The sequence below is a fragment of the Mercenaria mercenaria genome, unplaced genomic scaffold (genome assembly GCF_021730395.1).
Source record: "Mercenaria mercenaria strain notata unplaced genomic scaffold, MADL_Memer_1 contig_691, whole genome shotgun sequence".
NCBI lineage: Eukaryota > Metazoa > Mollusca > Bivalvia > Venerida > Veneridae > Mercenaria > Mercenaria mercenaria.
The window spans coordinates 3,518-74,943 of NW_026463583.1; the positions used below are offsets into that span (position 1 = coordinate 3,518).

General features: G+C 37.1%; 1 protein-coding gene across 1 annotated transcript; it reads left to right on the forward strand.

The window, feature by feature from the left end:
* Positions 1-6,249: 6,249 nt before the first annotated feature.
* LOC128554730 (uncharacterized) lies at positions 6,250-60,742 on the forward strand. The gene is made up of 9 exons (XM_053536043.1): positions 6,250-6,540; positions 8,119-8,457; positions 18,512-18,581; positions 22,672-22,775; positions 24,009-24,098; positions 28,658-28,732; positions 58,205-58,316; positions 58,617-58,741; positions 60,548-60,742. Exons 1-7 carry the CDS (start codon positions 6,318-6,320, stop codon positions 58,261-58,263), a joined length of 960 nt encoding a protein of 319 aa, XP_053392018.1. The 5' UTR covers positions 6,250-6,317; the 3' UTR covers positions 58,264-58,316; positions 58,617-58,741; positions 60,548-60,742.
* The last annotated feature ends 10,684 nt before the right edge of the window (positions 60,743-71,426 follow it).

Consider the following 71,426-nt stretch of genomic DNA (forward strand, 5'->3'; position numbering starts at 1 on the left):
GAGCTTAGATATTTCACATGTAGCATGGCCTAGTGGACCTCTACAACATTTGTTCAAATCATGACCCCGGGGTCAAAATTGACACCGCCCCAGGGGTCACTTGATTTTACATAGGAAAATCATAAAAAATCTTCTTTTCAAAAAGCAGAAGCCCTAGAGCTTAGATATTTGACTTGTAGCATTGCCTAGTGGACCTCTACTAAAGTTGTTCAAATCATGACCTCCGGGTCAAAATTGACCCCACCCCAGGGGTCACTTAATTTTACATATGAAAATCTTCAACATTTTTCTAAAAATAAACCAGAAGGCCTAGAGCTTAGATATTTGACATGTAGCATTGCCTAGTGGACCTCTACAAAATTTGTTCAAATCATGACCCCCGGGGTCAAAATTGACCCTGCCCCAGGGGTCACTTGATTTTACATAGGAAAATCTTAAAAAATCTTCTTCTCAAAAACCAGAAGCCCTAGAGCTTAGATATATGGTGTGAAGCATTGCCTAGTGGACCTCTACCAAGTTTGTTCAAATCATGACCCTGGGGTCAAAATTGACCCCGCCCCAGGGGTTACTTGATTGTACATAGGAAAATCTTAAAAAATCTTCTTCTCAAAAAGCAAAAGCCCTGGAGCTTAGATATTTTACATGTAGCATTGCCTAGTGGACCTCTACTAAAGTTGTTCAAATCATGACCCCGGGGTCACTTCATTTTACATATGAAAATCTTCAAATTTTTCTAAAAATAAACCAGAAGGCCTAGAGCTTAGATATTTCACATGTAGCATGGCCTAGTGGACCTCTACAACATTTGTTCAAATCATGACCCCCGGGGTCAAAATTGACCCTGACCAAGGGGTCACTTGATTTTACATATGAAAATCTTCAAAATTTTTCTCAAAATAAACCAGGAGGCCTAGAGCTTAGATATTTGACATGTAGCATTGCCTAGTAGACTTCTTCAAAAATTTTTCAAATCATGACCCCTGGTGTCAAATTGGCTCTGCCCCATGGGGTTACTTGATTGTACATAGAAAAATCTTCAAAATTTTCTTTAAAAAAAACCCCAGAAGGCCTAGAGCTTAGATATTTGACATGTAGCATTGCCTAGTGAACCTCTACAAAATTTGTTCAAATCTTGCCCCCCCCCCCCCCCCCCGGGTCAAATTGACACAGCCCCAGGGTTACTTGATTGTGCATAGGGAAATCTTAATAAATTTTCTAAAAATAAACCAGAAGGCCTAGATCTTAAAGCTTTAGCTAAGAAATTTGTTCAAGCAAGCAACTCTACTCAGGTGAGCGATATAGGGCCATCATGGCCCTCTTGTATGTGGCTATTTTTAGCTCACCTGTCACAAAGTGACAAGGTGAGCTTTTGTGATCGCGCAGCGTCTGTCGTTCGTGCTTGCGTCCGTGCGTAAACTTTTGCTTGTGACCACTCTAGAGGTCACATTTTTCATGGGGTCTTTATGAAAATTGGTCAGAATGTTCATCTTGATGATATCTAGGTCAGATTCGAAACTGGGTCACGTGCGATTAAAAACTATGTCAGTAGGTCTAAAAATAGAAAAACCTTGTGACCTCTCTAGAGGCCATATTTTTCACAATATCTTCATGAAAATTGGTCAGAATGTTCACCTTGATGATATCTAGGTCAAGTTCGAAACTTGGTCACGTGCCTTTAAAAACTAGGTCAGTAGGTCAAATAATAGAAAAACCTTGTGACCTCTCTAAAGGCCATATTTTTCATGGGATCTGTATGAAAGTTGGTCTGAATGTTCATCTTGATGATATCTAGGTCAAGATCGAAACTGGGTCACATGCGGTCAAAAACTAGGTCAGTAGGTCTAAAGATAGAAAAACCTTGTGACCTCTCTAGAGGCCATACTTGTGAATGGATCTTCATGAAAATTGGTCAGATTGTTCATCTTGATGATATCTAGGTCTAGTTCGAAAGTGGGTCACGTGCCATCAAAAAGTAGGTCAGTAGGTCAAATAATGAAATAAACTTGTTTCCTCTCTAGAGGCCATATTTTTCATGGGATCTGTATGAAAGTTGGTCTGAATGTTTATGTTGATGATATATGGGTCAAGTTTGAAACTGGGTCAACTGCGGTCAAAAACTAGGTCAGTAGGTCTTAAAATAGAAAAACCTTTGACCTCTCTAGAGGCCATACCCTTGAATGGATCTTCATGAAAATTGGTCAGAATGTTCACCTTGATGATATCTAGGTCAAGTTTGAAACTGGGTCACTTTCCATCAAAAAGTAGGTCAGTAGGTCAAATAATGAAATAACCTTGTGACCTCTCTAGAGGCCATACTTTTCATGGGATCGGTATGAAAGTTGGTCTGAATGTTCATCTTGATGATATCTAGGTCAAGTTTGAAACTGGGTCAACTGCGGTCAAAACTAGGTCAGTAGGTCTAAAATTAGAAAAATCTTTTGACCTCTGTAGAGGCCATATTTTTCAATGGATCTTCATGAAAATTGGTCTGAATGTTCACCTTGATGATATCTAGGTCAGTTTCGAAACTGGGTCACGTGCGGTCAAAAACTAGGCCAGTAGGTATAAAAATAGAAAAACCTTGTGACCTCTCTAGAGGCCATATTTTTCATGAGATCTTCATGAAAATTAGTGAGAATGTTCACCTTGATGATATCTAGGTAAAGTTCAAAACAGGGTCACGTACCTTCGAAAACTAGGTCAATAGGTCAGATAATAGAAAAACCTTGTGACCTCTCTAGAGGCCATATTTTTCAATGGATCTTCATGAAAATTGGTCAGAATTTTTATCTTGATGATATCTAGGTCAAGTTCAAAACTGGGTCACATGAGCTCAAAAACTAGGTCACTATGTCAAATAATAGAAAAAACGGCGTCATACTCAAAACTGGGTCATGTGGGAACAGGTGAGCGATTCAGGACCATCATGGTCCCCTTGTTCTTAAACGTGACTGAAAGAATATTTTAACACTTTTATGATTTACATTCATATAAACAAAGAAGAATTTTACTGTGTATTGTCATGTTGATTAAAATACGTTTTGCCAGTTGGAAGCACTGGCACCAGATCAGAAAGAAAATGCCTCCGTACGTGTTATACCCTACCCCTAGGTATTCTATAAGAACCATGGTCATGAACGGGAAAATATACTAACCCGTTTCAATCGCGCATTTCATACCTAAAACACGCAGTGCGGTAAATGTGTACTATGGATATCAAACAAGTGGTAATTTATCTTCCATTGAATACCGGTCACATTTCTTTAATACATCTTATCTTAGAAAAACAACGCGTAGTTTATAGTAATTTCAACGTAACACAAAAAACTTGCTTGAACTTCCCTGGTGAAGTTCCGTTCTAGATTAAAAAACCATTCTGATTGGCTGTTGTGAAAATGTATGTCAATCGTCACTTTACTACACGTGTTCGCTAAAATGTGAAAATGCAGCATTAATGTGCAAAATGAATAAAATAAACAGAACAGATGCAGACCAATGTACGATTTCAAATTAAATATCGTATACAAGATGAATTTCATTCATCATTTCGAGTTTTAGTGTAAAATTGTGATTTTTAGCTCATCTGATTTTTTGAAAAAAAATGATGAGTTATTGTCATCACTTGAGCGGTTGTCGGCGTCGGCGTCGGCTTCTGCGTCGGCGTTGCCTGGTTAAGTTTTATGTTTAGGTCAGCTTTTCTCCTAAACTATCAAAGCTATTGCTTTGAAACTTGGAATACTTGTTCACCATCATAAGCTGACCCTGTATAGCAAGAAACATAACTCCATCTTGCTTTTTGCAAGATTTATGGCCCCTTATGTACTTAGAAAATATCAGATTTCTTGGTTAAGTTTTATGTTTAGGTCAACTTTTCTCCTAAACTATCAAAGCTATTGCTTTGAAACTTGGAATACTTGTTCACCATCATAAGCAGACCCTGTACATCAAGAAACATAACTCCATCTTGCTTTTTGCAAGATTTATTGCCCCTTTTGGACTTAGAAAATCAGTTTTCTTGGTTAAGTTTTATGTTTAAGTCAGCTTTTATCCTAAACTATCAAAGCTATTGCTTTAAAACTTGCAACACTTGTTCACCATCATAAGTTGACCCTGTATAGCAAGAAACATAACTCTGTCCTGCTTTTTGCAAGATTTATGGCCCTTTTGGACTTAGAAAATCAGTTTTCTTGGTTAAGTTTTATGTTTAGGTCAGCTTTTATCCTAAACTATCAAAGCTATTGCTTTAAAACTTGCAACACTTGTTCACCATCATAAGTTGACCCTGTATAGCAAGAAACATAACTCTGTCCTGCTTTTTGCAAGATTTATGGCCCCTTTTGGACTTAGAAAATAACAGATTTCTTGGTTAAGTTTTATGTTTAGGTCAAGTTTTTCTCTTAAACTATCAAAGCTATTGCTTTGAAACTTGCAACACTTGTTCACCATCATAAGCTGACCCTGTACAGCAAGCAACATAACTCCATCCTGCTTTTTGCAATAATTATTGCCCCTTTTGGACTTAGAAAATCATTTTCTTGGTTGAGTATTATGTTTAAGTCAACTTTTCTCATAAACTATCAAAGCTATTGCTTTAAAACTTGCAACAGTTTTTCACCATCATAAGTGGACACTGTACATCAAGAAACATAACTCTATCCTGCTTTTTGCAAGAATGATGGCCCTTTTTAGACTGAGAAAATCATGGGTAGGACAATATTTCTATTACACAAAAAAATCAGATGAGCGTCAGCACCCGCAAGGCGGTGCTCTTGTTTTAAATTCTGTTTTTGTTTGTTTACGTTTCGCCAAACATGTGCACACTGTCGTGACCTCTAGACCGGATGTTCATTAGGGAAGGTCAAGCAAGTTTTTTCTGTAACGTTGACGAAAGCATAAAATATGTTGATAATCTCAGCAATATGGAATATTGAGACAATGTGACTGGTGCACGATGGAAGATAAATTATCGCTTGTTCAATATGCTACATACCCATTCACCGAACTGCGCGTTTAAGTTGAGAAATGTACGATTGAAACGGGTTAGTATAATTTCCCGTTCACGACCATGGTTCTTATAGAATACCTAGGGGTAGGGTATAACACGTACGGAGGCATTTTCTTTCTGATCTGGTGCCAGTGGTTGGAAGTGATGCGTCCATTTACGCCTAAATACTGACTCCAGATTAGTATCCCTTCCTGGTGTAATTTAAATGTGTTTGAATGGAAATAGATTTTAGGTTTGCATGCTTTGTTGGCAAATAAAGACTTTTTTCCCCCTTTAGATGCGTTGTAATTAATCACTGGCCTACAGTCATTGTGATTGCATCTTAACTCAAAACTATGTTTTATTTGCCAACAAAGCATGCAAAACTGAAATCTATTTCCCAAATAGAGAGAACAAAAGAGGAAACACATAAATACACATATCTAGGAACATTCATCCTCCGGTCATACTTCATTTACAATCAGTAACTGGAGAACCATTTGACATTGAACCTTCAAACTTCATAGGAGGAGGGAGCAGGGCTTATTGAGTAAACAATCTTTGTCATTTTTGGGGTCACTCCATCAAAAGTTATGGCCACAGGTACCTGAACATGGAAAAAATATTTCCGATCAATAACTATAGAACCAACCGCCCTGGAATGTTGAAACTTCATAAAATGATTGGACATGTAGATGACCCCTATTGATTTTGGGGTCACTCTTTTAAAGGTCAAGGTCTTAGGGGACTGAACATTGAAAACCATTTCCGATCAATACCTTGAGAACTACATGAACCAGAATGTTGAAACTTCATACTTAGGATGTTTTGCCATGAGGAGTAATGACCCTATTGATTTTGGGGTCACTCTATTTATTAAAGGTCAAGGTTACAGGGGCCAGAAAACTGTTTCTAGTTCATAACTTGAGAACCACTAGGCCCAGAATGTTGAAACTTGGTGGGGTGATTGGATATATTGAGTAGATGATCCCTATTTCAGCCAGTTATCCGTGTGTCTTTGACTTTAGCTCCTGTCCCCTACTGACATCTTGCCTATTACTACTGTGCATTGGGAGAGACATGCACTTTTTACAAAAGCTTCTTCTAGTATCAATATTATTGTCTAATATTTATAGGGCAATATGTGAATCAAACTTAGCGTTACATAAAGGAAATATTGCCCAACCATTGTTTGATCCAGTTGTTAATTTCATAGAAATAATTAGTGGTCATGTTGATTTTGCAGTTACTGAATTGGAGTTTGTTTGTACTATTGCTGCTGTGCAAGGTTAATCCCACGTACGAGAATCCTGTCAGGGACAAGCATCGGGATATGGGAACAAAGAGGGAAGTTTTCCATAAGTTTCAACTGCTGAAGTCAGAAGTGTGCCAAAATCCAGAGAAAAATACAGAGTGTCAAGGACATAATTTTCTTTTTGAGCAAAAGTTAAAATTTTGCAATTACACGTGTGGATCTTCAGAGATGGTTAAATGCATGAACAGCCCTTATGGGATGGTGTTTTTCTGCATTCCCAATGGGACAAGTTGCCCAAAAGGTATTCAGATCAGCAGCTATTACTGTTGTTGGTACTCTTGGCAATTCCATTGTAAAATAAAAAGGATGAAATATGAAATTACAAAGAAACATTTATTTAAATTCATCAAAATACAGAAGTTCTCAAGGTTGTAGTTATACTTTAATTGGTTCAGACTTTCATATATAGCCATTCATAATGCCAAGATGTACAAAAAAAAAACATTTTTGAATGGCCATATTTTCTGACAGAGGTGTATGATGAAAGGTGAAAATGTAATTTGAAAGTAACCTATAGATTATGTTAAAAAGCAGTATAATTATACACTCTTAGTGGATGGGTGTTATTATGCTCCCTTTGAAGAAGTGGGGGTATTTTGCTTTGCACTTGTGACTTGCAATGGTCAGTCGGGCCATCTATTGGTAGAGTTAATAGTTACTGCCTAATAACTTAAGAACTGCTTGACCCAGAACAGTACCCTGTTGTTTTTGGGATTTGTAGGTCAAAGGTCAAGTTCACAAAGAAAATAATTTCTGCCTAATCACTTGAGAATTATTTGATTTAGAACCTTCAGACTTGTTTGCATGATTGGGCATACATGTATGAAGAAGATGACCATTAATGTTACTATGGTCAGTGGATTGAAGTTTAAGGTCACAGGGGCCTGAAACATGGAAACAGTTTCCGCCAAACAAATTGAGAACCATTCAACCCAGAACCTTTAAACTTTATAGCATGATTGGGCTGTGGAGAAGACAAGGTCACAGGGGCCTAAGCCTTGAAAACAGTTTCCACTCAATAACTTGAGAACCGCTTGACCTAGGACCTTTAAATTTGTAGCATGAATGGTCTTAAGAAGAATATGACCCTATTATTTTAAGGTCAAAGGTCACACCCGGGCAACCACCCCTATCACACACTACATGCCCATATTCATTTTATTACCATGGTAACTTGAAAAAGTCTTGTCAGAATTTAAAATAATTTCAAAAGTATTTGTTTGTGTGAACCAAACTATTAAAGCAAGCTGTGAAATTTAGGTGAGTGATCTAGGGCCACCATTGCCTTCTTTGTTTGGAGTTCAGTTCTACAGTTTTATCCATTCTTTTACAGTTTTATTAATTGTATGACTATTTTTGCAATTTCTGGTTGCTTCACTCTATCCTTTTATCAGCTTATCTGATTTTGGAGAAAAAAATCTACAAGGTGTTGTCATCACCTGTTTGTTGGTGTTGGTTAAACTTTTTGTTTAGGTCCATCTTTTCTCAACAACTACTAGTTAATCATCATTAGGTGACTGTGTAGGCCAAAAACCATATCTCTGATGTGCATTTATTTAATTTTTGTCAAAATTATGGCCGTTTTTGGTCTTTCAAAATTTGAGTTTCTTGTTTAAATTTTTTTGTTCAGGTTCATCTTTTCTCAAAAACAATAAGAGCTGGGGTGAAACTTGCAGTTTTTTTGTACTTATAAATTCTGAACTGTAATTTGTTTCTTGCATACTGTCCAGCACTTGCAAACAAGCAATGGCACCTGTAGGTAGTGCTATGTTTCTTCATATACTAACAGAAGTTCATTAAAAATGTTATTTCTTTCCAGGTATTGGGTGGCAATTTGAAAGTATTGATGGCAATGGTATGGTCATGATAAAAGAAAGTATTTGTCCAGAAGGCTACTACCAAGTTGAACCATCTAAATGTCACAATGCCTGTAGGACCAAGCATGAATTACTGGAAATGATTCCAGAAGGGTTTAAAGTCGTGTTAAAAGGAAACCATATCCGTCAAACTCTGCTGATGTGTGACTACAAAGCAGGATACTTTAATGCTGACAACAAATCATTTGTCAATTATGATGACAATTTTTTAGGTCATCTTGATTTCTGCACACATATCAACCACTCTAACCCTTGCTCCAGTGGACAAATGCCCTTATACAGTAAGTATGCTTTTAAGTCAGAAAAAACTTTAGACTGCCAAATTTCTTCTTTTCATTTTGCTGACCGTTCAAATGTGGTGTCATTGCTCTAGATGAGTAACTGGGATACTGTGTCTTCCATTTGTTGTGCGATATGCGTTGTCAACAACTTTACTGTTAATATCTTAAGAGGTCACAATTCACAATTTCACCCCTGTCATAATGAATTGTCAGAATGGGTGCCTACTAAAAGAAATCTTGGTGAGTTTAATACTATAGGGATAAGATACATATTTTGTGTATTAACATCTGCAGAAGCCCTCAGGAATGTTAAGTTTCGGTGAACATATCCCAAGGGCTTCTGCAGGCATTATTACACAAAATAAATGTGTATTATCGCGTGTAATTTTGCACATTACTTAAAAATTTGGTAAATAGGAACACAGTTTCAAGAATAATAATTTGTATTATTTTGGGTACAAACACTTATTTAGCGTAAGAATGAGTACAAGATTTATATGAATTCAATGAAAAATTAAACAAAAACATTCCGACTGATACTTCCCAAATTCATGACTATGATCCTAAAAACAAACAATTGCACAAGTTACATGCAATTCAATACAATTACAGTCATCTACAAAAATTGAACAAATGCTGAATTTAAATGTTAGTAAGCAGAGGGAGAAGCTAGTGAGCAAATTGTTGTCCCCCTCCTTTTTGTCATGCCCCCGAAGGTGGGCATATTAAAATCGCATGTCCGTCTGTCCGTGCGCGAGTTTGTGCATCCGGTTAATTCTTGTCCGGGCTGTAACTCTTCCATCCATAAAGGGATTTTGAAATCACTTGGCATAAATGTTCACCATAAGGAGACGATGTATCATGCGCAAGACCCAGACCCCTAGCTTCAAGGTTAAGGTCACACTTAGAGGTCAAAGGTTATCAGGGTCTGTTTCGTGTCCAGTCCATAACTTTGCCATTCATCAAAGGATTTTAAAATAAATTGGCATAAATGTTCACCATAATAAGACGACATGTCTTGCGCAAGACCCAGAACCCTAGCTCCAAGGTCAAGGTCACACTTAGAGGTCAAATGTTATCATGGTCTGTTTTGTGTCCGGTCCATAACTCTGCCATTCATAAAGGGATTTTGAAATAAGTTGGCATAAATGTTCACTATAACTTAGACGATGTGTCATGCGCAAGACTCAGACCCCTAGCTCCAAGGTCAAGGTCACTCTTAGAGGTCAAATGTTATCATGGTCTGTTTCATACCTGGTCCGTAACTGCCATTCATCAAAGGATTTTGAAATCACTTGGCATAAGTGTTCCTCATAATGAGACAACATGTCATGCACAAGACCCAGACCCCTAGCTCCAAGGTCAAAGTCACACTTAGAAGTAAAAGGTGTTTCTTGTCTGGTGCATAACTCTGCCTTTTATCAAGGGATTTGAAAATAATTTGACACAAGTGTTAACCATATTGAGAAGATGTGTCACTGAGGCCTTGAAGGTCAAGGTCACAAAATGATATGTGATTTTTTGGGCACACAGCTGTGGCATTCTTGAGCCTACTTTGGGGGCATTTGTCACCAATATTGACAGCTCTTGTTCAAAGAAAAAATGGGGGACATAGAAATAGGCTATGTCCTTCCGTCCTTCCTTCCATCCGTCTGTCTGTCACACTTAGTGTCCGGTCCATAACTCTGCCATCCATTAAGGGATTATGAAATAATTGAGTTAATGTTCCCCATAATAAGACGACGTGTCATGCCCAAGACTCAGACCACTAGCTTCAAGGTAAAGATCACAGATGTCAAAGGTTAGCAGGGTATATTTCATGTCCAGTCCATAACTCTCCCATTCATGAAGGGATTTTCAAATTACTTGCACAAAATAATGTTCCCAATAATGAGACGATGTGTCATGCGCAATACCCAGACCACTATCTCCAAGGTAAAGGTCACAATTAGAGGACAAAAGTTAACATGGTCTCTTTCATGTCCAGTCCATAACTCTGCCATTCATCAAGAGATTTTGAAATTTCTTGGCACAAATGTTCCTCATAATGAGACAACGTATCATGCACAAGAGCAAGACCCTTAGCTCTAAGGTCAAGGTCACACTTACAGGTTAAAGGTTAACATGGTCTGATTCTTTTTCGGTCAAGAACTCTATCATTCATAAAAGGATTTTAAATAACAAATGTTCCCTATAATGAGCTTATTTGTCATTCCCAAGAACCAGGTCCCTAGGTCTAAGGTCAAGGTCACACCTGGAGGCCAAATGTCAAATTTAACCCTTTCCCACATTGATACGTTTATCACCGTATCTATCGATTACCAAACAGAAACGTATTGACCCGTGTCTATCAGTTTCCCGATAGAAACGTATTATACCGATTAACGGCCATTTGAACAGAATCGTTTTATCCCGTGTCTCATAATCAATCGCTTTATTTTCGTTCTTTTCCTAAAGAAACAAATTCCGGATGTTTACTAACTCAAAATATGGGATTTCGTCATCATTATTTACGTACAAGATCATGTGGTTACTATTTAAATTTATCGAGTACTTTGCAAAGAAAGACACCGGGGTTTTTTCCTACATGTGCACGAAGCTACGTCATGGAAAATTACTGAGAAAACTGCTTGCAACTGGCCGGTTCGCGGGCTTTCCTCGTTCTAAAAATAACAACCATTTAAGATCAAAGTATTTTTAAATGTGTTAGGTCATGAAGGTCACGCGTGATACATGCAGATTTCCCCTAAACAACAATTTGTGTATACGATGGCTTGGAATTTATGGCCTTACATAACGGGAAGTGTTAATCAAAACAGAAGGACCGCGGCTTTCAAATATTTTATGACACCCCAAGAGTTAATTGCAGCGGAAGTCACCCGTGATGTACCGACGTTTGATCATCAAAATATTACGTAATATTATCCTAAAAAATATTTTAATTTTAGCACAAGAATACTGTAGTCGGTTACGAGTCTCGATCTCAGCGATCTTTTTGCACTTTCAGAAATTTTACGATTCGTTATTTTTGTAGTGTTATTCAGTTTGATGGTTGTTTTTTTGTATAAATACTTACTGATTCCGATTCGGAAGATAAGTCTATTAACTATAAATCAAACTTTCAAACATCAAAATGAAATTGTATATGAATTTCAATGTGAAAGTAATCCAAAACGGAATTTTATGCCTAAAAATATATATTCCCGTACTTTAACACTTTATATCTTCGAAACTCAAAGAGAAACTACAATAAATTTTGTATCATCGGAAAGAGAATTTAAATTGCTATTAAACTTTATATTGACAAAAATAATGTCAAACTTATAGAAAATATTAAAATAATGACATTTTTTACATAAGTGTGTGTTATCACAAAATAATGCCAACACCTCTGTTCAGATAATACAGGCACCTTTATCAGCCATATACCGATTATTGATTATTGATTATCACTTATCAGTGTTATGTAAAAGAGGTTACTTTGGCTTCTGTTCTGTGTGGTAAAGGGTTAAGGATGACTTGTCTGTAGCTTTTCATTTTCATGCATGGAGGGATTTTTATGTAACTTTGCACAAATCTTCACCACTAGGATGCAGTCTTGTTTTTAGGATTACTTTCCTTTGTTTTCACTATAAATAGCTTTTATTGTAACTTCTTAATTCTGGCTGTAGGGAAAATTAAGACCTCTTTCCTGAGGAACAACGTGCATGTTACAGGCAATTATTATTAACCTATCTATTCCTGGTAAGGCGTTAAGTGTGCACTTATATACACATAGAGATTTTTTCATTATTTTTAGGATTAACTTCCCTTTGTTGTTATTATAAATATCTTATATTTCAACTTTTTTATAATTGGCCAAAAAAAATCCATATGCAAATGCATGTTCTTGTGTAAAGACATTTGCTATGACTGGCGAATATTGTGACATTCCGACACTCCTATCTATTTTTCCTTACCAATCTAGAAATAGAATCACATTAAATATCTGAAATACAGATACAGTGTAACTTCCGAAAACCGAACGACCTCCGGACCAGCCTAAAACTTCGGTATTTGGAAGTTTCCGGAATTCAGAAGTTTGGAAGTTTGTAGGCAAAGTGGACATTATGCACTAGAGTTATGTTTTCTTACACGTTGGATGAAAGATGAAGGAGATTATTATCCTTTTTAATTGTACAGATTTGTATAAAGTGATTTATTAATTGATTTAATAATTATTGAATTAATATGTTACAAACATTAAGGATAATTACGTATAATAAATTTCCTTTTTTGTATATAAAACAATAATAGCATTTACTCAAACATTTTCCACTTACATTTTACCACCTTTGAAGTCCCGAGTTCATCAATATTTAATTGATGTTGATATAACGATGAACTGTAAATGTTCAAGTTAGATGTAATAAAATGTCTGTTCTGTTCTGTTCTGATAAAGTGTAGTTTAATCGATGTACCTAAATCAGTTAAAACATCTATCTTGCTTTCATTCAGACATTACAAAAGTTTTCCACTCATAAGATATTTAATAAATCAGTTTTTATATATTGAAAACAAATAAAGAGATTTCTGATTAGTTCTTTACTTTTGCATCAAATGATCATTGTGATTATAATGTGTATCAAAACAAACGCGCACCGCTAAAAGATAAACAAATAAGATGATGACAATTTGCCACGTGCATTTTTGGATTAAAAACATGTTAAAGACAGACCGGTAAATATTTTGCTGTTTGGTTTTCGGAGGTCAATTTTAGTGTTAAAATATAAACGGTCCTTCAAAATGCGTCCGGTTTTCAGAATTCGGAAGTTCCGGTTTTCAGAAGTTAAAAATATATAGAAATGAGAAGGAAAAAAACGGGACTTTGAGTTTCGTGCGGTTTTTAAAGCCAAAGGTTTCCGGTTTTTAGAAGGTCCGGTTTTCAGAAGTTACACTGTATTAGCATTTAACCCTGCATTCCCTTCAATTATAGATGACGAGAAATTTTTGAACTTCATTATATCTTCATGAGTTATATTTTATTATGTACATTGTTAGTATGTTGCCCGATTACCTAGAATTTGTGGCATTGGCATGCAATATGTTTTGTGAAAAATATCCCTAGGTGGGGAACGTTGATAACTCTGTTAAAAATTTTTGTTGACTGAAGGGGAGAGTGCAGTGCATTATAAAAATTATTGAGGTTGGTAACTGATACTGTAACAGCAAACCTTATTATGTCTCCCCCAGGAGACATATTGTTTTTGCCCTGTCCGTCCGTCCGTACGTCACACTTCATTTCCGAGCAATAACTGGAGAACCATTTGACCTAGAACCTTCAAACTTAATAGGGTTGTAGGGCTGCTGGAGTAGACGACCCCTATTGTTTTTGGGGTCACTCCGTCAAAGGTCAAGGTCACAGGGGCCTGAACATTGAAAACCATTTCCGATCAATAACTAGAGAACCACTTGACCCAGAATGTTGAAACTTCATAGGATGATTGATCATGAAGAGTAGATGACCCCTATTGATTTTGGGGTCACTGCGTCAAAGGTCAAGGTCACAGGGGCCTGAACATTGAAAACCATTTTCAATCAATAACTAGAGAACCACTTGACCCAGAATGTTGAAACTTCATAGGATGATTGGTCATAAAGAGTAATTGACCCCTATTGATTTTGGGGTCACTCCATCAAAGGTCAAGGTCACAGGGTCCTGAACATGGAAAACCAATTCCGATCAATAACTAGAGAACCACTTGACCCAGAATGTTGAAACTTCATAGGATGATTGTACATGCAAAGTAGATGACCCCTATCGATTTTGGGGTCACTCCATTAAAGGTCAAGGTCACAGGGGTCTGAACATTGAAAACCATTTCCGGTCAATTACTTGAGAACCACTTGACCCAGAATGTTGAAACTTAATAGGATGATTGGTCATGCAGAGTAGATGACCCCTAACGATTTTGGGGTCACTCTGTGAAAGGTCAAGGTCACAGGGGCCCGAACATTGAAAACCATTTCCGGTCAGTAACTTGAGAACCACTTGACCCAGAATGATGAAACTTCATAGGATGATTGGTCATGCAGAGTAGATGATCCCTATCGATTTTGGGGTCACTCTGTGAAAGGTCAAGGTCACAGGGGCCCGAACATGGAAAACCATTTCCAATCAATAACTTGAGAACCTCTCGACCCAGAATGTTGAAACTTCATAGGATGATTGTTCATGCAGAGTAAATGACCCCTATTGTTTTTGGGGTCACTCCGTTAAAGGTCAAGGTCACAGGGGCCTGAACATTAATAACCAGTTCCGATCAATAACTTGAGAACCACTTGACCCAGAATGTTGAAACTTCAAAGGATGATTGAACATGCAGAGTAGATGACCCCTATTGATTTTGGGGTCAGTCTGTTAAGGTCAAGGTCACAGTGGCCTGTTCATGTAAAATCATTTTTTGGAAATAACTTGAGAACCACTTGACCTACAATGTTGAAACTTAATAGGATGATTGGACATGCAGAGTAGATGACCCCTAATTATTTTGAGGTCACTTGATCAAAGGTCAAGGTCACAGGAGCCTGAACAATGACTTGAGAACCACTAGGCCAAGAGTGTTGAAATTTAGCGGGATGACTGGACATGCCAAGTAGATGATCCCTATTGCAGCCAACCATCAGTGTCTCTTTGACTTTCGCTCCTGATCCCTATTGACTTCTTGCCTATAGGACTTTGCATTGGGGGAGACATGCGCTTTTTTACAAAAGCATTTTCTAGTTATGGATAAGATTGCATCTTTTATGCTACAAATTGAGTTTATTATGGGAGAAACAAGATGCAGATATTAGACACCCATCTGCAGAGAAATACATATATGTTCCTGGCCATGAATTTCAAACATAAAAATCATGTATTATCTGCCATGCTTTGTTTATGCACGTATTTATGCAAGGGTAATCATGTTATTAAGTCATCTAGGTCAAGTTTTTAACTTATTCATTGTAGGGTAAAAGCAAGGTAACCAGGACAAATCATTGAAGAAAATCTTGTTAACTCTCAAGATGCAACATTCTTTATCTAATGCTCATGACCAGAATGTTCATTTCAGCCAGATGTGGTCAAAATTGTAATCTTGATCATCGTAGATATAGCACTAGGCTAAGTTTTAGAAATATACTCTAGAAGCCACATTTTCTGTCTGATCTTGTTAAAATTTTATCAGAAACTGAGGTCAAAACTGGGTTGGAGGGTAGAATCATTGAAAACCTGTAAACCTGTAAACAGACTAGAGATCTTTATGAAATGTGACCAGAAAATTTGTCTGTATTAATTGTAGGTCAATTTTGGAATTGGGTATAAAGTCAGGTAAACTATAGAAAAAATACATTTACACTTACTATATTTTCTGTTTGAACATCATGCAACATGGTCAGAATGTGTATCATAATGAGATCTATATCAAGTTCAAAAATAGGTCATTCAAGTCATTAGGTCAAATCATAGACATAATTTTTATCAAGTTAACACTGTAGAGGCCACATCTGTTGTATGATCTTCTTAAAATAGGATCCCTAGTCTTAACAAAACCTACAAATCTGCTTGATTTTGAAACACAGTAAAGATCTTCATTGGCATTGTGTTTTCAATGCCACTGCCAATGCCAATAATAGTTTTAGGCTTGCTTTTAATAGATTAGACAAAATGTACAACAAAATATGCAATGTTCTATACAAACTTCTGCCAAATCAGGCTGCAGTAAAAAAACAAAACAACATTAGATCATTTTTTCAAGACCGGTAGTAGCCTAATGTTTGGAGAGAGTTTTTATGCCCCCGAAGGGAGGAATATAGTTTTTGAACCGTCTGTCGGTCTGTCAATCTGTCGGTCTGTCAGTCTGTCGGTCTGTCAGTCTGTCCGCAATTTTCGTGTCCGGTCCATATCTTTGTCATCGATGGATGGATTTTCAAATAACTTGGCATAAATGTGTACCACAGTAAGACGACGTGTCGCGCACAAGACCCAGGTCCGTAGCTCAAAGGTCAAGGTCACACTTAGACGTTAAAGGATAGTGCATTGATGGGCGTGTCCGGTCCATATCTTTGTCATCGATGGATGGATTTTCAAATAACTTGGCATGAATATGTACCACAGTAAGACGACGTGTTGCGCGCAAGACCAAGGTCCGTAGCTCAAAGGTCAAGGTCACACTTAGACGTTAAAGGATAGTGCATTGATGGGCGTGTCCGGTCCATATCTTTGTCATCCATGGATGGATTTTCAAATAACATGGCATGAATGTGTACCACAGTAAGACGACGTGTTGCGCGCAAGACCCAGGTCCGTAGCTCAAAGGTCAAGGTCACACTTAGACGTTAAAGGATAATGCATTGATGGGCGTGTCCGGTCCATATCTTTGTCATCCATGGATGGATTTTCAAATATCTTGGCATGAATGTGTACCACAGTAAGACGACGTGTTGCGCGCAAGACCCAGGTCCGTAGCTCAAAGGTCAAGGTCACACTTAGACGTTAAAGGATAATGCATTGATGGGCGTGTCCGGTCCATATCTTTGTCATCCATGGATGGATTTTCAAATAACTTGGCATGAATGTGTACCACAGTAAGACGACTTGTCGCGCGCAAGACCCAGGTCCATAGGTCAAAGGTCCTAAACTCTAACATCGGCCATAACTAATCATTCAAAGTGCCATCGGGGGCATGTGTCATCCTATGGAGACAGCTCTTGTTTTCACTTGACTGCCGTTCACATTATACAATCTACTGATCTAACTGCATTCATCTGTACCATTACTTCAATATCAACTGCTGTTCACTTTACCCAAATCACCAAGGCATACCAACTTCAAAAGTAAATATCTTTGCAAATAAAGCAAACTGGAAGCTGTGGTTACGAGTAATTACAGAGAAATAATTGAACTTCGTGATGGTATATTTCAAATATTTCAGGCTTGTGAATAAAAAAGAATATTTGTGGCTGATTCATCAAATGACTCATTTTGTCGAAAATTTGAACACTTTTTCTGCAATTTCTCGCTGAATAATATCCTGTTTAAGTCATGATTTCATCAGTATAGTCCTTTTCAAACAAGGAATAAATCTGTATAATTCTTTCTGCTAAGATAGTGCGGGAAAATGTAAAAAATCAGGCCAGTACTCACTTCTACCGAAATATGTACATGTATATACTGAACTGTCGTCGGCAGACCAACGGCATTCACTAGATTGGGTTGAACTAGGTTATATTTTTGAGAAGAAACCTTGTTCACATTCCAGAGACAACATTTTATACATAATCTTCAGAAAACATAGAAGGGTTTACTATTATGAAATGTTAGTAAGGTAATACTGGGTCATCTAGAGTAAAAAAAATTCCTACTAGGTAAGAATTAAAATTTCACGAAAAAACTTAAGTAATTACTTAGCTAAGTCTGTTATTTTTAAACTGTGCTATTGCTTAAGTAATTGTTATTTAATGTAGATTTTTTCTATAACAATGTATTTACAGCTAAATTATACTGTGGTTAGTAGAATTTGTCTGCAGTACTTATTTTAGTCACGCAAATATAATATTTCTATTTAAACACAATATAACGAACTTAAGTATTTGCTTAAGTATATTTCTTATTTCGATTCTTCATTTACTTTTAAATTCAAAATTGATGTGTTTTGATCTATAAAATAGACATATACGGTTCTGATATAGATGAAAAAGTTAACATTGAAGATGCATAAAAGGCAAAAATAAGCACTTGAAATAACAGACTTAGCTAAGCAATTATTTAAGTTTTTTTGTGAAATTGGGACCAGAGGCCATAAAAATGCCATCTAAACCTGGTAAATAAAGAACCAATAGAGAAACCGATGAAGCACAATTCATTAAGTTACCAGTAACCATTTAAACAGATAATATATGGTTTAACATTTATTGAATATAAAGAACGAAATATTTACATTATTGTAATGAAAAAAGATTATAATGTTAAATTTTTGAAATGTTTTTCTTGTATTTGTTTTAACAAACAGAGGCTGAAATATTTGTTCTTCAGATGGGACCTGTGTGGAACCATGTAGACCAGGGTATGAAAGAGACGAAACTGACTTCTTATGTAAACAAGTGTAAGTGATATTTGTTTGCTGTTTGCCAAGGTATACCCCCCCACCATCTTCCACTGAAATTGATAAATTGCTTCAATCTTTTCAAAAATGTAAGATTTATTAATTGTAACCCTGTTGAAGTGCTGGCTTGTTTGGTTCTCCTGATTCATTTACACATGCTATCATTATTTGTAGATGTGCATCTGCTTTTTTTACAGCACAATATAGTGCTTTAAAATCGTATGTTGCCAAAGGATTGGTCAGTTGACTTCAATGAATTTTTTTATTACTTTCATGGCAAATGTTGATTTGATTTGATTGGAAGTGAAAAGGTTATTTAATTAGCATAAGTGTTTAAAGGCTCATAATGCCTTTGTTTTAAATGTGGCTTCCATTTTCCCTCATGAACATCAAATACAATGATTTCTTGTTAAAACTCCTATTTCTGATAATTGCTTTCTTTAACATTTGTCAAAAATTTGAATATTGCTGAATATACTAGAATGTTTTAATGAATCAATTGTTTTTATTACATCTCTTAAATGCTCTTAACTCTAACAGTTCTTGGGCAATATAAAAAGTAGTGTTTTCTAACCATGTTAATGCGCATAACATACGTTCTATTTAGAAAGCAGTTTCATAAGTTTTTAAGATAAAAATTTAAAGCCTGACGGACATTTAAGTAATAACAGCCTTTATTATGCCCCCCTTCGAAGAAGGAGGGGTATATTGTTTTGCAGATGTCGGTCGGTCGGAATGTAGACCAATCCGTTTCCGGATGATAACTCAAGAACGCTTGGACCTAGGATTATGAAAATTGATAGGGAGGTTGATCATCACCAGCAGATGACCCCTATTGATTTTGAGGTCTGTATGTCAAAGGTCAAGGTCACAGTGACCCTGAATAGTAAAACGGTTTCCGGATGATAACTCAAGAACACTTGGGCCTAGGATCATGAAAGTTGATAGGGAGGTTGGTAATGACCAGCAGATGACCCCTATTGATTTTGAGGTCAGTATGTTAAAGGTCAAGGTCACAGTGACCCTGAACAGGAAAACGGTTTCCGGATGATAACTCAAGAACGCTTAGGCCTAGGGTCACGAAAGTTGATAGGGAGGTTGGTCATGACCAGCAGATGACGCCTATTGATTTTGAGATCAGTATGTCAAAGGTCATGGTCACAGTGACCAGGAACAGTAAAATGGTTTCCAGGCAATAACTCTAGAACGCTTGGGCCTAGTGTCATGAAAATTGATAGTTAGGTTGGCCATGACCAGCAGATGACCCCTATTGATTTTGAGGTCATTAGGTCAGAGGTCAAGGTCACATTGGCCAGGAACAGTTAAAACGGTTTCTGATCTTCTTGTCCAAAACCATAGGGCCTAGGGCTTTGATATTTGGTGTGTAGCAAAATCTAGTGGTCCTCTACCAAGATTGGTCAGATTATTTCCCTGGGGTCAAATATGGCCCCACCCCGGGGGTCACATGGTTTATATAGACTTATATAGGAAAAAACTTTGAAAAACCTCTTGTCCAAAACCACAGGGCCTAGGGCTTTGATATTTTGTATATGACATCATCTAGTGGTCCTCTACTAAGATTGTTCAAATTATTCCCCTAGGGTCAAATATGGCTCCGCCCTGGGGATCACATGGTTTACATAGACTTATATAGGGAAAAACTTTGAAAATCTTCTTGTCCAAACCACAAAGACTATGGCTTTGATATTTTGTAATGTAGCATCATTTAGTGGTTCTCTACCAACTTTGTTCAAATTATCCCTCTAGGGTCAAATATGGCCCCGCCCCAGGGGTCATATGGTTCATATAGACTTATATAGGGAAAAACTTAGAACCTTCTTGTCCATAACTTACATCATTCAAATTTGGACCACATGTATAGTTTTGAGTGCAAGATGAACCTTGACATGAGTTGACCTTGATCTTGACCTAGTGACCTACTTTCACATTTCTGTAGCTACAGCCTTCAAATTTGGACCACATGCATAGGTTTGTGTACCGAAAAAAACTTTGACCTTGTTATTGACCTAGTGACCTACTTTCACATTTTTGAAGGTACAGGCTTCAAATTTGGACCACATGCATAGTTTTTTGTTCCAAAATAAAATTTGACCTTGATTTTGACCTAGTGACCTACTTTCACATTTCTCAAGCTACAGCCTTCAAATTTGAACCACAAGCATAGTTTGTGTACTGAAATGAACTTTGATCTTGAGATTGACCTAGTGACCTACTTTCACATTTCTGAAGGTACAGGCTTCAAATTTGGACCACTTGCTTAGTTTTGTGTTCCGAAATAAAATTTGACCTTGATTTTGACCTAGTGACCTACTTTCACATTTCTCAAGCTACAGCCTTCAAATTGAACCACATGCATAGTTTTGTGTACCGAAATGAACTTTGATCTTGAGATTGACATAGTGACCTACTTTCACATTTCTGAAGCTACAGGCTTCAAATTTGGACCGCATGCATATTTTTGTGTTCTGAATTGAAATTTGACATTGATTTTTACCTATTACCTACTTTCACATTTCTCAAGCTACAGCCTTCAAATTTGAAGCACATTGATAGTTCTGTCTACCGGAATGAACTTTGACCTTGAAATTGATCTAGTGACCTGCTTTCACATTTCTCAAGTCACAGCTTTCAAATTTGGACCACATACACATTGTTTTGTACCGAAATGAAATTTGACATTGATTTTGACCTTGAGCTAGTCTTGAAATTTGGAACATTCAAAAATGGCTCAGTGGATGGCGCCAAGATCACTCTGTAATCTCTTGTTAGGTTAAAGGTCAAGGTCAGATTGAACCAGAACAGTAGAACTTCTGTTTACAGTGAGCATATAATTTCTGTTCCTTGTGCAATTACTGATGCATCAAGGGGGGCATTTCGTGTTCGACGAGCTCTTGTTACAATAGTCTCAGAATCTGTAACAACACAGATAGAGTATTTAAACCTGTGCACTGCTACATCTCAGGGTTCCTTACTGTGTGAAAAAAAACTAGTTCAGTCTATTTTGGCAGCAAAGAAAGTGTAGAACACTCATTGCTAGTTACTTTCCCAACTGCCCATACCAGTTCATACTGAAGAGAAAATTTCAAGAAAAAGACAGAACATAGAAGTATGTGTTAGGCAAGGTGAAATACTTCACAGCAGTTACTTCTAACAAGTCTGCTTTAAGATGACTTTGTGCTACTGAAATCATTTTTATACTACAAAGGCTACTTTTGAAATAGGATGGTTCCATTGGTCATAGCTTCATATTCAAGGTCTTAAAAAATGTTTTATCTTTACAAAGGATCATAACCTTTGGCTTTGGTTAAAACTATTTCTGCTAGTATTCATAAATGAATCATATGATGTATAGAGCATGTCGTAACCTGTATCTTCAAGGTTAACGGAACTGGTTTGTATTGCTTTTTCTGGTCCTTATTTTCTGTAAGTTAGAATAAATTTTTGACACTCATATGATGGAAGGGCTGGTTAATTTTTGGAAGTCATAGTCATATTATATTTTTGTAGTTTTCTTGTCTGACTTAATATGGTAATGTGCGGGAGGTCGTGGGTTCGATCCCCGGCCGCGTCATACCAAAGACGTAAAAAAAGGTACTAGCAGCTTCCTCGCTTGACGCTCAGCATTAAGGGGATAGTGCGTGGACTGGTCAGCCCGGTGTCAGTATAATGTGACTGGGTGGGGTATCATGCCACGTGTCTATGGCGTGATATTCCAGTGAGGCAGCACTATAAAGTTGGGCATTGTGCTCACTGCTACAAGTAGACACCTTCGTTTATATGACTGAAAAATTGTTGAAAAAGACGTTAAACCTGAACACACACACACACACATAACATGGTAATATAATATTGTGTAATATTTGTCTATGTCACAGACCCTTGTTTACATTAACTGTGTTATTACCTCCCCTCTAATACATCCAAGAGTTTTTGTCCTTGTCACATTAAAACTTCTTTTCCATAGTGGAGCAAAACAAGTCACTGATACAAGAGAAATACAATTGAAAAAAAAGAAGAATTTCAGTGACTTTCTATCAGTCCAGTATAATACTTGTTTGTTTTTAAGCAGTGGTTATGTTGTGACATCTGACAAAGATACTCAGTTGGGACAACCTACGACTTCAAGACCTACTGTGAAACCAGAAGAACCTAAAACAACAACGACAGATAATGGTAGCCTTTTGCTTTTGTTTTCTATGTATTGGTCATTTTGTAGTCTAATTATTGTTATGGCATAAATAACATTATTTACATTTAATTATAAAGAATGATTCTGCTTTTGCATGTTGAGATATTGTGAGCTCAGTCCTTGGCAAAGTGAAATGGGTTACAATTCCTACTTCAGATTCTTTGAGGAAGTTGTCAGTGTTGTCTGAGAACAAGTAAGAATGTTATACAACCCAGGAATGCTGAGTAGTTTTGCTTATTGTGGAAACATGACTGAAACAGCGTTGAAAAACAGCATAAGACCCATATCAAACAAACTTAATTATCCTGGCAATATTATATGCCAGTTTTGGAAAATGGTCATCTGCCAAAGGTCAATTCTGTCCATCATATTTCATGTCAAAACTCTCCATCATGTTTTGTGTCCGGAGCATAGCTTAATAAGTGACTTTAAATTTGTTGTATAGGTAGTGAGCAATGAGATTATTTTCAGAGGGCAAGAACAGAGTCATAACATCCTGATTTGATAAGATTGGGTTAGATTGACAGATTGAGCTCAGATTTAAAATCAGTCTCTGGAGTATAATTTGAAAATCATTCTAGATATTTACTTCAGACCTGGCATATAGGTAGGTGGTGATAGGATGTTGTGCAGAGAACATGAACAGGTTCAATAGTTCAGGGGTTACGGTCTGGGAGGGTCACAAATTGATCTCAATGGTCAGTGTAATGTGTCCTGCCCATAACATAAAAACTTAACTAGTCAACTTAAATGGCAAATTAGTTCAAGTTATTTGTAGTTTGAGTCATGGAAAAATATACATGATTGTTAAGTGAATTTACCAGGGCCCTAACAATGAGCAGAAGCGAGGAGTGGTGTTCTGATGTATTTTCCAAGCTTTGACTACATTAAAGTCATTGACTTCAGTTAGATGGTGAAGTTAGGATCTGCAGATGTCAAACACTAACATTACTAGCAACCCATTCCCATCTTCATTCCCTGTAGTTACCCCACCCCTACAAAATTTTTGGTCACTTTTAGCTTCTTGTGCTTCAATATCCCGTCATTGCTGCTGCACAAAATACAAAAAACCCTCCTCCTGCCCCAACACCTAACTACTGCCACTTTGACCAGCCCTGCTTAAACTGATTCACACATACACAGTCTTTCTTTAAACTCTAAATCCTCAAATACTTACATTGGACATTTATTCACATTTCTGCTTTATGTATTTGCAGGTCATGAAGATGACAAAGATAAAGGCAGAGGGATAAATGGAAAATCTGAAAATTCTAATGCATTACCTTGGTACATGTATTTAATAATAGGTAAGATGATTTGGCATGTTCTATACATGCATAAGAAAACATCGTTTTTAGCTCACCTGAACTTTGTTCCGTGTGAGCTATAAGTATAGGTGGATTGTCCATTGTCTGTCATCCCTGCAACAACATTTTAATGACCCCTTTGAAGAAGGAGGAGTATATTGTTTTGCAGATGTCAGTCGGTTGGTGGGAATGTAGACCAGTCTGTTGCCCGATGATAACTCAAGAATGCTTTGCCCTAGGATCATTAAGTTTGATAGGAAGGTCTGTCATCACCCCTATTAATTTTGAGATCTGTATGTCAAAGGTAAGGTCACAGCGACCCTGAACAGTTAAACGGTTCCTGATATTAACTCAAGAACACTTGGGCCTAGGATCATGAAAGTTAATAGGAAGTTTGGTCATGACCAGGAGATGACCCCTATTGATTTTGAGATCAGTAGGTCAAAGGTCAGACCCGGAACAGTTAAATGGTTTCCGGATGATAACTAAAGATTACTTTGACCTAGGATCATGAAAGTTGATAGGGAGGTTGGTCATCACCAGTAGACCCCTATTGATTTTGAGATCAGTAGGTCAAAGGTCAAGGTCACAGTGACCAAGAACAGTGAAACAGTTTCCAGGTAATAACTCAAGACTGCTTGGGCCTATTCTCATGAAAATTGATAGTTAAAGTTTTGATGCACCTTCAATCTATCTCTGTTATTGTTGAATGGATTTGATTCAAACTTAAAATAGTTGTTCAAAATCATCATCAGCATCATATGACACAAGGTGCATAACTCTGGCACAAACCTTTCATGAATTATTCCCCCTGTTTACTTAGAATTTCAGGATAAATTTTTGATGCACTTTCACTCTATCTCTGTTGTTACTGAATGGATTTGATTCAAACTTAAAATAGTTGTTCAACATCATCACCCACATCATAGGACACAAGGTGCATAACTCTGGCAATATTTTTAGCCCACTATCATCAGATGATGGGCTATTCAAACGTCTGTCCATCTATCCATCTGTTAAGAATTTCTTGGTATTGCATCTCCTCAGAAACTACTGGGGGGATGTTGACCAAACTTTGTCAGAACAATGCATTGGTACCCTTATTGTGTCCCCCTGAAAATCAGACTGGTTCAACAATTTTTAAGTGAGTTATGGCCTTTTGTTTATTTTGATTTCTAATATAATTTTATATCCAGTGGCCCTCCAAGTAGTTAATTGGTTATTTATGCCTTACCTGTAGAAGGATCATAAAGTCTGCAGACACTAATGAGATAATGATTAAAGTTGTTCATTATTGTCCTATTACACCTCAGCAGTAGCAGATCGATGATTAATTTGTTTAGTACTCAAATTTTTGGGTTTAATTATTAATTATAATGTAAGTAATTATATGTGCATTCTTTGTTTCATAATGAAAAAAAAAATATTGCATATAGCTCATTAATGGTGGCATCACTCTTGTTCAGGGTGTAGGTTTAATTATTAGTTATAAATATTAATTACCTACTTTTAGGATTTTTTGAAATTTGGAACATTCAAAAATGACTCGATGGTGGGCTCCAAGGTCACACACTGTGATCTCTTATTCATTAATTATTCCCTATTTTTAGCTCACCTGATTTTTTGAGAGAAAAAAAATGATGAGTTATTGTCATCACTTGATCGGCATCTGTTGCCTAGTTAAGTTTTATGTTTAGGTCAGCTTTTCTCCTAAACTATCAAAGGTATTTTTTTGAAACTTGCAACACTTGTTCACCATCAATAGCTAACCATGTACAACAAGAAACATAACGCCATCCTGCTTTTTGCAAGAATTATGGCCCCGTTTGGACATAGAAAATACAAGATTTCTTGGTTGAGTTTTAGGTTTATGTAAACTTTTCTCCTAAACTATCAAAGCTATTGCTTTGAAACTTGCAACACTTGTTCACCATCATAAGCTGACCCAATACAGCAAGAAACATAACTCAATCCTGCTTTTTGCAAGAATTATGGTCCCTTTTGGACTTAGAAAAATATCAGATTTATTGGTTAAGTTTTATGTTAAGGTCAACTTACCTCCTAAACTATCAAAGGTATTGCTTTGAAACTTGCAGGTCTTGTTCATCATCATAGGCCGACCCTGTACAGCAAGAAACATAACTCCATCCTGCTTTTTGCAAGAATTTTGGCCCCTTTTAGACTTAGAAAATCAGATTTCTTGGTTAAGTTTTGTGTTTAGGTCAGTATTTCTCATAAACTGTCAAAGCTATTGCTTTAAAACTTGCAACACTTGTTTACCATCATAAGCTGACCATGTACAGCAAGAAACATAACTCTATTCTCTTTTTTGAAAGAATTATGGCTCCTTTTGGACATAGAAAATGTCAGATTTATTGGTTAAGTTTTATGTTAAGGTAAACTTTCCTCCTAAACTATTAAAGCTATTTCTTTGAAACTTGCAACAGTTGTTTACCATCATAAACTAACTCTGTACAGCAAGCAACCTAACTCCATCCTGCTTTTTGCAAGAATTATGGCCCTTTTTGGACTTAGAAAATCATGGGTAGGACAATATTTCTATTATACAGAAAAATCAGATGAGCGTCAGCACCCTCAAGGCGGTGCTCTTGTAGAGTTTCAGGTTGACTTCTTCATTTGAGGAAGCCATCCAGCTGACTTAGGGAAGGTCGGTGGTTCTATCCAGGTGCCCGCTTGTGATAAAAAAAATAATGCACGGAGGGGCACATGGGGTCTTTCTCCAGCATCAGAGCTGGAAAGCTGCCATATGACCTATAATTGTGTAGGTGAGATGTTAAACCCAACAAAATAAATAAACAAATAAATAGAGTTTCAGGTTAAAGTTAACTGCTAGAGTTAAAAATGAAAAGAACCTTAAACGACTTCTGATGAATTGCTTGTTGGATCTTAATCAGACCTGATCTAGATGATCATTATAAGGACCTTTCTGAAATTTGTTTGATTAGGGGCACTATAGCTAAAAATAGAAATGCCTTTAACCCTTTACCACACAGAACAGAAGCCAAAGTAACCTCTTTTACATAACACTGATAAGTGATAATCAATAATCAGTATATGGCTGATAAGCGTGACTGTCTTATCTGAACAGAGGTGTTGGCATTATTTTGTAATTACACACACTTATGTTAAAAATGTCATTATTTTAATATTTTCTGTAAGTTTGACATTATTTTTGTCAATATAAAGTTTATAGCAATTTAAATTCTCTTTCCGATGATACAAAATTTATTGTAGTTTCTCTTTGAGTTTCGAAGATATAAAGTGTTAAAGTAAGGGAAATATATTTTTAGGCATAAAATTCTGTTTTGGATTACTTTCACATTGAAATTCATATACAATTTCATTTTGATGTTTGAAAGTTTGATTTATAGTTAATAGACTCCTCTTCCGAATCGGAATCGGTAAGTATTTATATAAAAAAACAGCCATCAAACTGAATAACACTACATAAATAACGGATCGTAAAATTTCTGAAAGTGCAAAAAGATCGCTGACATCGAGACTCGTAACTGACTACAGTATTCTTGTGCTAAAAATTAAAATATTTTTAAATAATATAACGTAATATTTTGATGATCAAACGTCGGTACATCAAGGGTGACTTCTGCTGCAATTAACTCTTGGGGTGTCATAAAATATTTGGAAGCCGCAGTCCTTCTGTTTTGATTAACACTTCCTGTTATGTAAGGCCATAAATTCCAAGCCATCGTATACACAAATTGTTGTTTAGGGGAAATATGCATATATCAGGCGTGACCTTCATGACCTAACACATTTAAAAATACTTGGATGTTAAATGGTCGTTATTTTTAAAACGAGGAAAGTCCCGCGAACCGGCCAGTTGCAAGTAGTTTTCTCAGTAATTTTCCATGACGTAGCGTCGTGCACATATAGGAAAAAACCCCGGTGTCTTTCTTTGCAAAGTACTCGATAAATTTAAATAGTAACCACATGATCTTTTACGTAAATAATGATGACGAAATCCCATATTTTGAGTTAGTAAACATTCGGAATTTGTTTCTTTAGGAAAAGAACGAAAATAAAGCGATTGATTATGAGAGACGGGATAATACGATTCTGTTCAAATGGCCGTTAATCGGTATTATACGTTTCTATCAGGTAATCGATAGACAAGGGTCAATACGTTTCTGTTTGGTAATCGATAGATACGGTGATAAACGTATCGATGTGGGAAAGGGTTAAAAGACTTCTTGGGCTAAAAAGATGATAATGTACATGAGACATGTTTGAAGAAAAAAAAATAAAATGAATAAATTAAAGCTTGATGGAATGTTTTCACCGCTACTAAATTTTAAATGTCAGTGTCAAAAAAGAGGTTTTCTTTTAAAATAAACATGATTAGTATTGGAAAATGGCTAATAACAGAGTCTGACTCGGTCAACAAATCTATGTACAGACAAAGTTTTCATTCACTCTTAATTAATGAAATATGGATTTGATATTGATGGGAAAAAAATTCTGTATTTTCCAACCACTGTAAAACACAACTTATTTTCAGTGCATTTTTTTCTTTTTAGCTTTGGTAATTGTTGGTGCAGGTATAGCCATTATTGCATTGGTCATCAAAATATGTTGCCCACAGAGATGTCAAGGTATACTTTTTTGACTTGCTCAGATCTTTTGTGAAAAATTTGTTTTTCTGTCTACCTATGATTGTAGTGACAGAATTTTTTATGCTAGTATGGGGAATGTATATTGTGTACATTTTTAGCCCACCATCATCAGATGGTGGGCTATTCAAATCACTCTGCGTCCGTGGTCCGGCGTCCTTCCGTCCGTCCGTCCGTCCTTCCGTTAACAATTTCTCGTTATCGCATCTCCTCAGAAACTGCCAGGGGGATTTTGACCAAACTTTGTCAGAATGATGTATTGGTACCCTAGTTGTGTCCCCCTGAAAATCAGACTGGTTCAACAAATTTTTAGTAAATTATGGCCCTTTGTTTATTTCTATAATTTACATAGATTTATATAGGGAAAAACTTTGAAAATCTTCTTGCCCAAAACCACAGAGCCTAGGACTTTGATATTTGGTATGAAGCATCATCTAGTGGTCCTCTACCAAGTTGATTGAAATTATTTTTTCTGGGGTCTAAAATGGCCCCGCCCCGGGGGTCACATGGTTTATATAGACTTATATAGGGAAAAACTTTGAAAAACCTCTTGTCCAAAACCACAGGGCCTAGGGCTTTGATATTTTGTAAGTGACATCATCTAGTGGTCTTCTACTAAGATTGTTCAAATTATCCCCCTAGGGTCAAATATGGCCCCGCCCCGGGGGTCGCATGGTTTACATAGACTTATATAGGGAAAAACTTTGAAAATCTTCTTGTCCAAACCACAAAGCCTAGGGCTTTGATATTTGTAATGTAGCATCGCCTGGTGGTTCTCTAGGGTCAAATATGGCCCCGCCCTGGGGTCACATGGTTTATATAGACTTATATAGGGAAAAGCTTTTAAAAACTTCTTGTCAATAACCTATAACATTCAAATTTGGACTACATGTGTGGTTTTGAGTGGCAAGATGAACCTTGACATGAGTTGACCTTGATTTTGACCTAGTGACCTACTTTCACATTTCTGTAGCTACAGCCTTCAGATTTGGACCACTTGCATAGTTTTGTGCACTGAAATAAACTTTGACCTTGACATTGACCTAGTGACCTACTTTCACATTTTTGAAGGTACAGGCTTCAAATTTGGACCACATGCATAATTTAGTGTTCCGAAACGAAATTTGACCTTGATTTTGACCCAGTGACCTACTTTCACATTTCTCAAGCTACAGCCTTCAAATTTGGACCACATGCATGGTTTTATGTACCGAAACATACTTTGACCTTTACATTGACCTAGTGACCTACTTTCACATTTTTGAAGGTACAGGCTTCAAATTTGGACCACATGCATATTTCTGTATTCCAAAATAAAATTTGACCTTGATTTTGACCTAGTGACCTACTTTCACATTTCTCAAGCTACAGCCTTCAAATTTGGACCACTTGCGTAGTTTTGTGTACCGAAATGAACTTTGACCTTAAGATTGACCTAGTGACCTACTTTTACATTTCTGTAGCTACAGGCTTCAAATTTAGACCACATGCATGGTTTTGTGTACCGAAACAAACTTTGACCTTTACATTGACCTAGTGACCTACTTTCACATTTCTCAAGCTACAGCCTTCAAATTTGGACCACTTGCGTAGTTTTGTGTACCGAAATGAACTTTGACCTTAAGATTGACCTAGTGACCTACTTTCACATTTCTGTAGCTACAGGCTTCAAATTTAGACCACATGAATAGGATTGTGTACCGAAACAAACTTTGACCTTGACATTGACCTAGTGACCTATATTTCACATTTTTGAAGGTACAGGCTTCAATTTTGGACTACATGCATAGATTTGTTTCTGAAGTGAAATTTGACCTTGATTTTGACTTAGTGACCTACTTTCACATTTCTCAAGCTACAGCTTTCAAATTTGGACCACTTGCATAGTTTTGTGTATTGAATTAAACTTTGACCTTAAGATTGATCTAGTGACCTATTTCACATTTCTCAAGCTACAGCTTTCGAATTTGGACCACATGCACAGTGTTGTGTACGGAAATGAAATTTGACCTTGAGCTAGTCAGTAAGTCTTGAAATTTGGAACACTCAAAAATGGCACATTGGTGGGCGCCAAGATCACTCTGTGATCTCTTGTTCTACACCAGCCCTTTTTAGCTCACCTGAGCCAAAGGCTCACGGTGAGCTATTGTGACAGCTCAATGTGCGGTGTGCGTCGTGTGTCCATCAACATTTTCTAAAAAAATCTTCTTGAAAACCACTTGGCAGAATTACACCAAACTTCACAGGAATGATCCTTGGGTGGCCCCCTTTCAACATTGTTCAAATAATTGAATTCCATGCAGAACTCTGGTTGCCATGGCAACCGAAAGGAAAACCTTTAAAAATCTTCTTGTCCAAAACCACAGGGCCTAGGGCTTTGATATCTGGTATGTAGCATCATCTAGTGGTCCTCTACCAAAAATGTTCAAATTATCCCCCTAGGGTCAAATATGGCCCCGCCCCGGGGGTCTCAAGTGTTACATAGACTTATATAGGGAAAACTTTGAAAATCTTCTTGTCTGAAACCACAACACTTAGACCTTTGATATTTGGTTTGTAGCATTGTCTTATGGTCCTCAACCAAAATTGTTAAAATTGTACCCCTGGGGTGAAAAGAGGCCCTGCCCCGGGGGTCCAAAGTTCTATATAGATGTATAGGAAAATTTTTTTTTAGATCTTCTTGTCTGAAACCATACAACCTATGCTTTTGATATTTGGTATGATACATTGTCTAGTAGTCCTCAACCAAAATTGTTCAAATTATGCACCTGGGGTTAAAAGAAGCCCCACCCTGGGGTAACTTGGTTACTATATGAGTTATATAGGAAAAAATACTAAAAAAATCATTTGATCCTATTTCCAAGACTGTTTAATAATAATTACCTGATGAACCCAAGTAATATGATTTCATTTGACTTTGACCTTGACCTACTGACCTACTTTCTTGTTTTAGCTCACCTGTCACGTAGTGACAGGGTGAGCTTTTGTGATCGCCCTTCGTCCGTCGTCCGTCTGTCGTCCGTCGTCCTTCCGTCCACAATTTCTTGTCTGCACGATAGAGGTTTCATTTATGATTTTATTTTAACCAAACTTGCACACAACTTGTATCACCATAAGATCTCGGTTCCTTTCTTGAACTGGCCAGATCCCATTATGGGTTCCAGAGTTATGGCCCCTGAAAGGGCCAAAATCAGCTATTTTGACCTTGTCCGCACAATAGCAGCTTCATTTATGATTTGATTTTTACCAAACTAGCACAGAACTTGTATCACCATAAGATCTCGGTTCCTTTCTTTAACTGGCCAGATTCCATTATGGGTTCCAGAGTTGTGGCCCCTGAAAGGGCCAAAATTAGCTATTTTGACCTTGTCTGCACAGTAGCAGCTTTATTTATGATTTGATTTTTACCAAACTGGCACACAACTTGTATCACCATAAGATCTTGGTTCCTTTCTTGAACTGGCCAGATTCCATTATGGGTTCCAGAGTTATGGCCCCTGAAAGGGCCAGAATTAGCTATTTTGACCTTGTCTGCACAGTAGCAGCTTTATTTATGATTTGATTTTTACGAAACTGGCACACAACTTGTATCACCATAAGATCTCAGTTCCTTTCTTGAACTGGCCAGATCCCATTATGGGTTCCAGAGTTATGGCCCCTAAAAGGGCCAAAATTAGCTATTTTGACCTTGTCTGCACAATAGCAGCTTCATTTATGATTTGATTTTAACCAAACTTGCACACAACTTGTATTACCACAAGATCTTGGTTCCTTTCTTGAACTGGCCAGATTTCTTCATGGGTTCCAGAGTTATGGCCCCTTAAAGGTCCAAAATTGGCTATTTTGGCTTTTGCAGCCATATAGAGACTTCTTTTATGGTTTTATTTGATACAAACTTCCAAAATAACTTCAACAACAATAATTCTTGGATTCCATGACAAACCAGATCCAAGCGTAGGTTCAGAGTTATTTTATATCTGATTACCTCCCCTGATTGTAATCAAAATGGATTTATATCAGTAAGTACTTATAGTACTTATTTGAAATTTCATTATTGTCATTAGTTGGACTGAGCCAATCAGGGTAGATAACTATGGACTGATTTTATGTCAAATTACCTCCCTTTATTTCAAATTAAAATGGGTATATCTCCGTAACTAATGAAGATACTGATCTGAAATTTCATTTATGTCAACAGATTTATTTGGCAGATCCTTCTTTTCTTCACTTACAATAATTTTTTTTTTAATTACTTCCCTTTTACGTTACTATAAATAGCTTATTTTTAGTAACTTTTTAATTATTGGCCGTAGGGAAAAACCGAGACCACTTCTCTGTGGTACAACATGGATGGTACCTCCAATTTGTAGGTTTATTTTGACATATCTGTACCTTGTAAGAATTTTTTTTTCTTTTTGGTTAAATTTCTTCCCTTTGTTGTTACTGTCCTTTGGACTTAGATATTTTTTCTGAGGACCTTCTTGTCCTCAAGTGCAATGATAACAGGTGAGCAATATAGGGCCATCATGGCCCTCTTGTTTAAGATACAGCTTTGAAATTTTGATGACATACACAGTTTGCACACCAATTGTAAAACTGAGGTACTACCTGATGTTTTGTGAAATTAGTAACGGTACTACCTGATATTTTGTGAAATGAGAAACTGTTCTACCAGATAACAGACAAAAATTAGTAACAAGGAAATTTGTTTAGTATGGATACCACTCAACTTTTAAAATAAAATTAGTAAGACTCTTATATAATCATACTTTGGCTAAAAATGTGTCATATATTAAACATGGTTTCTTTGTTTGGATTTCACTCAACCAGGCTGGAGTTATGGTCCTTGACACAGTGAAAATAAATGTGAAGTGCTTAAAAGTTTGTGTTGCATATATTTTAAAACATAGAGTCATGAAACCATGTAGGAATGTTCTCCAGCACATGAATTTGATGATTTTTTTTTTTTTAATTATATTTTACTTTGCAAAAGAGTTGTGGCCTGTGACTAAGTAAAACAATAAAAATTTTGTGCCCGATATATCCCAAAATGTACTCGACATAGAGTCATTAAATGTTAAAGGATTGTTTTGTAGCATGTGAAGTTGTGCACCTTGTGTCACAGTAACACAAAACAGGAGAAAACAAAAGAAAAAAATGTCATTATTCTAGGATTAAATTTAAGTTTAAGGTAAGTGTGGATTGAAAGACGGTCATAGTGGCTTAAGACTTAAAACGTTAAATGGTGATTGAAGTTGAAAATCCTCACAAAGGGAGCGACCCGGGCATGCCTTAGATAATTTTAACCTTGTTGCGCTAAAAATATGGCACACACTATGCCATACCATCCCCCGTACCCCTCGGTACGGTTAGCCAGGTAGAACCAGGTACCACCTTTGGTACCATATAAGAACCAGGTACTTCCATGTACCATATACGCACCAGGTACCCCTTTGGTACCATACAATAACCAGGTACTTCCATGTACCATATACGAACCAGGTACCCCTTTGGTACCATAGACGAACCAGGTACTTCCATGTACCATATACGAACCAGGAACCCCTTAGGTACCATACAGTAACCAGGTACTTCCATGTACCATATACGAACCAGGTACCCCTTTGGTTCCATACAGTAACCAGGTACTTCCATGTACCATATACGAACCAGGAACCCCTTAGGTACCATACAGTAACCAGGTACTTCCATGTACCATATACGAACCAGGTACCCCTTTGGTACCATAGACGAACCAGGTACTTCCATGTACCATATACGAACCAGGAACCCCTTAGGTACCATACAGTAACCAGGTACTTCCATGTACCATATACTTACCAGGTACCTGTTTGGTACCATACAGTAACCAGGTACTTCCATGTACCATATACAAACCAGGTACCCCTTTGGTACCACAAGCCTGGTACACAATTAGTACCGAGATAACACCATTGGCGCAACATAAACCTAATAACAACAAATGTAAAAATGTAACCTATGTAAATGGTTGAGCAACTATTAAGAACGCCTAGCCATTTTCGCTCTCTGGCCAATTCTTATATGCTCGAAAAAATGAACCAGAAAAAACTGAATTTTGAACCCACGAGTGTCACCAGCCCCTTTGAATGGCGGCGGCTGGTCAGGGACCCATGAGTATGCAAAAAGATTTAGAAATTGACAGTTAACAGCTCAGTATGGCATGCCCAAGCCGCACCCAGACATAAGAATTTTCCACCACAAAATAACAAAGAAATTACTGAAATTTCTTTTTATTTCCCCCAAAATTCTTACAATACTAGACATATAACACGTTCATTCAATGAATCCAAGTAATAATCCAGAACAGATCGATCCGTTATTATCCGAGATTCCCCTATGAAGCTGTGGGAGAATGTCTATCCAAATAATATGGTTCTAGGAAAACCCTATTAAAATTTAAATATGATGTTTACAGAATGTTTGGTAATTAATGTCATTACCCCCCAAGGTGTATGACAAGGAGTTTCGGAAAAGAGCAAGCAACTGCATGGCTTCTTTAGGTCCTAATATAAAGACACACCCCTCTCTTGCACCACCAAGCGACTGACAAATCTTTGGGTAACTTTGGGTTAATCTTGCCTCTGTTACAGCCTAGTATGTGATGAAGTCCCCGATTATCTGTTGGTAAAAGGATGTCATTAATACCGAATGTATGACATACAAATACTGAGTGTAATATACTATGACATATGACAATGAGCATACTAACTAACTGACCATTCCATTATTAAAGCTACAGAAACATCGATCACCTCAAAAACGCACTTCACAGTACACATATGTACTTTAACAGGTGTATAAATTTTGCCAAATAACAGTTAATGCCATGTATTTAAATTGCTGCCATGCTTTCATTATTTGATATTTTCCTATTCTGATTTTTAGCTCACATGTCACATAGTGACAAGGTGAGCTTTTGTGATCACCCTTCGTCCGTCGTCTGTGTGTGCGTGCGTCCGTCAACAATTTCTTGTCTGCATGATAGTGCTTTCATTTATGATTTTATTTTAACTAAACTTGCACACAACTTGTATCACCATAAGATCTTGGTTCCTTTCCTGAACTGGCCAGATTCCATTATGGGTTCCAGAGTTATGGCCCCTGAAAGGGCCAGAATTAGCTATTTTGACCTTGTCTGCACAATGAAGCTTTGGCGGGGGATATTAGAAATGCTCTCCGTCCTTGTGTCCGCAACAATCTTTGTCCGGAGCATAACTCCAAAAGTACTGGAGGGATTTTCTTCAAACTTCATACACTGATAGAACACATTGGGAGGAAGTGCAGTGTGCAAGAATAATAACTCTACCTTGCCTATTTTTTGCGTTATTCCCCTTTATCATATTTTCTTAAAAAAATTTGTCCGGAGCATAATCTTTTTCATGCATGGAGGGATTTTGATATATCTTGGCACAAATGTACACCATCACGAGGCGGAGTGTCATGCGCAAGAACCAGGTCCCTAGGTCTAAGGTCAAGGTCACACTTAGAGGTTAAAGGATACAAGAATGAAAACCTTGTCAGGAGCATTTCTTCTTCATGCATGGAGGGAATTTGATGTAACTTGGCACAAATGTTCACAACCATGTGACGGAGTGTCACGCGCAAGACCTAGGACCCTAGGTCTAAGGTCAAGGTCACACTTAGAAGTCAAAGACCAGATACAGGAATGACTTTGTCCGGAGCATTTCTTTTACATGCATGGAGGGATTTTGTTATAACTTGGCACAAATGTTCACCACCACGAGACAGAGTGTCATGCGCAAGATCCAGGTCCCTAGGTCAAAGGTCAAGGTCACACTTAGAGGCCAAAGGTCAGATACAAGAAAGACTTTGTCCGAAGCATTTCTTCTTCATTCGTGGAGGGATTTTGATGTAACTTAGCACAATTGTACACCATCATGAGACGAAGTGTCATGCGCAGTTCCCTTCTTTAGAATTACTTCCCTTTGTTGTTACTTTAAATAGCTTTTATTGTAACTTTTTCATTACTAGTCATATGGAAAAAAATCAGGACCACTTTTCTGTAGTACAACATGCATGCTACATCCAATTTTGAGGTGTATTTTGACCAATCTCTACCTGGTAAAGATTCTTGTGTGGACTCACAAGTTTTTTTTTTTTTTTTTTTTTTTTTTTTTTTTTTAAGATTAACTTCCCTTAGTTGTTACTATAAATAACTTATATTGTAACATTTTTATAATTGACCATAGGGAAAAAACAAGACGTACAACATGGATGTTACTTTCCAATTTTAGGTGTATTTTAAGATATCTCTACCTTTTAAGGAGTTTTTTTTGTGGACTTAGAAAAACAAGACTTACAATGATTACTAAAACAACCACAAAATTAAAATTCCATTTGCAAATACAGCTGCTAGAGTAAAGACATTTGCTGTGACGGGCGTATATTGTGACATTCTGGCACTCTTGTTCCCTGTTAGCTTTCCATTCCTTCTTTTTACAGTAGCCATATAGAAAAACATCATAGCTATACTGTTCATGAAAATTAATAAAATTTAGCAGTAAACCACCTCACCACTGACTTATTCTTTCTTCCACATCTTTAAAACCACTGATGTGGACCACAACTAAACGGTTCTTCAAAGCTTTCCCCAAAATTAATACTTTCAGACACTAACTTGCCAGGAACTTTGGCCTTCAATGATAATATGCCCGGCGGAGGGATTGGCCGTGTCTAACATGGCTCTTGTTTATGATTTAATTTTAACCAAACTTGCACACAACTTGTATCACCATAGGATCTTTGTTCCTTTCTTGAACTGGCCAGATTCCATTATCGGTTCCAGAGTGGTGGCCCTTGAAAGGGCCAGAATTAGCTATTTTGACCTTTCTGCACAATAGCAGCTTCACTTATGATTTGAATTTAATCAAACTTGCACAAAACTTGTGTCACCATAAGATCTCAGTTCCTTTCTTGAACTATCCAGATCCCATAATGGGTTCCAGAGTTATGGCCCCTGAAAGGGCCAAAATTAGCTATTTTGACCTTGTCTGCACAATAGCAGCTTCATTTTTGATTTGATTTTAACCAAACTTGCACACAACTTGTATCACCACAAGATCTTGGTTCCTTTCTTGAACTGACCAGATTCCATCATGGGTTCCAGAGTTATGGCCCCTTAAAGGTCAAAATTTGCTATTTTTGCTTTTGCAGCCATATAAAGACTTCATTTATGGTTTGATTTGATACAAACTTCCAAAATATCTTCAACAACAATAGATCTTGGATTCCATGGCAAATCTGTCAGATCCAATCGTAGGTTCCAGAGTTATTTTATATCTGATTACCTCCCCTGATTGTAATCAAAATGGATTTATATCAGTAAGTACTTATAAGATTTAGTTTAAATTTCATTATTGTCATTAGTTGGACTGAGACAATCAGGGTAGATAACTATGGACTGATTTTATGTCAAATTACCTCCCTTTATTTCAAATTAAAATGGGTATATCTCCATAACTAATGAAGATACTGATCTGAAATTTCATTTATGTCAACAGATGGACTTGGACAATCAGTGAAGATACATATTGACTGAATTTATGACAAATTACCTCCCTTTATTTTTATACACCGGTTTATGGGAACGCCCCTGTCGGGCGGCGTCCACAGACTGTGTCCAGAGCATATCTTCTTCATGCATGGAGGGATTTAAATGAAACTTGGCACAGTTGTTCACCATCATGAGACGGAATGTCATGCGCAAGAACCAGGTCCCTAGGTCTAAGGTCAAGGTCACACTTTGTGGTCTAAGGTCAAATTCAAGAATGACTTTGTCCATAGCATATCTTCTTCATGCATGGAGGGATTTTGATGAAACTTGGCACAAGTGTTCACCATAATGAGTCGGAGTGTCGTGCACAAGAACCAGGTCCCTAGGTCTAAGGTCAAGGTCACACTTAGAGATCAAAGGTCAAATTCAAGAATGACTTTGTCCGGAGCATATCTTCTTCATGCATGGAGGGATTTTGATTTAATTTGGCACAAATGTTCACTATCATGAGATGGAGTGTCGTGCGCAAGAACCAGGTCCCTTAGTCTAAGGTCAAGGTCACACTTAGAGGTCAAAGGATAAAAGAATGAAAACTTTGTCCGGAACATTTCTTCTTCATGCATGGGTGGATTTTGATATAGCTTGGCACAAATGTTCACCACCACCAGATGGAGTGTCATGTGCAAGAACCAGGTCCCTGGGTCTAAGGTCAAGGTCACACTTGGAGGTCAAAGGATACAAGAATGAAAACTTTTTCCGGAACATTCCTTCTTCATGCATGGGGGGATTTTGATATAACTTGGCACAAATGTTCACCACCATGAGATGGAGTGTCTTGTGCAAGAACCAGGTCCCTAGGTATAAGGTCAAGGTCACATTTAGAGGCCAAAGGTCAGATACAAGAATGACTTTGTCCGAAGCATTTCTTCTTCATTCGTGGAGGGATTTTGATGTAACTTAGCACAATTGTACACCATCATGAGACGAAGTGTCATGCACAGGTCCCTTCTTTAGAATTACTTCCCTTTGTTGTTACTATAAATAGCTTGTATTGTAACTTTTTTCAGTACTAGTCGTAGGGGATTTTTTTTTAAAGATTAACTTCCCTTAGTTGTTACTATAAATAACTTATATTGTAACTTTTTTATAATTGACCATAGGGAAAAACCAAGACCACTTTTCTGTGGTACAACATAGATGTTACTTTCAAATTTTAGGTGTATTTTAAGGTATCTCTACCTGGTAAGGAGTTTTTATGTGGACTTAGAAAAACAAAAGAATTACAATAATTACTACCACAAAATTAAAATTCCATTTGCAAATACAGGTGCTAGTGTAAAGAAATTTACTGTGACGGGCGTATATTGTGACATTCTGGCACTCTTGTTTATCTAAATGAATACACCTTAGCAGCTTCTAATGGGATTGGTTGGAAACGATCATATCATTTTGAGCAATGCTACTCAGGTGAGCGATACAGGGCCATCATGGCCCTCTTGTTGCATTATGCAATCCAACATCTGAACTTTATGCCTATTGTATGTAGGGTTAAATACCGGTTGCCGGTATCGGTACCATACCGAATAATCACTTCGAAAAGTACCGGTATATACCGTTTCGTAAAAAAACGTTTCCGATTTTGGTATTTCCATAAAAGTAATTAAACAAAATAATTACCAAATCCGCGGCAAAAGAAAGCAGAAAATAAGCAAATAGTATTTGAAATACAGTAATATCGCGATCGACATTGTTTACTGTGACACCGCTGCGATTAACCTCTCTTTAAATGAACATGGAGAGCTAGCCTTGCTAATAATTTCGTATGCTAAATATTATTATAAAAATTTCTTTTCCCCGTCGTTTTAAACTATGTAACTCATACTAAATTGCAAAATATACGACACTTTTTTGCTCTTTCTCATATTCTATCAAAACAAATGAAAAAAATGATTTAAATAAAAAGTTACAAAACGAAGCTGTAAGCTATGTAAACAAGTCATTGGTTTTCGCGACCCAATAGAAGTATGTTATTGTTGGTTGTTTCAAGTGTTTTGAGGGTTATTTTTCATTGTAAATGTTTTTTTTAAAAAGTGTTGCTCTTTAAAAACATTATAAGTTAACCTGGTTGAAGATTTATCACGAGTGACAATGAGTCTGACTTGTTAAATGGGTTAATTTGAAAGCTAATAGATGTTGAATTTAACAGTTCTACTCATTGCTTAGCAAGAATTACCACAGTCAGTGTAGTCCTAGATTTAAATTGCACAGTGAGTGACGTATCAACTCTAGTTTTTAGCTCACCAGAGCCAAAGCTCAGTGTGAGCTATTCTGATCAGTCACTGTCCGGTGTCCGTCGTCCGTAAACTTTTACTTTAAACGACATCTCCTCATAAACCGCTAGGCCAATTTCATCCAAACTTCACAGGAATGTTCCTTGGGTGAAGCTCTACAAAAATTATTCAAAGAATTGAATTCCATGCAGAACTCTGGTTGCCATGGCAACCGAAAGGAAAAACATTAAAAATCTTCTTCTCAAAAACCAGAAGCCCTAGAGCTTAGATATTCGACATGCAGCATTGCCTAGGGGACCTCTACAAAATTTGTTCAAATTATGACCCCCATGGTCAAAATTGACCCCGCCCCAGGGGTCACTTAATTTTACATAGGAAAATCTTCAAAAATTTTCTAAAAATAACCAGAAGGCCTAGAGCTTAGATATTTCACATGTAGCATTGCCTAGTGGACCTCTACAAAGTTTGTTCAAATGATGACCCCCCCGGGGTCCAATTGACCCTGCCCCATCGGATTACTTGATTGTACATAGAAAAATCTTCAAAATTTTCTTAAAATAAACCAGAAGGCCTAGAGCTTAGATATTTGACATGTAGCATTGCCTAATGGACCTCTACAAAATTTGTTCAAATCATGACCCCCGCGGTCAAAATTGACCCCGCCCCAGGGGTCACTTAATTTTACATAGGAAAATCTTCAAAAATTTTCTAAAAATAACCAGAAGGCCTAGAGCTTAGATATTTCACATGTAGCATTGCCTAGTGGACCTCTACAAAGTTTGTTCAAATGATGACCCCCCCGGGGTCCAATTGACCCTGCCCCATCGGATTACTTGATTGTACATAGAAAAATCTTCAAAATTTTCTTAAAATAAACCAGAAGGCCTAGAGCTTAGATATTTGACATGTAGCATTGCCTAATGGACCTCTACAAAATTTGTTCAAATCATGACCCCCGCGGTCAAAATTGACCCCGCCCCAGGGGTCACTTGATTTTTATTATATAGGAAAATCTTCAAAAAATTTCTAAAAATAAACCACAAGGCCTAGATCTTAGATATTTGACATGTAGCATTGCCTAGTAGACTTCTACAAAATTTATTCAAATCATGACCCCCGGGGTCAAATTGACCCCGCCCCATGGGGTTACTTGATTGTACATAGAAAAATCTTCAAAATTTTCTTAAAATAAACCAGAAGGCCTAGAGCTTAGATATTTGACATGTAGCATTTCCTAGTGTACCTCTACAAAAAAAATTCAGATCTTGACCCCCCAGGTCAAATTGACCCAGCCCCAGGGGTTACTTGATTGTACATAGGGAAATCTTCATAAATTTGCTAAAAATAAACCAGAAGGCCTAGATCTTAGATATTTGATATGTAACATTGCCTAGTAGACTTCTACAAACTTTGTTCAAATCATGACCCCCCGGGTCAAATTGACCCCACCCCATGGGGTTACTTGATTGTACATAGAAAAATCTTCAAAATTTTCTAAAAATAAACCACAAGGCCTAGATCTTAGATATTTGACATGTAGCATTGCCTAGTAGACTTCTACAAAAAAAATTTCAAATGATGACCCCTGTGGTCAAATTGACCCCGCCCCATGGGGTTACTTTATTGTATACTCAACATCACTAATCTCGCGTCATCACAAATTTCACGGTATTTAAGTTGTGCCGCCTACGTGGTGTTTACCGGTGAAGTTGGTGACCTATTTTACTCATGCTGGCGAAAAATGTTCCTACCTGCAGTTACATTGCTAAAATTCTGTCAATATTTATCAAAATCGTATTTTTCACATATCTATTGCAAAAATCCATGAATTAAGCAAATATTTGCAATGTTTATAAGTTCGTCTACCAGCTGATCGGCATTTGTCCTCATTAATTATGCACATTAAGTCTCGCCTATAGGTTAGAGGACATCAAGTTTTACGAAACATCTCCCAGCTACACAAAAATGAATGAAATATCAGTATCAGGCGAAACATCAAAACGTCTTAACTCGACGGATTTTAAGGGGGAGGAAGGGATGGGGGCCCTGACCATCTCCTCAAAATACACCCATTATACTGAGCAGTGAATTTGAACATGTTAGATAACTATCAAATAGAAAATATTAAGTAATAATACGATTCTTAGGCTCCGCTACATTATGACCACACCCGCGACCTTGTGATTTACTTTCAAAATATCTGGTGTGTCTGCTGCCCAGAGGAGAATATTTTCGATAGTGCCAATGTGAACAGATAATATAAAACGTTTAAATTGGCGTTTAATGACTTTTGAGTGTTCCTGTTAGTTTGACTTAGATAGCTTTTCAGTGTTTGAATTATATTTAGTGTTTTTTAACCTATGATAGTTTGATTGACACAATTGTTGACCTATACCGCGACATTAGTGATGTGACCTCACATGATAACAATGGCTGACTATTGTTGTTCGAAGTACACATGGATGTTTCTTGAATGATATCTTACTCATTTTTGAGTCGGCTAAAGGCTGAAAGCCTTTTGACGAGTTCTTGCTGTTCAGCGATTCTCTAAATGGACCGAATAACACGTGAAGGGATGTAGTTCCATTAGATTCCACAAACTTCAAACAGTTCACTGCATGAATGAAGTGAAGTTGTGTCAATTCCCTTTACTATGACCAATATACGATGTAATCTGTCATATTTATTACTTGTAATTGTGCAATACTCGAATGTAACTCATTAAGCATAAATGTGCATTTTAAGAATTGCGCAGGCTTACAAAGCTTGGGTAACATCCAGCGAAAGACAAAAAATAGTTCCACAGGGCTTCAGACAAGATGCGTATTAGCGTAAATTACGTATAGAAATAATGCAAATACGCATGTCTAATAATTTCTAAGCGTATTAAAACGTATATAAAATTACAGAAACGCACACAATGTTTTTTTTAAAAACAAAATCTGAATCGTCTGGATGCGTTAGGTAACATAGCCGATCAGCCTTAATTCTCCCACATTGAACGTAAACACGCATCGTATGATTTCTATAAACTTTGCGTGGGTGAATTTTGCAGTCAGTAAACGGACAAATTATCGGAAGAAGAAGCTCTTACTGGTTTGTTTAGTTACTACTGATGTTAAAAATGATTTTAATTCTTATTTTTCGAGAAATAAACAAATCGGCGAAACATTAAATTGTATTTTCTTGTAGTTTTTGAAATCGAAAGTAGATCGTCTATGAAACGAAACAACTTTTTTATGAAAAGATTTAAATAAGAGGTAATTTAACCGTAAACTTCAATGTCAGATACTGCCAATTGCTGCTAAATGTCTTCGTATCATCACAATTTGTAAAATATATTGTTGAAACTGGAGAAAAGTGTAATCGTATCCGGATATAATATTTTGGGTAAATATCGAGCTGTGTTATGAAATTTTAAGAAAAAAAACTAAAAACAAACTGAAACTGGTAGACTATACTGTCAGTACATCAATCATTAGCCGACTCAGGCCCTTCAGGCCTTTGATTACACAGTTATTGATGCATATGACATGAAATAGTGTGGTAAAGACAAGAAATACACTGTTGTGTTGTTTCTTGTTTAATGTCGTTACGTCGAATGTCAAGTACCGCGACATTACAGATGAACGGTATACATAGAAAAATCTTCAAAATTTTCTAAAAAAAAACCAGAAGGCATAGAGCTTAGAAATTTGACATGTAGCATTGCCTAGTGGACCTCTACAAAATTTGCTCAAATCTTGACCCCCAGGGTCAAGTTGACCCAGGCCCAGGGGTTACTTGATTGTACATAGGGAAATATTAATAAACCACAAGGCCTAGATCTTAGATATTTGATATGTTACATTGCCTAGTAGACTTCTACAAACTTTGTTCAAATCATGACCCCAGGGATAAAATTGGCCCCGCCCCAGGGGTTACTTGATTGTACATCAGAAAATCTTCAAAAATAATTCTAAAAATCATCAATTTGAAATTTGAAAAATGCAGCTCATATTACTCAGGTGAGCGATCCAGGGTCATCATGACCCTCTTGTTTTGTTTTGTTTTGTTTTGTTTTTTATTTGGAAAACACTAGTTTGTTAGATATGTTTATTAGCTCGACTATTCATAGAATAGTGAGCTATTGCACTCGCCCATGCGTCGGCGTCGGCGTCGGCGTCGGCGTCTGCGTCCGCGTCCCGATTTTGGTTAAGGTTTTGTATGTAAGCTGGTATCTCAGTAACCACTTGTGGGAATGGATTGAAACTTCACACACTTATTGACTGTGACAAACTGACTTACATTGCACAGGTTCCATAACTCTATTTTGCTTTTTTACAAAATTATGCCCCTTTTTCGACTTAGAAATTTTTGGTTAAGGTTTTGTATGTAAGCTGGTAACTCAGTAACCACTTGTGGGAATGGATTGAAACTTCACACACTTATTCACTGTGATGAACTGATCTACATTGCACAGGTTCCATAACTCTATTTTGCTTTTTTACAAAATTATGCCCCTTTTTCGACTTAGAAATTTTTGGTTATGGTTTTGTATGTAAGCTGGTATCTCAGTAGTTACTAATCGGAATGGATTGAAACTTCACATACTTGTTCACTATCATGATTTGACATGCACTAAGCAAGTCCCATAACTCTACTCTCTTTTTTTTCAAAATTATGCCCCTTTTTCGACTTAGCAGTTTTTGGTTAAATTTTTGTATGTAATCTGATATCTCAGTATCCACTAATTGGAATGGATTGAAACTTCACATACTTGTTCACTGTCATGATCTAACATGCACTGTGAAGGTCCCATAACTCTACTTGGCATTTTTACAAAATTATGCCCCTTTGACTTAGCACTTTTTTGTTAAGTTTTTGTATGTAAGCTGGTATCTCAGTATCCACAAATTGGAAAGGATTGAAACTTCACACACTTGTTCACTGTCATGATATGACATGCAGTACAGAGGTTCAATACCTCTACTTTGCATTTTACAAAATTATGCCCCTTTTTCAACTTGTATTCATTCAATTGACAAGGCTGTTGAATAGTCGAGCGTTGCTGTCCTCCGACAGCTCTTGTTTTTCTTTTACTCTTTCATAGTTTTAATACAACATTCCATTAACAGACTTAAAATGTTTATATATCACATCAAATAATTTTCCTGTATATCTACTTAAAGGGGTGTTTTTAATACTAACCAAATCATTGCTTATGTGATGTACTGCAAAGCATGGTAACGGTATCGTTAAAAATACTGTATCGTTTAGTTGGTATCGGTATCGGACTGCTTCGTGCTTAACGATATCCAACCCTAATTGCTAATTGTATGTTATATTTATTATGTCTCCCCCCCCCCCCGCCCCCCCAGACATATTGTTTTTGCCCAGTCCGTCCATACGTCACACTTCATTTCCGAGCAATAACTGGCGAACCATTTGACCTAGAACCTTCAAACTTCATAGGTTGGTAGGGCTTATGGAGGAGAGACGAGCCCTATTGTTTTTGGGGTCACTCCATCAAAGGTCAAGGTCACAGGGGCCTGAACATGGAAAACCATTTCCGATCAATAACTCGAGAATGACTTGACCCAGAATGTTGAAACTTCATAGGATGATTGGTCATGGAAAGTAGATGACCCCTTTTGATTTTGGGGTCACTCCATTAAAGGTCAAGGTCACAGGGGCCTGAACATTGATAACCATTTCTGATCAATAACTTGAAAACCTCTTGACCCAGAATGTTGAAACTTCATAGGATGATTGAACATGCAAAGTAGATGACCCCTATCGATTTTGGGGTCACTCTGTTAAAGGTCAAGGTCACATGAGCCTGAACATGGGAAACAGTTTCCGATCAATAACTTGAGAACCACTTGACCCAGAATGTTGAAACTTCATAGGATGATTGAACATGCAGAGTAGATGACCCCTATTGATTTTTGGGTCAATCTATTAAAGGTCAAGGTCACAGGGGCCTGGTCATGTAAAATTATTTCCGCAAAATAACTTGAGAACCACTTGACCTAGAATGTTGAAACTTAATAGGATGATTGGACATGCAGAGTAGATGACCCCTGTTTATTTTGGGGTCACTTGATCAAAGATCAAGGTGACAGGAGCCTGAACAGTGAATTGAGAACCACTAGGCCAAGAGTGTTGAAACTTAGCCGGATGACTGGACATGCCAAGTAGATGATCCCTATTGCAGCCAACCATCAGTGTCTCTTTGACTTTCGCTCCTGAACCCTATTGACTTCTTGCCTATAGCACTTTGCATTGGGGGAGACATGCGCTTTTTATGCCCCCGAAAGGAGGCATATAGTTTTTGAACCGTCTGTCGGTCTGTCCGCAATTTTTGTGTCCGGTCCATTTCTTTGTCATCCATGGATGGATTTTCAAATAACTTGGCATGAATGTGTACCACAGTAAGACGACGTGTTGCGCGCAAGACCTAGGTCCGTAGCTCAAAGGTCAAGGTCACACTTAGACGTTAAAGGTCATTTTTCATGATAGTGCATTGATGGGCGTGTCCGGTCCGTATCTTTGTCATCTATGGATGGATTTTCAAGTAACTACGCATAAATGTGTGCCACAGTAAGACGACGTGTCGCGCGCAAGACCCAGGTCTGTAGCTCAAAGGTCAAGGTCACACTTAGACGTTAAAGGTCATATTTCATGATAGTGCAATGATGGGCATGTCCGGTCCATATCTTTGTCATTCATGCATGGATTTTAAAATAACTACGCATGAATGTGTGGCCCAGTAAGACAACGTGTCGCGCACAAGACCCAGGTCTGTAGGTCAAAGGTCCTAAACTATAACATCGGCCATAACTATTCATTCAAAGTGCCATCGGGGGCATGTGTCATCCTGTGGAGACAGCTCTTGTTTACAAAAGCAATTTCTAGTTTACTTTCTAAACGAATGAAAAAATAAAGATCGCGCTGTACGAATTTTTAAGGTTTAGGAGTATATCACCAAAACACAGAAATATTTTATAAACGAACAACATCGTTACCAATATTTTACCTGACCATTACATGTTCTGCCGTACTGTCCCGTACTAAAAATATTCTGAAAAAGTTGTCCCCCTTTGAAAATGAATGCCATTTGTAAAGAAATAAAAATAAACAATCGTTGAAAACTGTGTTCCACCTAGTTATGTGAAATTTCAACACTCGCACGCTATTACAAATGCATCAAAACAAACATGTGTAACAGTTCCTTGAAAATGGTGAGTTTTTAAAAGCGCTTAACTGTCTGGAAGTGGGGCCTGTTTAAACAGTTCTTTTTTCGGAATTCAATGCTTATATCAGTATACTGACACTTGTTGTACCCCCCGACAACAAAGTTGTAAGGGGGGGGTGTACTGGTTTCAGGTTGTCTGTCTGTCTGTCCGTAGACGCATTCTTGTGCGCACCATCTCTCCTTATCCCCTTGACAGAATTTAATGAAACTTCACACAAGTGATCAGTACCAGCAGTAGTTGTGCATGGGGCATGTTAGGTTCTTTTAGAAAAAAATTTTGCAGTTATGGGACTTTGTTTTTTTGTTACTATACTATATACATAGACACAATCTTGTGCGCACCATCTCTCTACATCCCCTTGACACAATTTAATGAAACTTCACACAAGTGATCAGTACCAACAGTAGTTCTGCATGGGCATGTTAGGTTCTTTTAGAAAAAATTTGCAGAGTTATGGGACTTTGTTTTTTTGTTACTATACTATATACATAGACACAATCTTGTGCGCACCATCTCTCCTCATCCCCTTGACACAATTTAATGAAACTTCACACAAGTGATCAGTACCAACAGTAGTTCTGCATGGGCATGTTAGGTTCTTTTAGAAAAAATTTGCAGAGTTATGGGACTTTGTTTTTTTGTTACTATACTATATACATAGACACAATCTTGTGCGCACCATCTCTCCTCATCCCCTTGACACAATTTGATGAAACTTCACACAAGTGATCAGTAACAGCAGTAGTTGTGCATGGGGCATGTTAGGTTCTTTCAGAAAAAAAATTTGCAGAGTTATGGGACTTTGTTTTTTTGTTACTATACTATATACATAGACACAATCTTGTGCGCACCATCTCTCCTCATCCCCTTGACACAATTTAATGAAACTTCACACAAGTGATCAGTACCAACAGTAGTTCTGCATGGGCATGTTAGGTTCTTTTAGAAAAAATTTGCAGAGTTATGGGACTTTGTTTTTTTGTTACTATACTATATACATAGACACAATCTTGTGCGCACCATCTCTCCTCATCCCCTTGACACAATTTAATGAAACTTCACACAAGTGATCAGTACCAACAGTAGTTCTGCATGGGCATGTTAGGTTCTTTTAGAAAAAATTTGCAGAGTTATGGGACTTTGTTTTTTTGTTACTATACTATATACATAGACACAATCTTGTGCGCACCATCTCTCCTCATACCCTAGACACAATTTAATGAAACTTCACACAAGTAATCAGTACCAACAGTAGTTCTGCATGGGCATGTTAGGTTCTTTTAGAAAAAATTTGCAGAGTTATGGGACTTTGTTTTTTTTTAGCTCATCTGATTTTTTGAAAAAAAATGATGAGTTATTGTCATCACTTGAGCGGTTGTCGGCGTCGGCGTCTGCGTCGGCGTTGCCTGGTTAAGTTTTATGTTTAGGTCAGCTTTTCTCCTAAACTATCAAAGCTATTGCTTTGAAACTTGGAATACTTGTTCACCATCATAAGCTGACCCTGTATAGCAAGAAACATAACTCCATCTTGCTTTTTGCAAGATTTATGGCCCCTTTTGTACTTAGAAAATATCAGATTTCTTGGTTAAGTTTTATGTTTAGGTCAACTTTTCTCCTAAACTATCAAAGCTATTGCTTTGAAACTTGGATACTTGTTCACCATCATAAGCAGACCCTGTACATCAAGAAACATAACTCCATCTCGCTTTTTGCAAGATTTATTGCCCCTTTTGGACTTAGAAAATCAGTTTTCTTGGTTAAGTTTTATGTTTAGGTCAGCTTTTATCCTAAACTATCAAAGCTATTGCTTTAAAACTTGCAACATTGTTCACCATCATAAGTTGACCCTGTATAGCAAGAAAACATAACTCCGTCCTGCTTTTTGCAAGATTTATGGCCCCTTTTTGGACTTAGAAAATATCAGATTTTCTTGGTTAAGTTTTATGTTTAGGTCAACTTTTTCTCTTAAACTATCAAAGCTATTGCTTTGAAACTTGCACACTTGTTCACCATCATAAGCTGACCCTGTACAGCAAGCAACATAACTCCATCCTGCTTTTTGCAATAATTATTGCCCCTTTTGGACTTAGAAAATCATTTTCTTGGTTGAGTATTATGTTTAAGTCAACTTTTCTCATAAACTATCAAAGCTATTGCTTTAAAACTTGCAACAGTTTTTCACCATCATAAGTGGACACTGTACATCAAGAAACATAACTCTATCCTGCTTTTTGCAAGAATGATGGCCCTTTTTGGACTTAGAAAATCATGGGTAGGACAATATTTCTATTACACAAAAAAAATCAGATGAGCGTCAGCACCCGCAAGGCGGTGCTCTTGTTGTTACTATACTATATACATAGACACAATCTTGTGCGCACCATCTCTCCTCATCCCCTTGACACAATTTGATGAAACTTCACACAAGTGATCAGTAACAGCAGTAGTTGTGCATGGGGCATGTTAGGTTCTTTCAGAAAAAAAATTTGCAGAGTTATGGGACTTTGTTTTTTTGTTACTATACTATATACATAGACACAATCTTGTGCGCACCATCTCTCCTCATCCCCTTGACACAATTTAATGAAACTTCACACAAGTGAGCAGTACCAACAGTAGTTCTGCATGGGCATGTTAGGTTCTTTTAGAAAAAATTTGCAGAGTTATGGGACTTCGTTTTTTTGTTACTATACTATATACATAGACACAATCTTGTGCGCACCATCTCTCCTCATCCCCTTGACACAATTTAATGAAACTTCACACAAGTGATCAGTACCAACAGTAGTTCTGCATGGGCATGTTAGGTTCTTTTAGAAAAAATTTGCAGAGTTATGGGACTTTGTTTTTTTGTTACTATACTATATACATAGACACAATCTTGTGCGCACCATCTCTCCTCATCCCCTTGACACAATTTGATGAAACTTCACACAAGTGATCAGTAACAGCAGTAGTTGTGCATGGGGCATGTTAGGTTCTTTCAGAAAAAAAATTTGCAGAGTTATGGGACTTTGTTTTTTTGTTACTATACTATATACATAGACACAATCTTGTGCGCACCATCTCTCCTCATCCCCTTGACACAATTTAATGAAACTTCACACAAGTGATCAGTAACAACAGTAGTTGTGCATGGGGCATGTTAGGTTTTTCAGTGACAAAAATTGCAGAGTTATGGGACTTTGTTTCTTGTTAACATACTATGTACATACAGTCTGCATATGCAATCTTGTGTGTGCCTAATCTACCAAACCCTTACACACAATTTAATGAAATTTCACACAAGTGATCAGTACCAACCCTAGTTGTGCATGCTGCATGTTATATTCTTTTAGATAGATATTCTGCATAGTTATGGGACTTTGTTTTTTGTTAGCCCACCATCATCAGATGGTGGGCTATTAAAATCACTCTGCGTCCGTGGTCCGTCCGTCCGTCATTCCGTCCGTCCGTCAGTCCGTCCGTCCGTCCGTTAACAATTTCTCATTATCGCATCTCCTCAGAAACTACTGGGGGGATTTTGACCAAACTTTGTCAAAATGATGTATTGGTACCCTAGTTGTGTCCCCTGAAAATCAGACTGGTTTAACAATTTATGAGTGAGTTATGGCCCTTTGTTTATTTCTATAATTTATATAGATTTATATAGGGAAAAACTTTGAAAACCTTCTTGTCCAAAACCACAGAGCCTAGGGCTTTGATATTTGGTATGAAGCATCATCTAGTGGTCCTCTACCAGATGATTCAAATTATTTCTCTGGGGTCAAATATGGCCGCGCCTGGGGGTCACATTGGTTTATATAGACTTATATAGGAAAACCTTTGAATAACCTTTTGTCCAAAACCACAGGGCCTAGGGCTTTGATATTTTGTATGTGACATCATCTAGTGGTCTTCAACTAAGATTGTTCAGATTATACCCCTAGGGTCAAATATGGCCCCGCCTGGGGGTCATATGGTTACATAGACTTATATAGGGAAAACTTTGAAAATCTTTTTGTCCAAACCACAAGCCTAGGGCTTTGATACTTGTAATGTAGCATCATCTAGTGGTTCTCTACCAAGTTTGTTCAAATTATCCTCCTAGGGTTAAATATGCCCCGCCCCGGGGGTCACATGGTTCATATAGACTTATATAGGGAAAAGCTTTTAAAATGTTCTTGTCAGTAACTACAACATTCAAACTTGGACCAATGTATATTTTGAGTGGCAAGATGACCTTGACAGTAGTTGACCTTGATTTGACCTAGTGACCTACTTTCACATTTCTGTAGCTACAGCCTTGAAATTTGGACCACATGCATAATTTTGTGCACTGGAAAAAACTTTGACCTTTATTTTTACCTAGTGACCTACTTTCACATTTTTGAAGGTACAGGCATCAAATTTGGACCATATGCATAGTTTCGTGTTTCAAAATGAAATTTGACATTGATTTTGACTAGTGACCTACTTTCACATTTCTCAAGCTACAGCCTTCAAATTTGGGACTACATGCATAGTTTTGTGTACCGAAAAAAACTTTGACCTTGACATTGACTAGTGGCCTACTTTCACATTTTTGGAGGTACAGGCTTCAAATTTGGACCACATGCATAGTTTTGTATTCTGAAATAAAATTTGACCTTGATTTTTGATCTAGTGACCTACTTTTACATTCTCAAGCTACAGCCTTCAAATTTGGACCACTTGCATAGTTATGTGTACTGAAATGACCTTTGACTTTACATTGACCTAGTGACCTACTTTCACATTTTTAAGGTACAGGCTTCAAATTTGGACCACATGCATAGTTTTGTATTCCGAAATAAAATTTGACCTTGATTTTGACCTAGTGACCTACTTTTACATTTCTCAAGCTACAGCCTTCAAATTTGGACCACATGCATAGTTTTGTATACCAAAACAAACTTTGACCTTTACATTGACCTCGTGACCTACTTTCACATTTTTGAAGGTACAGGCTTCAAATTTGGACCACATGCATAGTTTTGTATTCCAAAGTAAAATTTGACCTTGATTTTGACCTAGTGACCTACTTTTACATTTCTCAAGCTACAGCCTTCAAATTTGGACCACTTGCATAGTTTTGTGTACCGAAACGAACTTTGACCTTAAGATTGACCTAGTGACCTACTTTCACATTTCTGTAGCTACAGGCTTCAAATTTAGGACCACATGCATAGTTTTGTGTACCGAAACAAACTTTGACCTTGACATCGACCTAGTGACCTACTTTCACATTTTTGAAGGTACAGGCTTCAAATTTGGACCACATGCATAGATTTGTGTTGTGTACAGAAATGAAATTTGACCTTGAGCTAGTCAATAAGTCTTGAAATTTGGAACACTCAAAAATGGCACAATGGTGGGCGCCAAGATCACTCTTGTGATCTCTTGTTACTATACTGTATACATACAGTCTATATACATACAGTCCACATAATTATGCAATCTTGTGTGCGTCAAATTGCAATGTACTTTGTCAGTGCATGCGGGGGGTACATTCATCACCTTTAGTGATAGCTCTAGTTTTGTAGAGTAATATACACGCTATCATTACAAAAACAACAAAACAAGTGTCAGTATACTAATATAAACATTGAATTCCGAAAAAAGGACTGTCTAAATGGGACCCACTTCCGGGCAGTCAAACGCCTTCAAAAACTCACCATTTTCAAAGAACTGTTACACATGTTACTTTTGATTCATTTGCAATCGCATGCGAGTGTTGAAATGTCACATAATTAAGTGGAACACAGTTTTCAGCAATTGTTTATTTTCATTTCTTTACAAATGGCATTCATTTTCAAAGGGGGACAACTTTTTCAGAATATTTTCAGTACGGGACAGTACGGCAGAACATGTAATGGTTAAGTAAAATACTGGTAACGATGTTATCGTTTATAAAATATTTCTGTGTTTTGGTGATATACTCCTAAACCTTAACAGGCAATTTCATTAAAATCCACCGTTTTTTATAGAATTTTGTCTACATTTCATTCTTTATCTTATCATAACTGTTATAGAATTCAAACTTTATCATTTCACAAGGGTCGTGATGAAAATATTAAATTGTAATAGTGGAAAATGAAGGTACCGTGTGAGTGTTTTTATTATCTCACCTGTCACATAGTGACAGGGTGAGCTTTTGTGATCGCCCTTCGTCCGTTGTCCGTCGTCGGTCCACAATTTCTTGTCTGCACGTTAGTGGTTTCATTTATGATTTTATTTTAACCAAACTTGCACACAACTTGTATCACCATAAGACCTTGGTTCCTTTCTTGAACTGGCCAGATCCCATTATGGGTTCTAGAGTTATGGCCCCTGAAAGGGCCGAAATTAGCTATTTTGACCTTGTCTGCACAATAGCAACTTTATTTATGATTTGATTTTTACCAAACTTGCACACAATTTGTATCACCATAAGATCTTGGTTCCTTTCTTGAACTAGCCAAATTCCATTATGGGTTCCAGAGTTATGGCCCCTGAAAGGGCCGAAATTATCTATTTTGACCTTGTCTGCACAATAGCAGCTTCATTTTTGATTTGAATTTAATCAAACTTGCACAAAACTTGTGTTACCATAAGATCTCGGTTCCTTTCTTGAACCAGCCAGATCCCATAATGGGTTTCAGAGTTATGGTCCCTGAAAGGGCCAAAATTAGCTATTTTGACCTTGTCTGCACAATAGCAGCTTCATTTATGATTTGATTTTAACCAAACTTGCACACAACTTGTATTACCACAAGATCTTGGTTCCTTTCTTGAACTGGCCAGATTCCATCATGGGTTCCAGAGTTATGGCCCCTTAAAGGTCCAAAATTGGCTATTTTGGCTTTTGCAGCCATATAGATACTTCATTTATGGTTTTATTTGATACAAACTTCCAAAATATCTTCAACAATAATAATCTTGGATTCCATGACAAATCAGATCCAATCGTAGGTTCCGGAGTTATTTTATATCTGATTACCTCCCCTGATTATAATCAAAATGGATTTATATCAGTAAGTACTTATAGGACTTATTTGAAATTTCATTATTGTCATTAGTTGGACTGAGCCAATCAGGGTAGATAACTATGGACTGATTTTATGTCAAATTACCTCCCTTTATTTCAAATTAAAATGGGTATATCTCCGTAACTAATGAAGATACTGATCTGAAATTTCATTTATGTCAACAGATTTATTTGGCAGATCCTTCTTTTGTTCACTTACAATAATTTTTTTTTTTAATTACTTCCCTTTTACGTTACTATGAATAGCTTATTTTTAGTAACTTTTTTATTATTGGTCGTAGGGAAAAACCGAGACCACTTTTCTGTGGTACAACATGGATGGTACCTCCAATTTTTAGGTGTATTTTGACATATCTGTGCCTTGTAAGAATTTTTTTTCTTTTTGGTTAAATTTCTTCTTTTTGTTGTTCCTGTCCTTTGTGGACTTAGATATTTTTTCTGAGGACCTTCTTGTCCTCAAGTGCAATGATAACAGGTGAGCGATATAGGGCCATCATGGCCCTCTTGTTTTGTTTTTTGTTTTAGGCATTTCGCGACCTATAGAGGTAACCCTGCATAACTCGGGTGTCACTTGATTGTACATAGGAAAATTTCTGAAAATAATCTAGAAGGCCTAGAGCTAAGATATTTGACATGTTGCACTGCCAAGTTTGTTCAAATCATGACCCCCTTGGTCAAATGGCTACGGCCCAGGGGGTCACTTGATTGTATGTAGGAAAATCTTCCAAAATTTTCATAAAATAAACAAATAAGCCAATAGCTAAGATATTTGACATAGCATTGCCTGGTGAACCTCTATTAATTTTATTAAAATATTGACCCAGGGTCAAAATTTACCCTACCCGGGGGGTCACTTGATTGTACATAAGAAAATCTTCAAATCTTTACTTGTAATAAACCAAAAGGTCTAGAGCTAAAATATTTGACATGTAGTGTCTAGTGGAGCTCTAAAAAGAGTGTTCAATGCATGATGACAAAGTAGGTCAAATTGACCATGTCCTAGAGGTCACTTAAATAGGAAAATAGTCAAAGTTTACTCCACCCTGACAGTCAATTGATTTAACAGAGACTTGTGTATAATATATAACCTTCCGTGAAAGTACATGAGCTAGAGCTTGAAGCAGTGTTTAGAGGACCTCTTAAATGATGGACCCAGGTCAAAATCAACTCCACCCCGGGGATCAGTTGATTACATAGGGGTTGGTCAATTGATTTTACATACTAGGCTTGTATATGGAAAATAAAAAAGTCACAGAAATCAACCATCACACAAGTGCTGGATGTCCATTCTTAGTGTGACTGTCTAGTTGTTCCTTGTGTGACAGTTGTGTCCATTCTTGTGTGATGGTCACACATACCCAAGAGTTGCAAAATTTCTAATCACACAAGTATTAAAAAATTTGTTTTAATAAGTCACAGAAGTCAACCATCACACAAGCATTGGATGTCCATTCCTAATGTGACTGACTAGTTTTTACTTGTGTGGCAGTTGTGTCCATTAATTGGTCAGTATGAAAAACGTAAATATACGCAAGCAGCAGCAGTTACTAAACATGGAAGTGAATGGCGTCAATATACGTGTGTAGCATGAGAAGGGTTAATAAATCACAGACGTCGACCATCACACTAGTGTCCCGTCCCTAGATTTGCCACCTAATGCCACTCTTTGCCACTTATTTCCATGAAAAAAGGGTGGCAGTTGGTGGAAATAGGTGGCATTAGTTGGCGTTTGGTGTAATTCAGCTCTTTTTTCACCTAAGTGGTAAATTTGCCACCAAAAGCCACTTTATTTTGGTGGCATTTAGTGGCATTAGGTGTAATTTGAACATAGTTTTTCTTTATGGTGGTAGAAAGGTGTAAAATTGGTGGAAAGTAGAACATAGTTTTTTTTCATGGTGGAAATCGAGTGGCGTTTAGTGGAAAATAGGGACTTAGCAAATTTTCTTGGTGGCGAATAGGTGGAAAAAAAACTTAGAAATTTTGTGATGTTTGATTTAAAAGAGAACTGTAAGACATTGGATTACCCTGTACAAAAATCTTCACATGGACTCAGGTTGGAATCAAGGTATAATGGACTTCAGGCCTAATTGACACGGAACCTGAATTTGCTAAAACTGCACATTGACAACAGCTCGTAGAACACAAAATGCTCCCCGCCCCCATTTGATGCGTTCAGTAACTGTACAAGAAACAGAAATCATTTGGTCACTGTGCACTGGACGTTTGATGTACTACCTTTAAATCAAAAATTATGGGCCATTTACCAGTCATAAGTGACTTCTGTATGAAATGTGATCTTAGACCAAAGCATTCTCTAGTTATTGGGCAAAAAAGTTCTAGTGTTCTGGGTCAATGTGACCTAGACCTTTGACCATTGACTGACCTCAAAATCAGTAGGGGTCCTCTGCCGGTCATGATCAACCTCCCTATGTAGTTTCATGATCCTAGGTCAAAGAGTTCTCAAACTAACATCCGGAAACAGCTTAACTGTTCCAGCTCACTGTGACCTTGACCTTTGACCTACTGAACTAAAAATCTATAGGAGTTATCTGCTAGCTATGTTCAACCTTCCCATTCACTTCCATGATCCTAGGCTCAAGAGTATTAGAGTTATCATCTGGAAACTGTTTAACTGTTCCAGGTTGCTGTGATTTTGACCTTTGACCTACTGGCCTCCAAGTCAATATGGGTCACTGCTGGTCATGACCAACCTACATATAAAGTTTCATGATCTTAGGCCCAAGCATTCTTGTGTTATCATCCGGAAACCAATTGGTCAACATACCAAATGACCGACAGACTGACCAACATCTGCAAAACAGTATACCCAGGCTCCTTCAAAGGGTTTCATTAAAATCACAATAAGTCTATGCTGACTCTAGCTGGACAAAAATAATATTCAGAATGGTATACAGAAAATTTGAATTTTCGTTCTTTTGTGAGACAGAATATTTATTGCTTATTATAGCTTTGCATTATATTCAATGAAAGACAGAAAAGGTGGAAAATAGGTGGCAACTAGTGGAAATTGGCTGTACTAGCTGACTCTGAAAAGATCATTTTTAAATGTGTCTGCAGTGTATTATTTCTGCATGAGAGAAAGTTGGTTAAAGATAAGATTAATGATAGATCAAGTTACAAGCTCCCACACAAATGTATAGAAACAACCCCAGTTGGAATTTGGGTCAGTTAAGAATTATATATGCAGGCAAACATCAGGTCAGATGCAAAGAAATAGTTCTTGCCTATTCTCTTCATTAATTGAAAAAAAAAGAAGTGTTTATAAAAAGGATGTTTTTACAATAGCTTTTCAACTTAAGGATTTGACACCTTCTTTAGCTGACCAAGAAAGTGTATGTGTGGAATCAATTTATCTGTGTAGTAATACCAAATTTTGAAATCTGGCATTTGATGAGTCAGCCTGGGAGAAACTGGAAACACATTGTGAGAGGTAACAATATTATACTGTTTATGTTTTTTTTTAATTATTACTGTCTTTAACATTGTCTTAATTACTCTTAACAAATACTTGAATTTGAAACAACATTTACCAAACTGCTTTGAATTAAAGTCAACAAATCTCCTTTTATGTCTTAGGAAGTTTGGCAGATGGATAAATCCCAGATATATTTTCTGGAATATAGCTCAATCATGTTTATAACACTGTTTGTAAAATTGTATCATTTTGTAATTATTTATATTATTGATTAGCACTTGGGATACAATATGTACTTTAAACTGTTCATACCAGGTACCTTCTGTGAAAAAAGTGCAACTTTGTGACATGATAATTATGCCTGCCTGACGGTATATCCCTGAGCAGCATACAGCTTATTACTGCATAAAAGAAACATTATCAAGATAATTTTGAATCAGGTAAATATTATATGTTTTTATAAAAGCTAATGTTTAAATAACCCTTAATTTTTAAAGAAATACACCAATTAATAGAAATTCCTGGCATATTATATGATAAATATTAATTATAAATGTGATGAAAAGGCGGAGGGATATTATTTTTGGCGTTGTCCTTTCTTTTTTATCTGTCCGTCGGATTAACTGAAAATGCTTGTAATTGGAAAAATATTTTTATAGCTTTGTCTATAGAATCACTAAACCTCATGTAATTATTATAAGCTCATTAACACTGCTTAACACTGCTCAATTATTTACCTAGTAAAAGAAGTATTTCCCCTTGATTTGGTAAAAAATAGGGATTTTTCCTGCATCTATTGATGGACTTTACAAAAATGTAGATCACTACAGGACAGCATTGCTTGTGCAATTTCCATTAGGATCACTTCAGTAACCAAAGTTATTGCCCTTTAATTGTTTTTCAGTCCATAAATTCCTACATAACAAGTAATCTATTGATAAATATTCATGAAATTTGACACAAGTGTAAATCACCTTAGAGCAATGGTGCTTCCACATCTTTCATCAATTCTCAAGTTCATGTTATTGATTTAAGATGCATATATTTCCACAAAACAATGTAACCATTCGAGTGAATAGAATTTTTTCTACAATGTAAATTTTGATGAAACTTCTCACAGTTATAATAAAGATGTTGCATATTACTGTGAAATCATTTTTATTCGCGTAGGACGAATTTTCGGGTATTTCGCACTAGAACCAATGTGTGAATTTAAGACCGCGCTGTTATTGTTTTTATGCCCCCGAAGGGAGGCATATAGTTTTTGAACCGTCTGTTGGTCTGTCAGTCTGTCCGTGTCCGGTCCATATCTTTGTCATCGATGGATGGATTTTCAAATAACTTGGCATGAATGTGTACCACAGTAAGACGACGTGTTGCGCGCAAGACCCAGGTCCGTAGCTCAAAGGTCAAGGTCACACTTAGACATTAAAGGATAGTGCATTGATGGGCGTGTCCGGTCCATATCTTTGTCATCGATGGATGGATTTTCAAATAACTTGGCATGAATGTGTACCACAGTAAGACGACGTGTCGTGCGCAAGACCCAGGTCCGTAGCTCAAAGGTCAAAGTCACACTTAGACATTAAAGGATAGTGCATTGATGGGCGTGTCCGGTCCATATCTTTGTCAACCATGGATGGATTTTCAAATAACTTGGCATGAATGTGTACCACAGTAAGACGACGTGTCGCGCGCAAGACCCAGGTCTGTAGCTCAAAGGTCAAGGTCACACTTAGACGTTAAAGGATAGTGCATTGATGGGCATGTCCGGTTCATATCTTTGTCATCCATGGATGGATTTTCAAATAACTTGGCATGAATGTGTACCACAGTAAGACGACGTGTCGCGCGCAAGACCCAGCTCCGTAGGTCAAAGGTCCTAAACTCTTAACATCGGCCATAACTACTCATTCAAAGTGCCATTGGGGGCATATGTCATCCTATGGAGACAGCTCTTGTTTAATTTATTTTTTCATTTATAAATTGAAAATGTGCAAATTAAAGCTTGCGCGAAACAGTCCTTTTTTCGTTTGCTTGAAATTTCATGCCAGCGATTTTAAATGATTTCACAGTATTTGACATAGATTAAGTTTGTAGAGTTCTTTGTTATGTCAGTGAGTTACAGTTTAGTCTTTCGATTTCATATATTTTCTAGAGGAAATTTACAATTTTCTGCAAAATTATTCAGAATGTTAGAAAAATATATCTATTAATAGATGACATTGTATGGTTTGCTGTTACAGATTGTGTGCTGGAAAAATGGCCTTACATTCAAAGGAGTGAAATTTGGAGAGTCATTCGCCATTTACTTAAGCCATCCTGGAATATGAAAAAATAAGACTGCATTGACAACATCCTGATCCTCGTGTTCAGATCTTTTGTGATTTCTTGTGAAGAGTCTTTGATTTTTCATAAAAATAAAAAATATATTAATATAATTTGATTTTTGCTTACTACTGAGTTTTTTCAGATTCAGCAGGTGCAGCCGATCGTATTTTCCTACTATTGCCAGCTATTCAGTGGCATTTAGTGAAAAATAGGACTGCCACCATAGTGGCGTTTTGGTGAAATTTTGTCTGCTTACTGCTACCTGTTAGGTGGCAATTGGTGGAAGTAAGTGGCGTTTAGTGGAAAATATTTTTACACCATAATGGTGGCATTTTAGTGGTAATTTGTCTAAATACTCCACTTACTGCCACCATGAAGGTGGCTATTGGTGGAATTAAGTGGCAAACAAATTTTCCACCATAATGGTGGCATATTGGTGTTCAATTGTCTAAATACTCCATTTATTGCCACCTAAAGGTGTACACAAGTGGAAAGAGGTGGAATTCAGTGGAAAACAGGTTTGCCACTGTCCTGTTCATTTTTTCACCATTTTGGTGGCATTTTGGTAGAAAATTGTCTAAATACTCCACCATTGAAAAGGGTGGCATTATAGTGGCAAATCTAGGGACAGGTACATACCCCATAATTCTAATTATGTCTCCCCCAGGAGACATATTGTTTTTGCCCTGTCCGTCCGTCCGTCTGTCCGTCACACTTCATTTCCGAGCAATAACTGGAGAACCATTTGACCTAGAACCTTCAAACTTCATAGGGTTGTAGGGCTGCTGGAGTATTGTTTTTGCCCTGTCCGTCCGTCTGTCTGCACGTCACACTTCATTTCCGAGCAATAACTGGAGAACCATTTGACCTAGAACCTTCAAACTTCATAGGGTTGTAGGGCTGCTGGAGTAGACGACCCCTATTGTTTTTGGGGTCACTCCATCAAAGGTCAAGGTCACAGGGGCCTGAACATTGAAAACCATTTCCGATCAATAACTAGAGAACCACATGACCCAGAATGTTAAAACTTCATAGGATGATTGGTCATGAAGAGTAGATGACCCCTATTGATTTTGGGGTCACTCCGTCAAAGGTCAAGGTCACAGGGGCCTGAACATTGAAAACCATTTCCGATCAATAACTAGAGAACCACTTGACCCAGAATGTTGAAACTTCATAGGATGATTGGTCATGAAGAGTAGATTACCCCTATTGATTTTGGGGTCACTCCGTCAAGCACATTTGATAGAAGGTCACTTATGACAGGTAAATAACCCATAATTATGTCTCCCCCAGGAGACATATTGTTTTTGCCCTGTCCGTCCGTCCGTCCTTCTGTACGTCCGTACGTCACACTTCATTTCCGAGCAATAACTGGAGAACCATTTGACCTAGAACCTTCAAACTTCATAGGGTTGTAGGGCTGCTGGAGTAGACGACCCCTATTGTTTTTGGGGTCACTCCATCAAAGGTCAAGGTCAAAGGGGCCTGAACATTGAAAACCATTTCCGATCAATAACTAGAGAACCACTTGACCCAGAATGTTGAAATTTCATAGGATGATTGGTCATGAAGAGTAGATGACCCCTATTGATTTTGGGGTCACTCCGTCAAAGATCAAGGTCACAGGGGCCTGAACATTGAAAACCATTTCCGATCAATAACTTGAGAACCACTTGACCCAGAATGTTGAAACTTCATAGGATGATTGGTCATGAAGAGTAGATTACCCCTATTGATTTTGGGGTCACTCCGTCAAAGGTCAAGGTCACAGGGGCCTGAACATTGAAAACCATTTCCAATCAATAACTAGAGAACCACCTGACCCAGAATGTTGAAACTTGATAGGATGATTGGTCATAAAGAATAGATGACCCTTATTGATTATGGGATCACTCCGTCAAAGGTCAAGGTCACAGGGGCCTGAACATTGAAAACCATTTCTGATCAATAACTAGAGAAACACTTGACCCAGAAAGTTGAAACTTCATAGGATGATTGTACATGCAAAGTAGATTACCCCTATCTATTTTGGGGTCACTCCTTCAAAGGTCAAGGTCACAGGGGCCTGAACATTGAAAACCATTTCCGGTCAGTAGCTTGAGAACCACTTGACCCAGAATGTTGAAACTTAATAGGATGATTGGTCATAAAGAGTAGATGACCCCTAACGATTTTGGGGTCACTCTGTGAAAGGTCAAGGTCACAGGGGCCCGGACATTGAAAACCATTTCTGGTCAGTAACTTGAGAACCACTTGACCCAGAATGATGAAACTTCATAGGATGATTGTTCATGCAGAGTAAATGACCCTTATTGTTTTTGGGGTCACTCCGTTAAAGGTCAAGGTCACAGGGGCCTGAACATTGATAACCAGTTCCGATCAATAACTTGAGAACCACTTGACTCAGAGTGTTGAAACTTGATAGGATGATTGAACATGCAGAGTAGATGACCCCTATTGATTTTGGGGTCAGTCTATTAAAGGTCAAGGTCACAGTGGCCTGTTCATGTAAAATCATTTTTTGGAAATAACTTGAGAACCACTTGACCTACAATGTTGAAACTTAATAGGATGATTGGACATGCAGAGTAGATGACCCCTATTTATTTTGAGGTCACTTGATCAAAGGTCAAGGTCACAGGAGCCTTAACAGTGACTTGAGAACCACTAGGCCACGAGTGTTGAAATTTAGCGAGATGACTGGACATGCCAAGTAGATGATCCCTATTGCAGCCAACCATCAGTGTCTCTTTGACTTGCGCTCCTGACCCCTATTGACTTCTTGCCTATAGCACTTTGCATTGGGGGAGACATGCGCTTTTTTACAAAAGAATTTTCTAGTTGTGTTTTTGACAGAATTATGCCCCTTTTGTACTTCAACTCTTTTGCAATCTTCGCTTTCTGGATACTACTTTAATGCAATATAAGATAAAGACTTGAAACTTAAAATGTATCTTTATCATCATCATCTGCATGTGACTGGTAACAATCCCCATAACTCTGATTTGTATTTTTGACCGAATTATGCCCCTTTTATACTTAAATTTTTTACAAACTTCGTTTTCTGGACATAAATCATCATCATATGCCTGTGTTGTAACAATCGTAATAACTCAAATTTGTGTATTTGATGGAATTATGCCCCATGGTGTATCTTCCTTTTAAAGTAGAGGTCTTTTATTCAGACATATATTCATTTTACTGTCAAATTCCCGAATAGTGGAGCGTGCTGTCTTACGGACAGCTCTTGTTTGAATTATAAAATTTACATTTTTGCGTGTATGAAAGTTCAAATACTACATACTAATTAATGTGTAAGTAAACACAGTATGAATATATTACGCTACTAAAACTCTGGAAGTTTGTGTGAAACAAATGGTTTACAGACATTTAATTGTGATTGCAGTTTACACAGTTAGTTTATATGTTTAGCCAAGGAAAAGATGTTTAATGTGAATTTTTAGCTCACCTGAGCATGAAATGCTCAAAGGTGAGCTTTTGTGATCGCCCTGTGTCAGTTGTCCGTCGTTCGTCCGTCGTCGTCGTCAGCAATTTGACTGTTAACACTCTAGAGGTCACATTTTTGGCCCAATCTTAACGAAACTTTGTCAGAATGTTACCCTCAATAAAATCTTGGACAAGTTTGATATTGGGTCATCTGGGATCAAAAACTAGGTCACCAGGTCAAATCAAAGGAAAAGCTTGTTAACACTCTAGGGGTCACAATTTAGGCCTAATCTTGATGAAACTTGGTCAGAATGTTACCCTCAATAAAATCTTGGAAGATTTTGATATTGGGTCATCTGGGGTCAAACACTAGGCCACTAGGTCAAATCAAAGGAAAAGCTTGTTAACACTCTAGAGGTCACAATTTTGGCCCAACCCTAATGAAACTTGGTCAGAATGTAACCATAAATAAAATCATGGACGAGTTCGATATCAGGTCATCTAGGATCAAAAACTAGGTCACCAGGTCAAATCAAAGGAAACGGTTGTTAACACTGTAGAGGCCGCATTTATGCCTATATCTTCATGAAACTTAGTCAGATTGTTAATATTGATGATCTTAAGGTCCAGTTTGAATCCGGGTCATGTAGGATCAAAAACTAGGTCACTAGGTCAAATCAAAGGAAAAGCTAGTTTACACTGTAGAGGCCACATTTATAAACATATCTTAATGAAACTTGGTCAAAATGTTAATCTTGATGATCTATAGCTAAAGTTCAAATCTGGGTTAGGTGGGGTCAAAAACTAGGTCACCAGGTCAAATGAAAGGAAAAGCTTGTTAACACCCTAGAGGCCATATTTATTGCTATATCTTCATGAAACTTAGTCAGAATGTTAAACTTGATGATCTTTAGGACAGGTTTGAATCTGGGTCATGTCGGGTTAAAAATTAGGTCACCGGGTCAAATCAAAGGAAAAGCTAGTTAACACTTTAGAGGCCACATTTATGACTGTATCTTAATGAAACTTGGTCAGAATGTTAATCTTGATGATGTCAAGTTTAAATCTGGGTTAGGTGGGGTCAAAAACTAGGTCACTAGGTCAAATCAAAGGAAAAGCTTGTTAACACTCTAGAGGCTATATTTATGACTATATCTTCATGAAACTTAGTCAGAATGTTAAACTAGATGGTCTTTAGGTCAAATTCGAATCTGGGTCATGTCGGGTGAAAAACTAGCTCACAGTGTCAAATCTAAGGAATAGCTAGTTAACACTTAAGAGGCCACATTTATGACCATATCTTAATGAAACTTGGTCAGAATGTTAATCTTGATGATTTTTAGGTCAACAGGTCAGGTGAGCGATACAGGGCCTTCATTGCCCTCTTGTCTAGATTTAGATCAGTATACAGTGATGAAATGTTTATGTAAAAAGTCAGCATAGCACATCTTTAAAGGGACATGAAATAAAGGAAAAGCTTTGATGAACATGATGAAGTAATTTCTATGCTGCATCGTAATTAAATGTAAATAAAAAATAGAAACCTGTTGATGATTATCTAATAGTATAATCATACATGCCATAATTTTTCAGAACGTTTCCGGGATTCTGAGCTAAAATTTCCAGGATTTTTACCTTTTGTCCGGGACATACATCATATTCGTCTGTTTCATGCAAAAATATCGTTATATTACATGTAGTTTTGCGAGATAAACATCGTTCACTCGCTTACAATGTTTTTAATTTGCTGCAAATGTCGTCTAGCTTTCCAAGGGAGATAAATATGTGTACGGGTAATACACATCTATAGTTCGGCACGTGAATTTATTGCGTTCCAGAGGTGAACAGAATTAGGAGACTTACTATATACGAAGAATCAACCTGATCATGGTGATTTAGAATCTTAGATTCTAGCTAATTTGGTATCATTCTAAAGCTTAAACATTTATCTAATAATTAAATAAAATTAAATTAAAGTAATAAAATATATCTTGTAAATAAAATCGCGAATATAAAATATTGGAGTCGGGTCAATTTCCATGGGCCGGTCGGCAAAGGCTTTCAATATTTTAATTTAGAATATGTGTGACAATCGATCTTGATCTTAAATTATTAAAACCTTTTAAAATAATTATCGTTTAATTGACCGTTTTCAATAATCTCTTCCATAAAGGCTACATGTAGCTTTACCGCCAAGGTGCTAAAAACAAAGAGATTTACTCTTGTTCCTAATTTAAGTACCATAAAACAGTTATTGATTGCATAATCCTGTCAGTTCTTAATCAGGGTCATCATAATAACTGACTGTAACTTAATCAGTGTCATCAAAAGATCGTCGCGTGATCAAAGCGGACTTAATCAACATGTGTCCCGCTCGAGGGCATGAAACTGATTAGGAATAAACAATGTGACACCGGGGACTGTTTATTGTGTAAAATTCAACAACTGATAGACAAAAAACAAGTTTTTTGGGGGATTATTTTTATTTGTTCCTGTATTTTTATTTTTCTGGGACATTTCAAGACTGTCCGAGACACCGGGACGAGTATGTAATTTCTGGGACAATCCCGGACAATCCGGGACGTATCACATGTATGGTATAATAATCTTACATAATTGAAAACAGTAATGATGTATTAGACAAACTTCTAACCAAAAGCACATCATCTCGCAGAGACTAATGTACTCACAACCCTTCAAATATTGTATATTTATAGTCTGTAATATATTTCTACATTAATTTTGGACTTTTTAACGTATCTTTCTATATGAGTGAACTCTTTTGTTTCAAGTGACTTTTGTCTTGCTATTAAAACACTTCCACATTTATGAGTGAACTCTTTTGTTTCAAATGACCTTTGTCTTGCTATTAAAACACTTCCACATTTATAAGTTACTTTCTACTTTCCATTGCTGTTGTTGTGACATTCATATATCTTCGCTATCGGCCTATTTTCTTGACAATGTTTTTAACATCTGTTCCTTAATATCTTCTCTGTATTGTTTTAAATATTATTGTTTTGTACCTGTAAATATGTACCAAAACTTTGCACGATACAGAAACTATATATGGATATGATATGTTAAACATACCTTGGTAAAATGGGCCCTAGAGCTTACGCAACTGTCTTTTCTAACATTCGAGAACGCATTTAATATGATTATCGTGATTTCTCTGACATAGACTGGTAAAGAGATTGTGATAGAGCTGCTTAAGCAGGGACACAATGATCCTTCGATGGCCCCCTTTCAAAATTATTCAAAGAATTGAATTCCATGCAGAACTCTGGTTGCCATGGCAACCGAAAGGAAAAACTTGAAAAATCTTCTCAAAAACCAGAAGCCCTAGAGCTTAGATATTTGGTGTGAAGCATTGCCTAATGGACCTCTACCAAGTTTGCTCAAATCATGACCCCGGGGTCAAAATTGACCCCGTCCCAGGGGTCACTTGATTTTACTTAGGAAAATCTTCAAAAATCTTCTCAAAAACCAGAAGCCCTAGAGCTTAGATATTTGACATGTAGCATTGCCTAGTGGACCTCTACTAAAATTGTTCAAATCATGACCCCAGGATCAAAATTGACCCCGCCCCAGGGGTCACTTGATTTTACATAGGAAAATCTTCAAAATTGTTCTAAAAATAAACCAGAAGGCCTAGAGCTTAGATATTTCACAGGTAGCATTGCCTAGTGGATCTCTGCAAAATTTGTTCAAATCATGACCCCCTTGTGACCTCTCTAGAGGCCATATTTTTCATTGGATCTTTATAAAAATTGGTCTGAATGTTCATCTTGATGATATCTAGGTCAAGTTCGAAACTGGGTCACGTGCGATTCAAAACTAGGTCAGTAGGTCAAATAATAGAAAAACCTTGTGACCTCTGTAGAGGCCATATTTTTCATGGTATCTGCATGAAAGTTGGTCAGAATGTTCAACTTGATGACATCTAGATAAGTTTGAAACTGGGTCACGTGTGGTCCAAAACTAGGTCATTAGGTCAAATAATAGAAAAACCTTGTGACCTCTCTAGAGGTCATATTTTTCATGGGATCTGCATGAAAATTGGTCAGAATGTTCATCTTGATGATATCTAGGCCAAGTTCAAAACTGGGTCACGTGCGGTCAAAAACTAGGTCAAATAATAGAAAAACCTTGTGACCTCTGTAGAGGCCATATTTTTCATGGGATCTGCATGAAAATTAATCAGGATGTCCACCTTGATGATATCTAGGTCAAGTTCAAAACTGGGTCACGTGCGGTCAAAAAACTAGGTCAGTAGGTCAAATAATAGAAAAACCTTGTGACCACTCTAGAGGCCATATTTTTCATGGGATCTGTATGAAAGTTGGTCTGAATGTTCATCTTGATGATATCTAGGTCAAGTTCGAAACCGGGTCAACTGCGGTCAAAACTAGGTCACTAGGTCTAAACATAGAAAAACCTTGTGACCTCTATAGAAGCCATATTTTTCAATGGATCTTCATGAAAATTGGTGAGAATGTTCACCTTGATAATATCTAGGTCAATTTTAAAACTGGGTCACGTGCGGTCAAAAACTAGGTCAGTAGGTCTAAAAATAGAAAAACCTTGTGACCTCTCTGGAGGCCATATTTTTCATGAGATCTTCATGAAAATTGGTGAGAATGTTAACCTTAATGATATCTAGGTCAAGTACAAAACTGGGTCACATGCCTTCAAAAACTAGGTCATTATGTCAAATAATAGAAATACCTTGTGACCTCTCTAGAGGCCATATTTTTCAATGGATCTTCATGAAAATTGGTCAGAATAAACGACGTCATACTCAGTTCATGTGGGGACAGGTGAGTGATTCAGGACCATCATGGTCCTCTTGTTTCTTTTTCTAGATCAATTGCCAACCTCACTTAGTCAAGTCCAATAACTCTGACATGTATTTTGGGCAAATTACGCCCCCTTTTGGACTTAGAAAATCCTGGTTAAAGTTTTACATCCAAGTTACTATCTCCAAAATTAATGCAGATACTACATATTATATATATCTATCACATGTGTCTTCGGGTTATAAAACTAGTTGTAAGCATCAAGTTCCGTAACTGTGACTTTCATTTTGGCAAAACTATGCCCTCTTTGAACTTAGAAAATCCTGGTTTAAAGTTTTGTGTGCAAGTACATACACCTTTAACTTAAAGGCATATAGATTTGAAACTTTTTTTCTTTTTCTAGATCAATAATCAACCGCACTGGATCAAGTCCCATAACTCTGACATGTATTTGGGGCAAATTATGCCCCATTTGCACTTGGAAATTCTGGTTAAAATTTGTGTGCAAGATCTGCAGATATTAAGTTGAAACTTCACATAATTATGCTTTGGGAGTTATAAACTAGTTGATTGCATGAAGTCCAATAACTCTGACATGTATTTTGGTCAAATTATGTCCTCTTTTGATCAAAAGATTAACTTCTGGTTAAAGCATAGCAATGCAGGTATTGGATTGAAACTCTTTAGATATTTTAGTATGTCTGGTTATATTTTCCTACTTCTGGGACAGTATTTTTAATAGTCGAGCATAGGCTGTCTTATGGACAGATCTTGTTTATAACATTTCTACTGATATACGACGCATGTAGAACTTTTTAATTACCGTAGCTAGGCATAACCGGCGCAGTAGCATTTCTATCTGTCAAGATTTGAATTCAATCGCTAATGTTCACACCGATAGTATAACTTTTTTGCCAAAAATTGGGTCAAAGTGCAGTAACACCTCGGGTCGACATGCATCGAGAGTATGGCGTCTTTCGAACCTGGAAGGCGAAAGTAAACAATGTTTGAATTTAGTGAATATTACTTTTATAATGCATGTAATGTCATGATAGACTCGTTTGGAAAATCAGACAATTGTTAAGTTATGTAAAAATTTTGAAAAACAATGTTCGGTCATCTGTGCCTTGGTCTTCAAGTGGTAAAAACGATTCGCAAATGGTCCAGAATTGCTTAACTACAGCGAAGGTGGAGGGAGAAAACAAAAACATCTGTGATTCTATGTATGACGTCTTGGATAAAGACCAAGTACTCAGTAACTGAGCACCCTGTCTGAGATGCCTGGCATAAATGTTCATACTTTTCTAGTATTCTAACCAAACAACTAATTATGACTAAGCTATTGTTCATTTAAATTTATAAATAAAATTCAATGCAAACTTAAAGAAAGCATCTTGATGAAGGCAAGAAATCGTTTACGTCGTTGTAATATAAGCACCGTGCGCCGGAATCATGTAAGTGACTGTTTTCGAGGAGGCATAACTCCTGATTGTATGTTCATAAACATGTCAGATTTGCAGTACAATTAGCAGAAAGATTATGAATTATGATAGTATTTTTCTTGTTTTTCTTCCAGGAAGAATTATAAAAGCTAGAGAAAAAGTCTACATATTTTTTGAACAGCCCTCATAGAATTTTAATGAAACTCAGACCGGATGTTCCTTGGGTGGTCCTCTACCAAAGTTGTTTAAACAGTTCCTCTTGGTTGCACATAGGGGCCGCCAGAGCTAAATATAGAAGAATCTTCTAACAGCATCTTCTCCTAAACTGCTGGTCTGAATTTGACACATTCAAATGGACCTTATGTAACCGTCTACAAAGATTGTTCAAATTATTTTGATTTGCCATAAAACATGGCTGCCAGGGAGAGTTGTCACTTTTCCACAAGTGCTTCTGAGGTGACCTTTATGTACAAATTATTCTGTCGCATCAAAAAACGGCCGCTGGAGTCTGTCTGTCCATTGTCATCAGTTTCTTTAAACAACATCTCCAGTCAGACTAAAGTTCTTGATCTTCCTAAAAGTTAGATCTGACAACAGCCTATTCAAATTCATCTTCTGTATATTCGGATTTCCAATATTGCTACTTTTATTTCAACTTATCTATTTTATTTGAACCGGTCAGATGACTCGTTTCAACTAGTGTTTGGCTAAAAGAGACTGGACTCAGATTTTGGCTAAAAGAATTTTTCATTAGAACAAAAGTTCTGTGATATTATAAACATAAGAACATGAAATTTTGTTTCTAAACTATCTTTAAAAACGAGTTGGAAATCGAACCCGGGCCGCTGCGGCAATATTTATTTTCCTGTTCACTTGACCAATACACCACAGAAGAAAATGTAATTATCGATGGTTGAAAAAAAAAAGCTTTTATAATTAAGGCAGTTTACTTCCGGTATCCCAAAGCTTTTCAATATTGAATGGAAAAATAGGAAAAACAACTTATTCTGGGAATCCCAGGTTAAATGTAGATTTTTCTAAACTTCTACTTTCACTTTCAAAATGTTATAAACCAGACTTTTGATGAAACTTTACTTGAA

Excerpts from the sequence above, each read along its gene's own strand:
- LOC128554730 (XM_053536043.1), top strand. The coding sequence starts at position 6,318 with ATGGGAACAAAGAGGGAAGTTTTCCATAAGTTTCAACTGCTGAAGTCA. Across the intron at positions 22,776-24,008 it reads AACAACAACGACAGATAATG|GTCATGAAGATGACAAAGAT; the intron begins GTAGCCTTTTGC and ends ATGTATTTGCAG. Across the intron at positions 28,733-58,204 it reads TTGCCCACAGAGATGTCAAG|CTGACCAAGAAAGTGTATGT; the intron begins GTATACTTTTTT and ends CACCTTCTTTAG.